The following is a 72089-nucleotide window of genomic DNA, read 5'->3' on the forward strand; positions in this document are numbered from 1 at the left end:
AAAAACCCTTCTATTTTAGTATAGGTAAAAAAATGTTGTTTAATGTAAGTTAATTTAATTTATACATGTGGTTTATATGATGCAAAATAAAAGTCAATTGAAATTTTAAATAAAAATCAATGTGTGTACGGGACAATTAAAAGAGTAAAAGGAACTAAGGAAGTGTATTGTATTTTAATTTAAAAGTGAGCTTATACTTAAGTGAACCTTTGACATGTCGTTCACTATCAAATATTATCTATTATCTACTCCCTCCAACCTGTTAAAAAATAGTTCAAACCCTTGCTTGGGTACAAATTTTTAGGTTATAGCTGTTAAAATTTAGGTTATAGCTGCTAAATAGTTCAAACCCTTGCTTGGGTACAAATTTTTAGGTTATAGATATACTAAAAGACACAACAGTAATAACACGTGTCATCTTCTGGTATATTCTTACTGTTTTTTTTTTTTTTTTTTTTGGAAAATAATTCAATTTCAAAAATAAATCTTTTTACATATATTTTATAAGGTAATAATTACATACAAAGTATAATTGAAGATTTGATGTATCTTTCCAAAATAAATATATGGACAACTATAAACTTAAGCAAAAAATATGGAAAATAATATTCTTAACATCATTTGTTATGGACTATTTTTTTTTTTTAAAAAGATATAAATTATGTACAACATACGTTTATTATAACAAGATTATTTAATTTTTTTCTTGTTTTTTTAGTTATGTAATAGAAGTTACAAGCTTAAACAATGAAATGCGAATATCAAATCAAGAAATGATACTTTTGTTATTTCCTTGAATAATTTAGGATTAGAATTTCAATCAATTAGCACTCCATGAAAACTTCAATAATACTTGCTAAAGTTGACATATGTCGCTGATTAGTAGTATGATTTTTTCTTGCCATTTTTGGTTGTTTTTTAGGATTCAATTGATATGAATGTATGTAACATATGAAAGTATATAATGTTAATTTCAAATATAGTTAAATTATTGAAAATTACTGTGCATGGCACAAGACCTAACCTAGTAGAGTAACAATTTTCCTCCTAATATTTGATCTTTTTGTTTTTTTCATTTAAAGAGATTTTTTTTTTTTAAAATGTTAAATTTTTTACCTTTGTCATTATCAGGTTCTTTGTAACAAAAAAATTTACCCCTCATTAATTTTCAAAATGATATACTTTCTATAAAAATAAATAATAGGATTTTTTGACTTTTATCAAAAAAAAAAAAACAAAAAAAAAACAAAAATTTGTTTTTTACCACCTAAACTTTTAAAATTTTTATTTACCACCAAATAAAAAATAAAAAATTATTTTTTACTACTTGTCGTCAAACCTAACGTAATTTTTTTACTTTTTTCGATTTTCGTGTCACACACATGGTTTTGGGGGTTATTTTGGCAGAAAGACTTGCGTGAACCTGTCCCACAATAACATTATTGTGGACCCGAGGTCTATACACACGCAAATGACATTATATTGAACATAGTGACCTTTATTTTTAACATAGTAACCTTATTTTTAATATAGTAACCTTTATTTAAAACTAGTACAACGTTTAATAATATTGTGAACTTGAAATACGATGCTATTAGCATAATTTTACCATAGTGGCCTTTATTATTCATATTGATTAGTGTATAAAATATTTCATTAAAAAAACTAACCACTTACGCCTATATATTACCAAAATGATTTTTATTTCAACATAGTGACCCTTTTCTTTAATTAATAAAACAACCACAATTACTCTGTGGTCCACAATAAATTAGTGTGAACCAGATCCATATAAGAATTTGTACAAAACTCTAATCTAATCAAATTTCAGAATTACATTATTTTCTAAAATAAAAAAACCCAAATCTTGAAAAAAAAAACAAATCGATCAACAAAAAATTAATAACATATAGTTGGCTGTGGGGTTTTTTTTTTTTTTTTAAATTCTTTGTTATCGGTCCTTCGCCGCTTTTGTTGGGTTAGTGTGACCCAAATTCCATAGTCCAACTCATTATATGTCAAGTTTCTTAAGATTTCTAAAAAATTCTAAAATAATTAAGAAATTGATGAAGAATGGTAGAAGAATCTAAAAATAGTGAATGCTCATGAAAGTTCTATATTTATGTGAACAATTTGAAGAGTTTGTGTGTAGAAAATTCCACACATTTCCTCCACCTCCTTACATCACCTATAAATATAAGGTATTTGGCATCATTTGGAGTATGTATCCACCTACATATCCTCTAATACTCCGATACTCCCAATGTACCTACAAATACAGCTCTCTAAGATATATATCATGATCAGAGTTTCTACATACACAAAATCTCCCTAATACACTATTCTTAATTTGTATTACTCCTTTGTGAGTTCTTATAATGAAAGTTCTCTTGTAATACTCACCATTCCAAGGGTTGGTGAGTGCACAGCGGAGGCAAATTAAAGATGTAGAGATTGATAAGATAAGTAGGAAAAAAATAAAGGCAAGATAACTAGTGAAAATGGACACACAATATTTAACGTGGGAAAAATTATCAAAAAAAAACATTGGCTAGTCGTATCAACATTAGATACTCAGTTCATCATTGTGCCAAGAAATGTAAATTTTATAAAATAGTCGCAATTGTTGGCGGTGGTTGTCGAAAAAGTCATCCCACCCGTGATATAAATAACGGTATAGATGGTTTCTGTCGGGAGATACATAGTACTCGAATCAATACTGCCTGCGATCGGGTGCATCAATGTTTATTGCTGGAACTATAAGGGTTCAGAGATTACTCTATCTGCTCTATTTTCATACATCTCATGACAATTTCGGCAATAGATGTGTATGTTAGTTCAAGCTCTTCTTCCATGTTAAAAAAGAGATTTAAAGATTGGATGGAAATTCAAAGAGTTTAAAGAAGTTATTTATTGAACTAAGTAAATGACGATTGAGTGTAAAGGAAAAGAGGAGGGAAACCAGAAAATATAACGTTCTAAATACTTAGTTAGTATATTTATAACCGGAAAATCCAATTACCAATGTGTATCTATAACAAAAAAAAAATGAAAAATAAAAAAGAAAAATAATAAAAAATTATGAAACTCATCTTGCATATTTTCTCTATTTTTGGGTGTTGTTGTATTCACTTCCACCATAACCGGCTCGATTCTTTCGGTGGAGTGGCCGGTAATCCTATTAGAAGTAGAATTTTATCTGCATCCCAATAAAGCTCGATGTTGGAACCCGCTTGTAGCTGTGGGTAATCTTTGACAAACTTCCTCCACCCCTCGTAAAAGTATCGGTAAAAATGGCATTCTTCCGGTTGATATTGTACTCGAGTATTCTTTACCACCATCTTCGTCTCTATTACGTGCTAGTATTTTCAGAGGATTATTGTGGGTCAAACGTTCCGCTCGCTTGACGTAGTTCTTCTGACACATAACTAGCATGCTCGGGATGATGAATAAAGGGCTATTAAATATATATCCAAAAAATATATATCCCAAAATCAAAGTTACTATGTCAATTATAAAAGATACTATATTATAAAAAAAGTTACTATTCCAAAAAAATATATATCCCAAAATCAAAGTTATTATGTCAATTATAAAAGACAATATATCATAATAATCAGTATTCAATAAATGATTTAAGCATTTTATTTCTTGATTTTTTATCTGTTGAACACTAGAAACCTTGACACAAGGGAACGTGAACAAGAAAGCTTTACAACAAATTAAAAGTAGACTTTGGTGTAGTAGAGCGAGCTACCAATTATATTTCATTGAAGCTGACAGCTATATAGAGCAGAAACTAAATCACCTAACTATATACATTGAACCTTAAATAATATAACAACCTTTCTTCTACACTAATGTAGTAATAGATATAGTGACCTTTATTTAATCATGTTGTTAGCCTCCTCCCAAAGTCTCAATACTTCCATTTCACAGGCCTTCAACTGGACGAAAACCATAAAAACCCCAATTTTTGTTAATTGTTATGAAATATTTGTGGATATCCATTATCCTCCTTTGTATCATTCCGGAATAATCTAAATCTAGGGTTTATATTCTTATCTAATCAAACAACATGTTATTAGCACCAAACTCTAATCAATATGTAAATTTTATACTCATTATTATTTTGTTGTGTCGCATCTTGAGAAGAAATTAGAAGGAGATTAATCTTGATCATCACACGTTTCAAGAATGTCATATCATTCCCAATCCTCATTAATTAATTTGGGACTAGTACAAGGAGTCTCACGGTATTAATAATTTGGTTACAAAGAACTACTCATATTATTTTTCGATTGCATTGGTTTGTTTATCTTGAATCATCTTTATCATCTATCCATAATATTATAGATTAGCCTTAATTAAGGGCTATACTTTATTACTTTATTTTCTTTTCTTTCATGAGTTACAGGCTAACAGATGTCGTTGACAACATGAAGTTGACGATAAGGCTGGTTTTTATAGTGGGAAAGGTTTTGATATCAGGAAAGTTCGTTCTCAACTATCCTGTTATTGTTAATTTTAAACCTTTACATAATATGTTTATATTGTTTCTCAAATTTTCGTATTTTTATTATTCTTGGAGTTCAATGAGCAATTTGGGAATAGTTGAATTTGATGCAGAAAAACTAATTAGTAGTTTTGTTTTGACTATGAGTTTTGTTTAGTTTGAATCTAAAAGGGTATTTAGAATTATTATTGGGGTTAATTCTATGAACGTATGGTTTCACTAGTGGAAAAAATCTCATTCGTAACAGGCTATTTGTAACGGGCAAAGCTTTGCCCGTTACAATTAAGATATTCGTAACGAGCAAAATAGTGTCCGTTACGAATACTTATTTATTCGTAACGGGCAAAAATAATGTCCGTTACGAATACTATACTATTTGTAACGTACAAAATACCGCACGTTACGAATAGTATACTATTTATAACGGACATCATGGGCCCGTTACGAATGAATGGTCCAGGCGTCCAACTGATGAGATGAGCCCATTAGTTACTTAGGGTTTCACACATCTCCTCATCAGCCGTCACTCCCCTCTCCTCTTTCACTGTCTTTCTCTTTCCTCAAGATTCATTCTCTTTCACTCTCTTTACCACCTCTCCTTACCTCCATATTTCCTTTCCTCTTGATTATGTGTTTTTTTTTAAATTTATGTTTTGTTTTTGCTACTAGATCTGTAGCAATTAGATTCAAATTGGTAGAATTTTTGGGTTTTATTATTGGATTTTAATCTGAAATTTATTTGATGCTAGTTTATCGATTTGTCGCCCTGGCGCTGCTTCCAAAGCTAGGGTTTATTCCGATGTTAATGTTGTTAGAACTAATTGTCCTTGTATTCGAACTTCTTCCAAAATTCGGTGTCGTTTTAGCTCGCCGAATGATGGTGATAGCATTACTGGTAATTTTGAAGCCGATGATGCTGATTACGTCAATTCTACTGTCCTCGAAGCTGGTATTGCTATTTTTCACTTACTATTCTTATTCTGAATCTTATCTGTTGTTGTTGTTTCCTTGAGAATTTTGATTTCTGCTTGACTTTTTAGTTGAAAGTTTGACGGTTATCTTCAAATTACGATAAAAAAATTGCGATGAATTATATGAAATGTCCTGCAATATTCTCATTATTGATATGATCTGGTTTATTTGTGAATTGTGATGTCGTTAATTTCTGTAAATTCAACTGATGAAATTGAAATTGTGATTTCCTTTTAATTTTCAGATTTGGCTTGTATCACAGTCGTTTAATGTATTAACACACATATTTTATGTGAAGACAATTGCTTATTCGTTTTCCTTGCTTGGTTGGATTGCTGTTAGTTTCTCCTGTTGAAGTACTCATTCGAATTAGGCTTTGGCGTGTGTTGATGGTTTCGTGCTTGCTCCGGTTATGGTGATTGAAAACCAACATTCACGTGTTCCAATATAAAAAGACTAGCTAAAATTTTAGAACGAGTAAATAGGATTATTGGGATTACGAGGCTCTTACTGTTCAATGGGGGTTTGTTTTTCTTTTTCTTTTTTGAATTAATTTGATTTGATTTGATTGAATTCTCAATTCGATCTGTTGATTAATTGGGGTAATTGGAAATTTGCAGTGAATAGGATGATTATGAGGTGGTGAGGAAGGTTGGGAGAGGGATGTACAGCGAGATTTTTGAAGGTGTTCATTGTACTAATAATGAGAAATGTATCATTAAGATCCTCAAACCTGTCAAGAAGAAGAAGGTTAGTTTTTTAATCTTTGTTCTTTATTTCTTGGTGAATTTATATATATTTTTTTCTATAAAGTTGAATTTTTAATGTTAATTGTAATTGGATTGTTATTGGGAACTGAGAATTTAGATTGTGAATGTCAATGTCATGTTTTTTTTAGCAATCTCTGTGGTACTACCTTACATGGGCGGAATTGGGAGTATTTGTTCTGAATTATCAATTTGTGGGGTGTTGTGAAGGACGACTTTGGTGTGGAAATTAGTTTAGTTTTCTTTAATGCTAATTTCACTTATGAAATCCATTTTTTTGGTAATGTTTCAAGTAAAATTAATATATTGTAATTGCATGCATCCGATGGGCTTGTTCTCAAATAATTCTGATTTTCTTCTATCAAACGGATCTCGAACATAGAAAGAACAGTTGACTATATCTTGTAAGAGGACCCTCTGCGCCTTTTATAGTGATAGAGTGTGAGGCATTTAGCTAACTAACTCATTTAAGTCTTTTGTGTTGCTATGTGAGTTGCTAGTATGCTTTGATATGTTGGATTAGAATTATCTCAATATGGGCTGTAGGTTAGACTGTTAGAGACATCACCCAAATTATCCCAATATGGGCTGTAGGTTAGACTGTCAGAGAATTCAACAATGGCGGCTTCAATCAATCAATCAATCAATTATCCCCATTGAATTTTGTTTTCTGTGTTTGATGTTTTTTGTTTGCATGTTGATTTAGAGGAAGTGATAGTGTTGGAAATGAATTTCGGTTTTAGTTGCGTATTTTAATCTTAAATTATCCGCACTTGTTTGATTTTGTGAGTTTGATGTTTGAGAAATACTGTAGTTTATTTGTAAGGTTGAATTGCTATTATTAATCCTATGTTTTAGGAGCTTTGCTACTGTTGGTGTGGATCCTTCTGTTATTGGGTTTGGCCCAGCTTTTGCCATTCCTGGTGCTGTCAAATCTGCCGGGCTAAAGCTTAACGATATCAATCTATTTGAGATAAATGAGGTTAGCACTCTGAACAAGCTGCCTCATATTTTCAGGTGGTGACTTCAACACCATTTCTCAAATTTGTAACATCCATTTTCAATGCAGGCCTTTGCATCTCAGTATGTTTACTGTTGTAAAAAGCTGAACCTCGATCCAGCGAAACTTAATGTTAATGGGGGAGCAATAGCCCTTGGACATCCCTTGGGAGCTACAAGTATGCATTTTGGCTTTACTAGAGAAAATGCTTATTGATTGAGTTAGGCTCTGTTTGGGGAGGGGGGATTTATATCAGTAAAAATCAGTTATACATTGTAAAACTCGGTTATCAGCAGAAATCTAAATCTGATTTCAGTGCGTGAAATTAGTTTTAATCTTTTAAAATAAGGTAGACAATAACGAAGCCTTGTTGATTAGTGTATTGTTGTACTCAATTCCTACTTTGCTCTTTTTTTAGGTGCCCGGTGTGTAGCTACTTTACTTAATGAGATGAAACGCCGAGGAAGAGATTGTCGTTTTGGAGTCATTTCCATGTGCATAGGTCTCTCTCTCTCAACACCTCATGTGTGCAACCTAAAAGCTAATTTAATTTTGTAAAGTTGAAGCCACTAAAATAACCTCAAATTGATTTTGGTTTGACTGTTTTTTGCAATTGATTTTGTTCTGTAATTTGATTGGTTTTTGGTTCAGATCTAAGGAAGTAGATTAATTGATGAATTTTTTCATGTTTTGATGTTTGATTATTTGGATTTTAGATTGTTTTACGATTTTTATGCTTTTTTTTTTGGTTCATGTTTTGTGGATTGATTGCTTCATTTTTATATGAATCCTCGTATATTGAAGTTATTGGATTGTTGAATTGAAAAATTGGATAAAATGATATATGATTAAAGATTTATAACAGAGTTTTAAGTATTTGATGTGTTTAGCTGATGAATATGATTTAAAGTTTAAGAATTTCCTAGAGTCCGAATTTTGTGATCTTGATTCATTAATTGATTATAATGCATTACCTGATTACTGATTTGACTTTAAGGTTTAAGAGTTTCATGATTTAAGGTTTTACTTTTTTTTTTTTTTACTTTTTAGTTTTAGTTTTAGTGTGAAATAATTTGTTCATGTCTGCCAGTACTGCAAGGATTAGGCCTAGTGATAAAAAACCTGTGGAAGATAAAGTGCTGTCTGCTGTGCGTTGGAAGATAAAGTGATAAAAAACCTGCATTAGCTAGTATACTGAAAAACTGTGATCATATATATGAATAAATTATTGTCATTGTTACATTGAGTATGTAACGGTTATGAGTGCTAGCGGAAGCAAATAAATTCATGGACGATAAACCCTAAAACCCATAAAATAGGACAACCCCTGAATTACCAGAGTGTAAGATATATTGCCTTTGTATCATTCTGGTTACTGAAGTATTATTTACTTTCATTGATGTATCTTTTTGGTTATTTGAAGAATAAGCTTTCCTCAATTGTGAAAAGATCTAAGAATTTCACCTAAATAAAATGTTCATTGCTATATATAGTAGGATGCCTCATAATTCTTTTTATCCTCGTAATGTGTGTGAGTTTGTTGTAAGTTAGAATTGACTATCTTTAATATTAACAGGAAAACTAAGGTAAACACCAAAAGCTCACAACTATGGTAGAACCATTATTGCATCAGCTGTCCAGTGGATTGGCTCTATATTGATTCAAGAGGCCAATATATTATTCGATGTTGCAGATCAAGTATGGGCCCTTCAGCAAGAGATTGAATTGATGCAGCAATAGCTTTGGCCTAAGAAGAATCAACGAAGCAGAAGGTTTGGACTAAGAAGATCATTGAAAAGTTAAATAGCTTTGGACTAAGAAGAATCAATGTAGCAGAAGGTTTTTAGTTTTAATTATTTAGGCAATAATAAATGTTTTTTTTTTTTTTTTTTTTTTTGCTCATTGTATAAATATGAAGTACTATTTTTATCTCAACTAATTAATAAAATAATTGTCCTATAATTTTTATGCAAGCTAGCTAATCCAGCACAGCAGCATGTGCTGGATTTTTTTAAAAATTGGGTTACACACTATTTGTAACGAGCAAATATCATGCTCGTTACAAATAATGGGGTTATTTGTAATGGGCAGTTGAAATTCCCGTTACAAATAACTTGTTATTCGTAAAGGGCACTTGAAATTTCCGTTACGAATAACAGGTTATTCGTAACGGGCACTTGAAATGTCGTTATTCGTAACGGACACATGAAATGTCTGTTACGAATAACCCGTTATTCGTAACGGACATTTGAAATATCCGTTACGAATAATGGGTTATTCGTAACGGAAACATGGAATAACAATGGCCATTCGTAACGGCCGCATACGTAACGGACGCTGCCCATTACGGATGGGCCCTTTTTGCCCGTTACGGATGACCTTTTTTCCACTAGTGTTTTTATGAACTTGTAGTACATATATTTGCTAGATTTTGGTATTACTTTTCCTATCCGTAAATGAGTTTGGTTATTTCTCCATGCTTGATAGCAAATATGAATGGTTTGATTTAGCAATTATTTACCCATATAATTTGTTTGTGAAATCCTATGTTTAATGCCGAATGTTTGTAAATTGTACGAAGTAAGCCTAAGGCAAATGTGAAACTATTTATAATTTATGTATTGAATTATGTTTTTATATTTCAAGTATGAAATGAACCATGTGGTTTTCCACTAACGTGAACGTGTTAATGTTGGTTGTTTATGTGCTTGTTTCTATTTTCTAATTAAGCTTTATCAGGCAATATATTGATATAATTGATCCGACAGTATAGTTGATTCAATCAATTCAGGTATGTTTTTATTAAAGCGTGAAGTAGTAGGTTCTCATATTGTTTTTACCTTCTCATTTAGTTATATTATTATGTACCTATTATTATTATCCTTATAAGTTGATAAAATTATGAAGCATACTATATACATTATATTGATTGATGTGTGATTAAATTCAATTATAGTATTATGTACCTACTTAAAGTTAGATTATTGGAATGAATGTAAGTTGAATATGATGTGCGGACCTGAAGTTCCTTATATTTATAAAGAGTATTCACACACATAGACTTAAAGTTCCTAGTTTGAACATATAAAGGGCTCAAAACCCTTAAGGATAATAAAAAGAGATGTGCATGATTTACAAAGCTAAAGCATGTTGCTTAGATATCCACTACATACTAACGTGATTCTATAAACACAACGTCATGAAATAATATTATACAAAAGATATTGAATAGTATTCAAGTTATTGAACTTTGGGTGAGAATTTGAATGATTAAAAAGGTAACAAGCATGTTTGCATGAAATTATTCTTGATTATAAAGTTCATAAGTATTTGAGCAAAGAATAGTGTTATGAGTTCAAGAAATTCATTAAACATGCTATTTTGAGCAAATTACTTGAAGAATGTATTATGTCCATAGTTTACAGAATTTTCAACACAAAGATTAATATGATTGGGCAAGAGGAACAAGTAAGAGTTTTATGAGAATATTTTTCTTTGCTTGATACATGACATTACCAAAATAATTTATGGTTTAAGTGTAAAGGATTTCAAAGTTGTTGGATAACTTAATTTATTTCATATCCCCACATGCAAGGATTAGGGGGAGATATTATTCATTTCGTTATTATATGTAATCGTTGCACATTAATTGTATGATATATTGATGGTCTGTAGTGCATACATAGCATTAATATCAATGTCAATAATTTATTTAATAAAAGCGACCATATAATATTACATATTTACAAATGACACCATCCTGAAGATGGATGTAAATAAATGAATGTCATTGATCATTACTAGTTGTAAATGCTCCAATTAAATTTATTGTCCCAAAAGGACAACATCGGTTACTAATGAAACCTAAAGCACGGCTGAAGCATTGTAGTCCAATAGATTAAAAATAAATAAATAAATAAGAAGAACCTTCGGAAAAAGGAATGGAGCAAATATTGACAATGACAAATTTGAGGAAATGATAAATCCCATTACATTTCTAGAATAAAATCATTTTTAGTAAAATCAATATGTCTCATGATTATACAAAAGACTCCAAAAGAGTATGAAATATCCAACAAGATTAATTAACATATATCAAGATTATAGTCAAAACTCCAGCAGAGTATATATATGTAATTATTGGATAAAATATTAGTTGATTGTCTTTCCAATTGTATAAAGAAACACATTTTGGTGTTCTAATATCACAATACATTCATGGTCATGCATGAATTAAGTTTAAGAAAGTGATCACTAGTGTTGGAAAATTAACCAGAGTTCAAATCTATAGAAGTGATTGGATGTGATAATTAAATTAGGTCATTCGGGTTTAATAATTACCCGTTATGGAAACCTGAAGTTTCATTTGATAATGTGTTAACGCTCTCTTAATGTTAAATATATGAAATGAATTGAATGACAAGACATAACATTGAGATTGAGCTATATTTGGATTGTAATTCATAATAATTTGTATATATAAAAAATTTCAAGGGTTAATAAGTTTTGACTTTTTATATAAAAGAGTAATGGGTGACCAGAAGTTCACCAAAATAACTTATATATTATTGTCAACTATCAAGTGACTAGAAGCTCACCAAATACACTATTTAAGTCTTTACAGATCTAGAAGATCACCAACTAGTAAAATTACAAGCAAGTGATTTATGCTTGTATAACAATTCTTTTGATTGGGGCTATAATATGTTAGCACATAAAAAAAAAGGAAAATAAGGAAAGTCATCAACTATACATTATATGTCTCCCATTGATATTGAATTATTGATCTCCTAAAGAGAACAAATTATGAAAGAGTTAATAATAAATACATATGCGTTATGAAGAAATAATTTAAAATTGCTCTCTAGAAGAGATTAAAGCTTGTTTTAATATAATTATTCCGAGAGATAAATTTTGTTGATTATGATCCTCCTATGAAATGAATTTTATTGAAAGTTTGTATACTAAGTTGGTGAAGAACTGTGATGCCCCTATATATGAGATATTTTACCAACTTAGGGGGAGAATTGGAGTAAGTTGGAAAAAAGTAAAAAATAAAAAATAAAAAAAAAAATAAAAAAAAAATAAAACTGATGATTCCTTTATAAATAATGGTAATTTGAAATGTTTTCTAGCAAACTTTTATCCATATGCTATCAAGATATGTTGCACATTGAGATAAAGCTTGCCAATTGTATATATACTTGAAACACTACACCTGAAGTGTAGATTGTATAATCAGTTTCAAAATAAAGATGTGGTATATGGCAAGATAGTGCAGTTGACACTTTTAATAGTGTAATAGTATATTAATACCAGGTGTATGAAATACCTTTGAAGTTGTGTAGATATCTGAATTGTTACAATAGATGGCCTGTGATGTAAGAAAAATTATGTTGGTACCAATGAAAAATGTATTCAGATATCTTTGTCAAAATAGCATGCAAATTAAAATTGTAACTTTATATAATGATACCGGTATATGATGGAACCGATAAATAATGCATATGCATGATATAATCGACTAGTGAATAAGGGATCTGGAATATATATCCATTTTAATGTCGACATAATGATAATAATCATAAGTTTATTATGGACCAGAAGTCTAATGAAATATGGATTTTTAAATCCACACTGTACAGTGTCTTGCAGAGTCTTATGTATGTTCATATACATGTGTGAGTCATAGGTTAATGAATTATTCATTGCGTATATTGAAATTTGTTAGATGCATTACTCATTGTATATTTTATTTTTTATGTCTCATATTGATGCATTAGTTATATACATTAATTGTGGTATATGTGAATATTTGTTCAAAATATATATAGTATGGCGTATTTGTAACTTTGAAGGAAATTACAAAAAAATATTTATATTCCAATGGGCTTATAGTTGTGATGAAATTATTGAAAACACCGATTTAATAATTTTTAAATAACTAGTCCTACAAAATTTTTTTAATATTACAATTATCAAACTCTTGAAAATTTTATGTGACTACATCATTGACATCTCAACCTGAAATTTGAGTATATAAGAGTTAGTGAGATTTACTATTTGTATTCGTAGAAAATTATTGTGCAGTTAATTATGAAACTTCTAAAGAAACGGGTTACTTATGTGTGAGACTGTTTCTTATGATCCAGAAGAACCATGATTAATGTATATAATTGCATATGTTATATAATAATTCATATGAAATTGAAGAACGACATTAATAATGTCAAGTTTTGTCATCAAATGATCATTAAGGATTGTTTGATCAAATAATAATTATCAATTTCTATTATTAACGACTTCCAGAAAAAGTCATAACCGCATAAGTTTAATTTTTAAATCAACTAGCATAAGTTTAATTTTTAAATCAACTATTAAACAGAGACTTGAAATAATGATATTAGAGATAAACACATGTATGGTGAAATGAAAGACACTTCACATGTTCACGTGAATACTTGAAGAATTGAAGATGCAACTTCAGCTAAGGAGAGTCGAAGATCAACGAATGATACTTTACTTACTACATATGAGAAGATATCCAAACATATTGGATTCATCGTTGCGGCACTAGAAGATCTCAAGTTATGTATTCATCAGGGGGAGAAAATACGCGCTGCACTCTTTTTCCCTTGACCATGGTTTTGTCCCAAATTGGGTTTTCCTGGTAAGGTTTTTAATGAGGCAGCATCTCGAGCGTATTACGAAGAATGATGTACTCTTTTTCCTTCACTATGTTTTCATCCCACAGGGTTTTTCGTAGAAAGGTTTTAATGAGGCACAGTCTTCGATAATGGACATCCAAAGGGGAGTGTTATGAAATATTTGTGGATATCCATTATCCTCCTTTGTATCATTCCGGAAAAATCTAGATCTAGGGTTTATATTCTTATCCAATCAAACCCTAATATATTGTATGTATATATACACCTTATCATATGGAATATTATATATAGATTTATTCTCTTTCCATCTCTCATCTTTCCCCTTATTTCACAACATTAATATTATTTTTTTAATTATCTTTTCCACACCAAAATTCACTATTAACACTGCATAATTAATAAATCAGAAAAATTAATAAATTTAAAAAATAACACAAATCAAAATTCTACTCACAATACAATTAATTTTATTTAAGAATTTGTAAGTAAAAACATGGTGCTACAAAACCGTGTAAGATCTAAATTACAAGCTAATTTGTCATCGCTGTGGTTCGTTTGGCATCGCTGTGGTTTTCTGTTTTTTGGTTTTTTGTTATTTAAAAGTATATTATATATGTCACAGAATCAAAAAAAATTTAGACTTATTAAAATCATGATAATTTTGAAAACTGACAACAGAAAAGTGGAAACACCTTTTTCTTGTTTCCAGTTTTTGGTTTTTAGTTTTCAAAAAATCAGGAAACTGAAAACAAAAAATGATGCCAAACAAGCCCCCATTAGCCGATTTGTTTTTTTTTTTTTTTTTATAATAAAATTATAAAATTTAAGGCGGCATGGATTAGGGATGGAAATATGGAAAGTATATTATAGATATATTTTTATTAATCAAAACATCAGCTTTAATTTCCTATTAGCTTTAAGTATTTTATATGTCGTGTATAATCTATATATATCTTGGACCAAAACCTAAAAATTTGTTTCTTTAGTCTTTCCTAAAGCAATTCTAATGATTTCATCTATCCAAAAAATTACAATGAATTCATCACTAACAAAAAGTGAGATTAATCGTATTCGAGACAATAATCTCCAATACTTGTTAAACTCAAAGAAACTCCACTTAATCCTTGACTTTGACCACACTCTAGTCCACTCTAGAAAGTTGCACAAACTCGCGTCTACGGAAAAGACAACTATTGACTCGAACAAGAACACGAAATCGATTGAGGATAATGTTTATAAGACTTGCGGTGGTGATTATATGGTGAAGTTGAGGCCGGGTGTACGTGAATTTATTAAGTTGGTTAGTTCGATGTTCGAGTTGTCGATATAGACCATGGGAAGTCGGTATTACGCACGACAAGTGCACGAGTTGCTCGTGTCTAAGGCCGGGTTTCCGAGTAATTGTTCGATTATTGCGAGGGAGGATTGTGTAAAGGAGAAGCGAAAGGGGTTGATAATGTTGTGTTATCACATGAAAGAGTTGTTGTAATTGTTGATGATACGGTGACAATTTGGGAGGAATGTTGTAAGAGAAATCTTTTGCAAATTGGCGGGTATAAATACTTTCCAATTAAGAAAGGGTTTATTGATCAAGAAAAGGATACGGAACTTGTTAGGGTTGTTCGAGTTTTGATGTTGGTTCATACTTTGTTTTATGATGATAGTTTTGTGATCAACAATGCTTGGCCCCGGGAGTATGGTTCAAGGGACGTGAGGGACGCGCTCGAGGCGGTATTGATTACATCGCGTTCAGGTTTCGGGTTGCGAGGATAAATGGGGTGATCAAGTGTGTGGCAAAAAGAGTTCGAGAGATAATAGTATGGCTTGTGTTGATTCTGTTCAATTAGCAAGTGTAGTACATTAAATGTGGGGTAATTTAGGGTTAATGTGTTCGTTAATGTTTTAAGTTTTGTGGATTGTTAAAATGGGTTGTTCTAATTGTTGTGTTAAAGCCCTAGGAATTGGGAAGACCCTTCGATGATCATTTATTGTTGTGTTGTTTAATTTTTTAAGTTGTGTGGATTGTTAAATTGGGTTGTTCTAATTAATCTGATTCCTAGGGTTTTTGTATTTGCGTGTTCATTAATTCAATGAGTATCTTAGAAAAATTGTTCTAGGATTAATTTGTGCCCATCATATTGATTAGGGCTATTATGATAATATAATACAAGTATGACTTCTCAATCTTCATTTACCATTTAGTATATGATTTTAATTTTTTAATACTGTTATTTGAGCGCAGGAGGTCTCTCTACTTCTGTTCTATTAGGTGCATCTCACGGATTCCCATGGAGCATATTAACAAATCGAACATAGTGCTAACTTGCTTAAGAAACTCATGTACACCGGGCCTTAACTTCACAACAAACTCCTCACCACTCGAAAGCTTAAACTCGGAAATATCATCGCACATCATGGCTCGCTCTTAAGTTGACTTGAACTTCTTTATCTTTCTTGCATGAATTAGGGTATGGTCCAAATCAAGAACTAAGTGAAGCTAGCTTCTTGCGGTTTAACAAGTGCGTATTATCAATTTGAATATGTGTAACTTCATCAACATTGAGAGATAAGTTGGGATGGATGTATTGAAAGGGTAACATAATGTTTGAAATATAATTAATATAATGTTTTAATGATTATATAGCTCATAATTGATATATTTTATCCAAAAATTTAATTATATTACTTTATTTATGATATTAAATAGTATTATCAAAAAAGTTCTTGCAATGCAAGTAAATTAACTAATAACTATGGCCTTGTATTACATTGTTTAATTTTATTGTTTTCAATTATGTGTTTTTTTAAAAATAAAAAATAAAAAATAGGAAACAAGAAAAAGGTATTTTAGTTTTTTGGTTGACAATTTTATAATTATCATGATTTTTATAAGTTTGACTAATTTTTAATCATTAAATGACATATATTATATGATTTTTTTTTAAAAAAAATACAAAATACAAAAAACCACAACCATACCAAACAAAACCTATTGTTTTCTTGTTCTATTTTTTAATATAATTTACTACCATCAAAAAATAAGGAGTACATTGTTTCAAAAAAAAAAAAAAAAAGGAGTATATATGATCCATTATCTAGCCCTAAAACCCTAACTAACTACTGAGCTATACCCAATTAATTCCCTAGATAAATAAAATTTGTTTATTTGGGGGTACAATCGTCTTTTAAAGTAGCAGTTGAGGGGTACATATGTCTTTTCATGTACTTGTTGAGGGATACATATGTAATTTCCTCACCAAATAGTAAAAGCAAATTGCAAACGGTAATTGGACAGCTCACCAAAAGTACTGAAATAATAACCACACTTTTCCAATATATTTACAAAAATGCCATCAAATTAACAAAAATTCGTTTATCAGGCAGATAAACTTGTATTTGCCCCTAACTACTCCAAAAAAAAAAAAACAGTATAAACTACAAGAAACTAGATAAGATCAAAAGAATAAATGCTTAATAATAAGGAATTATAAAATTTCTTTTTTTAAAAAACTTTGAGTTTTTCAAGATTTGTCACATTCTTTTTAATACAAATATATATTGCATTTAAATAATATTATGTCTTTTGGGGCTATATTTTATATAAGTAAAAATTTTGTAGGTTTTGTTAATCGTTATACTGTTTAGTTACTTTTTTTTTCTATCTATTTTAACCTTTCTAATTTTTCAAAATTTTGTTTATATAAAATAGAAAGAGGTGTATTCATTTAATTTAATAACTAATAATAGTCATTCAGAACTTACAATCATCCTATAAGAGATTTAAATTTTCAATTAAATACACCTAATCTAAATCTCATCGTGATGGAACCGACTAAACCCTACATGGAGGGATGGACTATAAGCTGTTTGTGACTATTATTATTTTTTTGACAAACCGATTTGATTGTAAAATGATCAGCAAGAGTAGCCCTATGATCTTAAGATTTTAATCCATCTTCACATCAGATTTAATATCAAATTTAATTATTTTTTTAAATTTTCAATTATGTTAAGACTCCATTAGATTTATCTTTTCAATCCAATTCAACCTATCAAAAATTAGTTCAAACCCTTTCTTGAGTACAAATTTTTAGGTGATAGTTGCTAAAAATCTTCCTCGCTTTATACTGTTCTTCAATTCCTATTTCGATCAATTTTGTCTGACAAAAAGATTATTGCAAATAAGATTAACAATATGAAATCGAGAGAGTATCAATTATCAAGTTCAAAAAAAAAAAGTACAAATTTTGTCTTACAAAAAGTTTATTTTTAAAAAAAAAATGTTAAATTTTTACCTTTGTCATTATATCAAGTTCTTTGTAAAGATAAAATTTACTCGACATTAATTTTCAAAATGATATACTTTCTATTTTAGATATACATTTTTACAATTTGAATATCAAGAAATTGTTTATTTATTTATAAATTTATTTATCCATTTATACCTAGTAAAAACACGGTGCAACAAAATCGTGTAAGATCTTTTTTTGAAGGGAAAACCGTGTAAGATCTAAATTACAAGCTTAAGGACAGATTGGTTTTAATAAAATTATAAAAAATTTAAGGCGGCATAGATGGATTAGGGATGAAAATATGGAAAGTATTTTATAGATAGATTTTTGTTAATCAAAACATTAGCTTTAATTTCCTATTATACGTCATATATAATCTATATATGTATTGGACTTTAGCTTTAAGTACCCAAAACCTTTCCCGTCAAAAAAAAAAGTACCCAGAACCTAAAAATTTCTTTCTTTCATCTTCCCTAAAACAATTCTAAAGATTTCATCTTTCCAAAAAAATTACAATGAATTCATCAGTAACAAATAGTGAGATTACTAGTATTCGAGACAATAATCTCCAATACTTGTTAAATTCGAAGAAACTCCATTTAATCCTTGACTTGGACCACACCCTAATCCACTCTAGAATGATGAACAAACTCACGTCTATGGAGAAGGGATGTATTGACACGAGCACGAACTCGACTGAGGATGTTTATGAGATTTGTAATGGTAATTGTGTGGTGAAGTTAAGGCCGGGTGTACGTGAATTTATTAAGTTGGTTAGTTCGATGTTCGAGTTGTCGATATACACCATGGGAAGTCGATATTACGCACGACAAGTGCACGAGTTGCTCGTGTCTAAAGCCGGGTTTCCGAGTAATTGTTCGATTGTTGCGAGGGAGGATTGTGTAAAGGAGAGGCGAAAGGGGTTCGACAAAGTTGTGTTATCACATGAACAAGTTGTTGTAATAGTGGATGATACGGAGGAAATTTGGGAGGAATCTTGTAAGAGAAATCTTTTGAAAATTGGTAGGTATGATTACTTTCCAATTAAGAAAGTGTTTGATGATCAAGAAGTAGTGGACACGGAACTTGCGAGGGTTTTTCGGGTTTTGATGTTGGTTCATACTTTGTTTTATGATGATAGTTTTGTGATCAACAATGGTTGGTCTCGAGAGTATGGTTCGAGGGATGTAAGGGACGTGCTCGAGGCGGTTTTGATTAGCTCGGTTTCGGGTTGTGGAGATGATAAAAGGGGTGATGCAGTGTGTGAAAAGAAGAGATCGAGAGATAGTAGTATGGCTTGTGTTCAGACAGAAGTGAAAAGAAGCAGGACAGTTGATATTGTGGTTGATTCTGTTCAATTGGCAAGTGTAGTACATTAAATGTGGGTGATTAAGGGTTAATGTGTTGGTTAGTGTGTTAAGTATTGTGGATTGTTAAAATTGGTTGTTCTAATTGTTGTGTTAAGTCCTAGGTATTGGGAAGACCTTCGATGATCCAATTCCTAGGGTTTTTGTATTCGCGTGTTCATTAAATCAATGAGGATTTCTTATTTTTGATCTTAGAAAAATTGTACTCGGATTTATTTGCGCCCATATTGATTAGGGCTATTATGATAATATAATACAAGTATGAATTCTTCAATGTTCATTTACCTATTAGTATATGATTTTAATTTTTTAGTACTGTTATTTTATGCTGGAAGTTTTAGATCTTTTTTGTTAAACCAAGTTTGTGACAGAACAAGAAAATAATCCGATTCCTGCATACATGCTTAATTTATAACAGATTAACAGGTCCATAAAGGCTTTATTCCCCTACATTTTCATAAATATATTTCTGTATATATGACAGTAATCTTGTCAAAGATTTAGATGTAATGAATGATACAAACTTTTGAAGATCAAGAGTTGTTCATTGGACAATTCAAGTGCAAAATGGTCATTTAATAATTAAAGTATGACACTTAGATCATTACAGAAATTTTAAGGGAGAAGATCTATAATTACGATGTCAACCGAAAATTTTATAATTGTGAACTCAAGGAGGAAGTTAATTATCTACATTGCCTCAGAAATAGTAATAGACTAATAGTTCAAGTTTGTAGCCAAAAAAGATTTATACAGCTTTCTATGTTCTATTTGAGAAAGTATGCTTGGATCTAAGGGGGCAACCCGCAAATTTTTCAAGTGGCGACTTCTTAAATATATCACGCTCAACATCCAAAAACATATCAAGCACACAGTTGCAGTTAGCATCCTTCTGTACACAAACTCTTCAATTGCCAAACCTACATAATTATTCAAAGGTAGAACAAAGCACTTCAGTACATGTGACAGTAAATGTTTAACAAGAGAGAATTGTTTATTCATGGAAAGCTTACCATAAATATCACAACAAAGTCGGATGTGATGCACTTTGAGGCCTCTCAACAGGAGATTCAGGTACAGATGTAACTTCTACTGCTGTTATGTTAGGTTCATCTGATTTGATCGCAGGAGGTCTCTCTACTCTTCTATTAGGTGCATCAGACGATTCATGTGCAAAAGTTACCTCTACTGCCGTTCTATTAAGTTCATCTGTTCGATCCTTCATCATCTGGCTCTGACAGTCTGAAAACTCTTTTGCTTGTCCCTGTCTCAATGACAAAAATCACAACTTTGCCTTTTGAAAATAAATGAATGGAAAACTTTGGACTCCTACACTCCTATGTCCTATCACACTTCAGAACACATCCATGCAAGATTGCAATGTCACATATTACCAGGGAAACGGCAGGAGAGACAGCAGACCACTAAGGGCAAGAGTTTATTGGTTAGTGACGTAAATAAAGGAGATGAAATTTATACCCAACCATTGGCCATGAACCAGGCATAAATTAAGAGCTATTCACCCTATACCCGCCCACCCTTCCCCATATACCCACCTTCTCAAACCTGTCACCCACCCAGTATAATCAAATTATAATCCTTCTGTTTACAAATCAAAATCATATATACTGTATTTTGAATGTCCACAAATAAGTCAAGTTACTATACATGGCATATTCACCCCAATTTTATCAAGTGATGCGAGTCTTAACAGAAAAAAAAAAAGGTTTATCTTTCTTTTACACACACCATCAATTTAATAATTTTCTTTTACACTATCTATATAAAACCTTACCCCCTCCATGTTTAAATTTTAAATCTTTGTGTCAAAAAACCTTAGGAGACTTTTATTTGTGGATAGAGTGAGTAGTCAGTGGAACTACTCAATATATTCAATTACCCCAAAAGAAAATACTGCACAAACTTTATATTCTCTTTTCTATCTCTCTTTTTTTTTTCTTTTTTTTTCTTTTTAAATAATCACAATTATCTTACAGCCTGATTTTGCTTTTAACGTTGGTATTGTTAGCTCCCAAGTGGGAACACTTAACTCATGAAGACGTTGTGCTCGGGCTCTCTTGGGGGAGTCCCTTCTCTCCTCCACCCCCACACTTTGAATCACACTATAATAATGTTTAAGAGTGTGTGAAGTAGGTGACTGAAGTTGATATGATTGGTACTGACTATATTACACAGACTCAACAAGTATAGGACATGACTTGTCAGAAACAGCAATAATATGAGAAATATGCACAAAACCAGTCCAAAATGAAAGTCTTACTGCCATACCAAATCACCCATTTCTGAGTGCCAAGTACCCGACACTGCTCTACTGAGACTTGTAATGAAATGAAGAGTTGGAATAACAAGGTATTTGTGACAGATAGTGCAAAGGGGTACAGCTAGCTAAATAATTGTCCTATGGCCAAATGGATGGTGGGAGTGGTATGGTTTATGTTAAGGACCAATTCAACCAAAAGCTTAAGCCGGTGGTTGAGGCCCAAGAATATGTTTTATACTCTATCAGTTTAAACATGCATTAGCCAACATGGGTATACGGAAACCTTCCAACACACGTCCACACCAGCTACACCACACTGACATTTAAAAGATAGTGGAAAAAGTGGCACCTTGAATAAAGCTTCCCACCAGAGATCTGATCTTTTTTGAAGCATGCGCCATTGCATTGCCATCTCGTGTTCAATTGTATTTGCCTGTGCACAGTGGGAAGCAAACACGGCCTTTCTCTACAAGGACCAAAAAAAATATAAAGAGCCATTCACATACTAAGAGCAAATAAAAGGTATGATGTATGTAGAATTAGAATGGTAGATAAGAATACCTTGTTATTGTTAAATTTGTGCTTCAGTTTATCCATGATGAGATGGCCAGGAAAATTCCGAGTCATATATGGTTCATTAAGAGTGGCTTTGCAAGCAACGAGAGGCCTGGAATAAGAAAAGTTAGAGATTTAAAATAAATAAATAAATAAAAAGAAGCAAGATATAACATTATAACTAGTTAACTACAAAGTGAGTCCTATACAGTAGGCCCAATCTGCTATGTGGCATGGTAAATCCTAGACCAGAGTTGTTTGTCTGAATTGTCTTGATATCCATAATGGGAGTACCACTTCACAGTCAGCATGTGGGAGGTCGAATTCAGATTACTTAACGCCTATTCCAGTTGGCCTCAGCATTGAGTTACCTCTACTGAAGAGGTTATCCAAAAGGGGGCACCTAATGAAGCTAGTGAAGAGTAAGAAATTGTAAGGAATACATAAACTCAAATGAAGTCGATCCTTGATAAAATCTAAGGTGTGGTTAGGGCTCAGATTTTCATCTATCCAAGAACAAGGGATTTCTTTGAGAATAACCTCTCTTGCGAAGAGATCTTAGGAGTTCATGTGCTAAAGGAAAATTTTGATCTAGCAGAACCCAAGTGTTGGTTTCAGAACCAAAGAAGGCAGGGTTCGTTTATGATTATTCCAAAGAAAGTTTACCTAGTTTCTCAAGGAAAACATTTTACCTATCACCACTCAAAGCTGGGGTCATTTGTGATAATTCAAGTAGTAGACACTATAAGGAAGTTGCCAAGGAAGATCGTATGAGGCGGGAAGAGAGTATGTCACATTCAAATACTTCAAATATCAGCGTGTTAGGCAATCAGGATCATGGAAGTCAGAATCATTTGAAAGGTTGCAGGCTCATGGAAGAACAAACTCTAACGGAGGAGCATTTGCCTATGGGTTCTTCAGAGAAATGCATGGACTCAGATGCAGGTTCAGCTTCTGGTTTGGATTGTATCAAGTGTGAATCAGTTAGTGTCTTGGAGATAGGTTCGAGGACAGCCGTGAGAAAAGTGGTTATCATCCAATCATTTCAAATCCAAAGTTTGAACCTTGAAGTTCATCCACCTCTACTAAGATGACCAACCTGTAGTTCCCTGTGCAAGAGTGGGAACTATTGCTCATAATCAGATTATAAGACCCAGAAGGAGATGGTCTGCATGGAGATAGGATGCAGATTTTACCCGTTTTGAACTTTGCTTTTGGTTGTAGGTTTTATTCTGGCATGAAGAGGAAAATGTTAGCTCCCCCATCTTTGTTGTTGGATTGCACCAAATACCCTAGGTAAAGGATTTGTTCTAGTAATAACTATTTTAGTCAGTAGTGTCAAGTCAATTGCTAGTCATGTCTCAAATTTTTGTTCTGCAGATCGAAGTGTCAATTCAAATGTTTGTGTAACCTATAAATGGCCAGGGGTGTCAGTGGGCAGGTCAAATAGGAGACCCGCCTCAACCTGGGCGGGGATGGGTCACGGTTTGGCATGTGGTGAGGCGGGGATGGGATTATTATACCCACTATTATGACTTATGTGTGTTTTTCTTTTCTTTTTTTTTTCCCGTTGTCAAAAAGGAGAGGAGGGAGGGGGGGGGGGGGGGGGGGGGGGGGGGGGGGGGGGAGGGACATGTAAAGATACCTTCCTTCCCCAACTACAAGACACCTATCTTTTAACAAACACATGATGAGATCTGCATCGTCCTTCGATTCAAATATAACCAATGCATGCCCTGCAAGTACAAACCATAGCTTCAGATATTGTTTACAAATTTCATGCTAAAAAACAAGGATTTCAAATCAGGAACGTACCATATATATCGAAAGAATGTCTGCGTGGCATGATCTTTGCATGAGCCTTAACCTTAAAAGCCTTTGAAATCATTTCCTAAGCAATCAAAGAAGTGAGTGACATCAAGATCATAATTATTGAGCAACAACTATGGCTACTAAACAAGCATTAGGATAACAACTAATATATACACTCTTTGTAGCATTTTAACTGAATATGTGCCCTTTTTAACGTCTGATTCCTTGCTAGGGGTAAGGCCCCGTGGGGTTTAGTCCAAAGAACCTCTTTCCTAATGTTAGAGGTGATATAATCATACACCTATATATCATGAAACAAGGAAGCAGACAACGGACCAACAAACTACCCTATGTTCTCTCTAATTAGGTTTACTACTTAAATAGTATGAAAATGTGTGGCACACTTTGAAAGGAAAGGGGATGAGAGCTGAAAAGACAAAGAACCATCATACCACATAAGTACAAGAGAAAATGAAGATCTTAGTCCCACCATTCAACAAAAGATAAAAGCCTTGAGAAATTTAAACAGACCAAAAGAACTTTAGGGGCGTTTGGCTTAACAAAGGGGAAAGGGAATGAGCTTAAGAAAGGGAAAGGAGGAGAATAGAAACAAAAACACTTAGATAAGTTAGATTTAGATAGTTAAGATTGGGAATCATCCAACATCCATTTCCCTTCCTTTCAAAAACTACCACTGCCACCTTAAATCAGAAAACAACCACCATTGCCCCATTACTTCCTCCACTACCCCCAAAGTCACTGCCCTGCCCCTCCTTACTTTTCTCTCTCTCTCTCTTTTGAATTAAGCTTCTAGATCTAGTTTCTTAGTGGTATTTTTTCAGATGGTTGGGTAATTTTCCTATTGTATAGGGTGGTTTCATGGTGGATGAAGTAATTTTTTCACAATGGTGGAGCTAATTTCAGGTTGGGTAAGCGCTAGTTTCAGGGTTGGTGTTGTGGGTTTCAGGAGAGGAGGTTAAGGTGGCTTTCCAGTGCTGTGTGCCCTCACAGGCATGTAGATTACCATATCAAAGAGACATACATAATCCCATTACCAATTTCTCTCTTTTTTCAAAAGCATCTACTCACACAATGAAGGAGAGAGAGAGGGGATTTGGATGCCTTAAGTGATACCAATACAGATGCAAGAACATAGATACTACATTACCCCTTTGAATCTCAACAAGTTTCTATTATTACTGACATTCTTTGTTAATGACAGTTTCATAACCTCTAGCCAACTATATAGAATTACATGCATACTAAATAAGACTCCATCACTTTGACTATTGATGATTTGAATATTATTCAAGCTATTAGTTTATGACATTGATATTAAGTAAATATGAAGACTAGGAGATAGACACTAACAGGTTGACAAAATCTAATCATCCACACAACCCACCCACCCACCCCCCCCCCCCCCAAAAAAAAAAAAAAAAAAAAAAAAAAAAAAAAAAAAAAAAAAAAATCTAGACTTGGTGAGCAGAAAATCATAATTTAAGCTCCAATTATTAAGAATCAAAAGGAAGTATGAAAGGAAAAACAAGACAAATAGAGGACATAGCCTTCCTATGGTATGAGTAGTAAAAACCCAAACACCAAAGAAGAGACACTGACAGCAGTCACATACTACCATTTTACTTACTATCTTTACGCAAGGGGAAAAAAGGTGCTCTAGCATGAGAAATTTTTGATTGATTACAATAGTAGTTGAGTGGAATAAATAAGCAGATATAATAAGCAATCGTGCATATGAAAAGAACAAGAATCAACATTGCAAGGAAAAAACACAGGTAATAATTAAATTATACTGTATTCAGTACCTGTACGTCTAATGCAGTATGAGACAGATCCAAGTTATACAAGTGGATGACAGTTCCTTGCTCATGAGCCTCCTTTAGTTTATCTTCCCACGACTGGAATCATATAGCAAAAGAAATACTCATAAATGCATCATTTTTGTGAGTCAGATGTTTTATAATAGTTGACCAGACCTCAGACCCACAAGCTATCAAGAGAACTAAAGCAAAAGGATTACTACAAAATGATGGCCAATTCAATTAGAAACAACTGAAAGTGGGTAACACAATAACGGCACAAAAATTATCACAACCAACATCAACAGAGACATTGACAAAAAAATATAAAAGGAACATAACAGCCTATTCTCAATCTCACAAATCTATAAGATTTACTGCATTATCGCATAATTCTACAGAACCCTTAGCATTCAGATTTTAGAAAGTAAGCATGATCAATAACGTTATGTAGCAGAACTTACCAACGCGAAGAACCATCTTCGGGTATCCTGAGATGGTGAGGGAAAATCTGTCTCTGAAATATAAACAAACATGTAAATGCAGATGTTATGTTGAGTACCAAGCATATATGAAGAGAATAGAGTAGACTGCAAGTAGTACCTGGTAGAATTTTCCTCTTCTTCAAAGGTGGGGCTTCTAAAGTGTGATGCTCCAAATTCGCATGTACACTCAGAACTTCTGCCTTTATATGCTTTTCTGCAGTGTATGTAGGTTTTTCTTTAACTAATGCATAGCAAAAAGAAAAAAAAAATGGATAAATAAAAATTAATACAAACAACTACTGAATATGCACCCGTATGCAAAGTGCACCCAAAGTTATGTTTTACTCATTTGATGATTAAATGAGCAAAGAATACCCTTGGGTGCTTACTCAACTACTACCTCCGTTCCCGTATGTCCTAGGCACTTACTACTTGACAGTAATTAAGGAAATAAGGAAGAGAGTACAGGTGGGGAAAGGAGTGATTTTATAATTTCTCAACAATGTAAGTAGGTCAAATCTTATATTAAATTTTGTATGTGGGTATTGTGGCGGGCCAAAGAAGGCAAACAATTTAAGTGTCCTTGCCATAAATGGAATAAAGTACAAGTGTAAAGTACTTTAAGAAATGAACTTATGAGGAAGATGTAAAAAATCATTTAGGAATGGAGGTAGTATATACCAAATTTTCTATAAACAAAAAAAAAATAGAAAATACATTAGTCATTTCAACCACCTTTCAATAGTGCATTAGCACTAGGATCGTTCCTGCATTCTACATTTGCTTTGGGCTTATCTCGAATCTCAAAATTCTCAGATGCATGCAAAATTTCGATCTTTGTAGGCTTTTCAGCAGTGTTTGTAGGATTTTCTGCAACTAAGCATAACACAAGCAAACATAGGAGGCATAGATAAATTAATACAAATAACTTGTTTACCAAAATTATAAAAAGGGGAAAATGTATGTCTTTTCAACAAGTACCTTTCAACTGTGAACCAGCAGAGAGACCAGTCCTGCATTCTAAATTTCCTTTGGGATTATTTTGACTCCAATTGAACAAACGTTCCACTGCAGACGTATAAAGATAATAGTTGCTGATTTAGATATAAATACAAATAAGAGAATACTTAACATGAAACATTATCACAAAATATTGTGTTCAAAGTTCTGAGTACTAAGATGACATCTTGGCCAAAAGAAATTATAATTAAGAGAGCGGGGATTATATAGTTTCAATGATTTGCTTCAGCATGATTTACGATTTACTGTGTCACTTAAGTCAGATGCAGCAGATTTCTCTTGCTCACAACAACAATAGATCCCAACAGTAGCAAGAGGTCTATATCAGACTTCCAATATAATGTATTCACATTTCATTTTATATAGTACTCCTATAAAAACAGAAATAAATAACAATTTCAAATTTCAAATCACAGAAAAGTGAGCTCTATGATAAGCAAATTATAAGGTGACAATGTGCCTAGGAGCATATGCTGTAAATTAATTTGCAATATTCCACTTAGAAAAAGGTCAATTTATTCTAAGCCCATCATCCTGTGTTCGTTACATTGGGTTCAGTCACAGACTTTTTTTTTTTGTTAATAGTTACAGACTTGAGTCACTCAATTTCACAATAAGAGTAGGTCAAATTTACAAATTTCTTCTAGGCCATCATAGGGCATAAGAATAGAGTTGGATTAAAAAGTTTTGGAAGTGCAAAGAAAAACTTTGTTGCTGGAAATTGGAATACAACTGTGAGAAGTTATGAGCAAATGAGCCTCGTCCTACAACTCCTAGTTGTAGTGCTTCTAGCCTCTTTAAGCTTGACGAACCATTAAGTTACTAGGTTACTTAACCTTTTATTTAAACGTGAATGAACGAATCTTCTACCAAAATATCTTGTATGGCTGGTTAAAGAAACTCCTTATGGTCATAGAAAGATAAATCCATACTAAAAATTAGGAAGAAGCGCTCTTCTAGTAATAGTCACGCATTACCAAGATTTGTGTAGCATGTAATCCAACTAAGACGTTATAAAAAAACCATACAGCTTACACTACCTTTTATCTTGTCAATGATATCAGGAAACTTATCTGATATCCTTAGATCTCCGACATCAAAAATATGGAAAACGTAGTAGTTAGCCTTTGCCAAATCTGATTTAGATAGAAGAGTGTTCCTTCTATCCTTTGCAGTACATACAACATTGCATTTCCCAACAATAGCTTCCTGAAACATAAAGGAGATAAAACTAAGATAATATTCATAATTTCTTTTGAACATTTCAACCATGTAACTCTATCCATATTCACATAATGTTCTATCAAGGAGAAGTTATTCTTAGGAAAGTGAAAAAGAGCTCAAGAAGGTAGAGAAGTTACCAGAGGGATTATGTTTGAAACTCCTCTGCCCTCACCAGAAGCCAAAAACAGCTCATTCCAAGAAGGTTCATACTCTCGTATGAAGTTGCACACGTCTGCTGGTCGGAAAAACCAGATAACTCTCCCTCTCTTAGCTCCTGCTTTTGACTCCCACATCTTTACCAGTTTACCTATATCGGTGTCTTTTGCACCTTCCCGATATAGGTAAACACAGTCGTGAAGAGAATATTGAACACCTTGATATCTAAACGACTTGTAAGATTTGATTTCTGAATCATCTGTTACCATCTTGATTCCCCATTTGAAAGTTTCCAGGTTTTCCTCCATCAGTTGTGACATAGCTTGGTCACCTAGAAGAAAGTCAGAAACTACTGATCAACACACTACCTAATAAAGAAATCATTTCAGCAGCCTCCAAACACAGAAACCAATATCCCAATTGAATAAATAAAATTTGAGCAAACAACAGTATCGGAACCAATACAACAACTCCTTGCTGAAAGGAGTAACAATTCTTAAAAAAGAATAGAACAACATGCAAATTTATACATAAGCTTCAATCAGTGTTATACATTTAAGAGTAATAAGACAGATATACTATCAGTCATTCATACTGTCGATACACTACACTATCAAAATGTGATTTTACCTCAAATTAGCATGAGTAGTACCTATTAACTCATAAATTTAGCCATTACGCTAGATGAGTAATTGAGTATGACACAACAATTCCATACTAGTACAAAATAACAAATTAAACGAATTTAAGCTTTTCACAACTTTAAAAATGGCAAACATCTGAACCAACAAACTATGGGAAAACAACAACATTGTTTAATACTAGCTTCTTCCAACATTCAAAATTCATGTCTAAATCAGGAATAAAAAACAAAAAAATCATCTTGACAACAAACTTTTTTTTTTTGAAGGCAACAAGCGGGAACCATTTATTAATTCAAATCAAGCAAAGCCAAAGTCATGAGACTTTGGGGAAAAACATTCATTCAAATTTGTTCCGTATCAATCGGAGTTTTCTACCTAGCAATACTAAGAGCAACTACATTACGTCATTACCATCCCGCTTCACATGCCTACACATAAAGGAAGTAAAATTTGAGCTTAGAAAACACACTTCATCATAGAATAAGAAAACTGGAGCCACCCCTTCTTGCTTGTTCTGGATTTCCTTGACTGCATTAGCTGCATCACACTCCAACTCTACCCAATCATACATTCATACCCCATCCTGAGAGCCAACCTAACTCCAAAAACTGCTGCCCCCGCTTCTGCCAGATCATGCATCAATTTTCTTTACTACAGCACCTAGTAAAGATCCCTGGACATCCCTAATCATAGCCCCAAAGCTCACCCCACTCCCTGCTAACACATGAGCGTCAACATTAATTTTGACAGCATTAGCTTCCGGTGGTTTCCATCTAGTAGGTGAACTCACAGCAGGGTTTTGGCGAGGCATACAAACCTTCGAATTATAGCTTGCATAATCCACACACAGCTTAACAAAACCCATAGCAACCCCCACCACATCCACCTTACTCCCACTGTCAAAAATCTCCTTATTTTTACAGCGCCACGCAGCCCACGCCAAAGCAGCAAACAGACGGAGTTTACACTTATTCACTTTCCCAGTCACCCACATAACAATTCGGCAAAAGAAGAAAATGGAGCATCCCTCAACAGATCAGTGAACTCACTGCAACCCCAAATGCTAGCTGCATGCTTGCAGTAAAATAAAGAGTGGATGATAGTCTCATCCCCACCTGAGCAAACATTGCAGATCATCGATATGCACATATGACAACAAACTTGAGTAGAGTAAAGCTAGGCTATAGAATGGTGGATGAACGTACTCAATTTCTCTCTCTATAATTTGATGAGTTTCTCTCACTAAAACGGAAAACAATGTTGAAGAAATGGCCATTTTTACAGATAAAATAAAAAATCTTCCAAAGTTCCATAATTTCTAGCTCTAAACACAAAATCCCAACAAAATTTCTTCACATATTATACAGAACTGTCATCTAAATCAAACACAGTGAACATACACCAAAAAAAACAGAGAGAAAACCCCTGATTCTAACAATATAAAGCAAATAAAGTCACCCAGTAAGAAATTCCCAACATAAACAAAGAAAAAACAGGATAAAAAATATCCCAAAAAACAGCAAAAATAGAAGCATTAAAACAAACCCAACTAAGAAATTTACACGAAAAACCAAAAAAAAACCAGCATAATAGTTCATAAACAAAGAATGAAAGTAGAATATTACCTCAAAAATGAAAGTGGGAACCCAGATGAAGAGAGAGAAAGCAGATAAAAGAGGGGTTTAAAATTCTGGAAATGGGGTGATTAAACCTTGATTACTAAAAATGGCAAAAAGAAGATGACAGAGTTTTGGAGAATTTTGAGCTTAAAATGGTAAAAATGTTGAATTTTGTAGTGAAATGAAGAAGAAAGAAGTTGGAGGAAATTTGGTGGAATGAAGAAGATGAAGTGACAGGAAAAGAGATTGTTGCAGCAGAAATTGTGCGCAACGCCACCACTACACCATGGTCATTGCCTACGAACATGTAGTAGACTCTTCACATGCTCTTACAACTGTAAATAAAAATTAAAATTAATTTTTAAATATTAAAAAAAAAAAAAAAAAGGTCTTTAGTGGAATTAATTTCTCACTTGTTGTAAATTTTTTCTAAAATTAAACTAATTTTTCTCTATTTTCTTGCTTATTTTCTTTTTTTTTTTTTTTTTTTTTTTGCTTTTATGGAGTACTTATGTAATTAAGTATGACTATTCAACCCGTTCAAAAAAAAAAAAAAAAGTATGACTATTCAAAAAAAAAAAAAAAAACGGAGTATATAATTAAGTATGAGCTAACACATTGAGTGAATGATAATTATTGTCTTTTACAAAAACAAAAATGTCATAAATATAAGAAGAATTACTATATTACGGAGTTAGTTTCAATTGGTGGGTTTCTAAAAAAAAAGTTTCATTTTGTGGAGTTTACTGGGAAGGAAGTGAATTAGGAAAGGTTATATTGCTTTATGCATAGAAAAAGGGATTTGTTAAACATCGCCCGCGTTTTTCTACATAAAGCCCACATTTTTTAAAAATGTTGACATTATTGCCCTTGTTTTAATTTTTACCGAAAATAAAATTTTTCACTCATAAAAAATGTGGAGCAGGACTGGATCGCCGAGTGAAACCGAAGAGCCCTCAACGTCGGGTAGATGCACCGGAGAGACGCCGTTGACGCCGGAAAAGGAGGTACGAAGCCATCTAAAACCACGAATTGGCGGCTGGCGTCCTGCCGGGACGCCGTGACCGTAGTGGTGGCGCCTAGCCAGGACGCCGCCACCGTGGCTCTGGCGCCTGGCCAGGACGCCGCCACCGTGGCCGTGGCGTCTGGCCAAGACGCCGCCGCCACGGTGGCGGCGTCCTGGCCAGGCGCCACCGCCACGGTGGCGGCGTCCTGGCTAGACGCCACCGCCACGGTGGCGGCGTCCTGGCTAGGCGCCACCACTATTTTTTTTTTTTTTTTTTTAATTTAATTTAAAATTTGTTTATTTTTTTTTTTTTGTGTTACAATTTTTTTTTTTTTTTTTTTGGTTTTTTTTTTTGTTTTGTTTTTAATTGTTTTAATTTGTTTTTGTTTTTAATTTATTTATTTTTTATTATTTTTTTTACAATTTTTTTCGTTTTATGTTTTTTTTTTGTTTTTATTTTTTTGGTTTATTTTTATTTATTTAATCTAAAGTTTTGTTTATGTTTTTTATTTTTGTGTTTTGTTTTTTTTTTTTTTTTTGAATACTTTTTGTTTATTTCTTTGTTTGTTGTTTGTTGTTTTATATTTATATGTTATTGTTGCAGGATTATGGTGGAGACGGAAATGATTATAGTGGGATTTTTGTACACGATGGTCTGTTCGAAGATGCTCAACAAGCGGTTGATTGGGCGAAACAGGTTGCAATTAGATCAGGTTTTTGTTTAGTAGTAGCAACGCATCTACAACGTCAGACATAAATTGAGGTTTGAACGGTCAGAGGGAAGGAACCCTATACAGCAGCTTCTACACCAGGCACAAGCACGTGGTTACCTGTACTGGTTTGAATCTGATGAAGACACATCGGAGGTGACTCATTTGTTCCTTGTGCATCCTGATTGTGCTGATATGATTTCGTCTTGGCCATCTGTGATTCTGATCGATTCAACGTACAAGACAAACAAGTATAAGTTTCCACTGGTTGAGATGGTTGGGATGACTCCAACGAACCAGAACTTTTTGATTGGTTATGCAGTTATGAAGGATGAGACGGTTGCGAGTTACCGTTGGGTGTTGGAGAAGTTGAGAAATTACATCGGCCCAAGTGTTCAGCCATCGGCCATCGTCAGCGATTGTGAGGGAGGTCTCTTTGCCCCTATAGCGGAGCTGTTTCCGGAGTCGAGCCATTTACTGTGCACATGGCACATCAACAAATGCGTGATAGTCAAAGCCTACAACCTTTTCAACAAGAACTTAGATTCAGCAGAGAGATTGGTAAATGGTAAGTGGCGGAAGATCCTGCAAGCTACCACGGAGGCAGAGTACGACCGAGCCTTGGATAACTTCAAGGATGCATACCAATGGTGCCCGGCAATCGTAGACTATGTGATGCAGCAGTGGGTGCCTCAGAGGGAAAAGTTTGTCAAATATTGGACAAACCAAGTTCTTCATTTTGGAAACACTACTACATGTAGAGTTGAGAGCGCTCATAGAGCTCTGAAGGACTGGATTGATTCTTCCACCTCTGCTCTGGATACACTGTTCGAGAGAATAAACAAGGCTATTGATACTCAGAGGAACGGCATCAAGAACTCTCTCGAGGACTCCAGACGGCGACATGGCACGATGTATAGCCATTTCATATTTAAGATTCTCCATGGTCGTGTGTCACACTACTGCTTGGGGTTGATTCTGAGCGAGCACACCAGGATGAGGGAGTTGGGTGATGAAGTGGCTATTCGGTGCGGATGTGCTATATCGGTGACTCATGGACTACCTTGTGCATGCACCATTCACCGCGTAATTACGCAAGATAGGGCGTCGTTACATGTTGATCAGGTTCATCCATTCTGGCGGACGCTCGTTATCGGAGAGCATGCTGTTCCACAGACAGTCAACCGTGAACAGGAGGAGTTGGAGCAGTTTCGTTCGATGTTTGACCAAGTGTCCTCCAGCCACCCTTCAGTCATTCGTAGTGCTACCCACGTACTTCATGATGTGCAGTGATGCATTTCGGCCTTGGTTTGCATGGTCGAGCTTACTATCCGTGTACCACGGTTCTGCCTTGGTGTTCGCGTGAGACCGTCACCAGACCGGTAAGAGAGGTTGCTATTGGATTTCTGGGGCCGTCATACAGACATTTCATCCGACTGGACCTGTCACCCGATTTTCCGGTCCCACCGATTATACCAACGTGGTACACCATTCGTACAGCAAGCGTAGAGGGCTGGGATGCGTTATATCATGACCGGGTGCAGCAGTGGAACAATCTAGTTGCCTTTTCTATGTGACCTAATATTGCTATTGCTATGTTTTTCCCATTTATTTAATTTTCGGATTCTAATTTTCGTATTTAGTTTTCCCATTTAAATGTGAACCTGTATTTAGTTTTCGTATGCCCACTAATTACAACTTAAAATAAAAGTTATAAAAACTAAAAATATAATGTCAAATTCTAAGAACTTAAAATAATAATTATAAGAACAGATAATGTTAACTTTTACAAACAACTAGGAAAATGTTTTATAAATGCACTGCCGACATATCAATAATCTCTCTGTGACGCCCACTGCCACTGCTCAAGGGCCCGTTCCAGTTCATCAATAACAGCTCTGCCTGTTGCAGTCGTCATGTTGTCCCTCTCCTCAAAAAGTCTGTGTCCCAACTGCGTCATCTTTCCCATCCACTACACATAACAAAACACATAAAATTCAATAACGACGTATTATGAGACGTATTATATGAAAAAAAACACAACTACAAATGTTTTATGAGACGTACCGCATCCACGGCAGTGGGCGGTGGCACATCATCATCATCGGCGTCGTCGCCGTGGTGGACGTCTCTGATCAACCTCGGGTGCGAGTGCCGGTTGTACCACTCCATGTAGTGCTGGTCACACATGGCAGCCACCCCAGTTGGCGGCCGCTGCAACTGCTCAATCCATATGCGGGCAACCATCGGAAACTGCTCCCACGTGCCAATCATGCTTGCCGGCCATTGGACGACGTACTCCTTCAACGACGCAGATCGGACGGCCTTACTGGGCCATGCTGGTGGAGGAGGAACAACTTGGACATATCCAAGCTGGCGAAGACAGCGCTGCGGCATGTACGCCTCTACGATCTCACGATACTGAATCAGTCCCGTGTAGAGGGTCCTGGGTACCCTATTACTAGGGTTCTGGCCGAAAGGCATCCAGTTCACCTGCACATTTTTTAAAATTAGTAAGATTCATACAATAAACACATCAAACTATAAAAGTAGAAATAATTTAAACACTTTACCTCTAATGGGGACATCCTGTCAAGCAATAACCGTATCGATCGCAGGCGGTCAATGGACTTCTTCTCGACACGCGGACTCCACGCACAGGCACGTGGCTGGCCATCCCCAATAGGAACCGGGTCGCGGTGTGGTCGAAACGCCGGGAAATACTCGTATATCCACGTCTGTAACAACGTCATACATCCAGTGATACCTGCCGCATCAGCCCGGCTCGAGAATCCTAACTGGCGATACATGTACGCTAATGTAGCCGACCCCCAAGAAAACTGGCCTACTCTGTCGGGCTCACACGCGTCAACTATGTCGCGTGGCCTGAGCTTGTTTCCGCTCTTATCCGGAAACAAGGTACACCCGAGAAGAAGAAAAACATATGCAGCCAGCTGTGTGTCCTGCGTCCTACGTGAAGTGGGGTGCAAACATTGCTGCAAAACTGCTGCGATCTTAACACCGCCGTGATCCCACACACCAAGTGCCGCTGTGTACAGCGCAGCCCTATCCACCGCCAACAGCTCCGCCAATAAATCTGCCTGATCCGCATCTGTGACAACAGATGCTCGGTTTCCCTCTACGGGAATCCCAAGGATGGCCTCGACGTCATGCAACATGATCGTCATCTCACCGAACGGAAGGTGGAAAGAGTTCGTGTCCGGCTGCCATCGCTCAACGAAAGCCGTGATCAGCGTCGAGTCAATCCTCTCATGCATGGTGGCAGGAAGGTGGCTCACTCTAGTGGCCCTCAATCGGCCGACCATCTCGCTCTCCTCCGGCCAAGCCTCAGCCCAACTACACAAGAAGTTACAAGTCCTCTCCCGGGTTTGGCATTTCAAAATGCCGCTATCCAAAGCCCGCTCTTGGTCCTCCCAAATACGGGTAGCGATGTGTCCTAGAAAGCTAGGAATCACACTCCCGTCTATAGGTCCCCCAGCCACCTCGCCCCTCACCACCCAAGAATCATTAACGGCCCTCGACCGTTTTCTGCTAACCGCAGACACAGTGGACGCAGATGATGTGCCAGATCTACTAACAAATCTACCATCTCTACCCTTACGCACGTCTACCCTACGCGTCTCATACACATCATCAAGCCTCTGACTGAATGGACCGTAATCATCATATGGTCCACTCTGATCGTCCACATCCTCATCTGCATCCTCCTCCTCCTCCTCCTCATCACCATCATCATCTTCATCATCCTCAGAATAGTGCACCCGTTCTCTACGAGCCGAGGCCGAAATACCACGGGATCTAACGTGTCTGGGCCCCGAGCTCTCCATTGAGTTCATCGTACTTCTCATAATGTCCATACTCTTCCCAGCCCCAGAACGAAAATACGATGCCTAACACAAAATAACAAAACATGTAATATGCAATATAAACATGTAATATAAACATAAAAAAAGTAATTAAAATAAATAAATAAAACAATATACATATGATGGAAAATAAATTAAAAACATTACAAAATATTAACAACCTAAAAATAAAAAAATTAATAACCTAATAAATAAATAAATAAAAAATTGGAAAAAACAAAGCAAAAAAAAAAATTACCCAAAAAAAACAAATTGGAAAAAACAAAGTGAAAAATATAAAATTATAAAAACTTAAAAAAAGAAGAACATCAAAATTTTAAAAAAAATTTATAACAAAAAAAAGGGAACATAAAATTTTTTTTAAGTAAAAAAACTAATTCAAAAAAAAAAAAACAAGAACAATAAACAAGAACATAAAATTAAAAATTAAAAAAAAAAAAAGAGGAACATAAAATTTTTTTAAAAAAAACCAACAAAATTTAAAACAAAATAAAAAAAAAATCAGAAACATAAAATTTAAAATTAAAAAAAAGAAAAACAAATTTAAAAAAAAATCAAAAAATAATAATTATTTTCGAAAATTAAATTTCAAATTTAAAACCAAAAAAAAATTAAAAAAAAAAATAAAAAGGCGGCGGCGCCTAGGCCAGACGCCGTGACGGTGGCGGCGGCGTCTAGCCCAGACGCCACTACCACGGCGGCGGCGCCTAGGCCAGACGCCGGTGCCGTGGTTCTGGCGCCTGGGCCTGACGTCACCGCCACCGTCACGGCGTCTGGCCTAGGCGCCGCTGCCGTGGTAGTGGCGTCTGGGCTAGACGCCGCCGCCGTGGTGGTGGCGTCTGGCCTAGGCGCCGCCACCGCCTCCGACCTTTTTTTTTTAATTTTTAAACACAAAATTAATAAAAAATACCTTCTCGCCGGAAAACCGCTGTCCACCCGCCGCCTGTGCCGCCACTTCCTTGCCGGGCCGCCTCGACATCGCTCGGAAAGTTTTTTAGAGAGAGAAAGTGGAAGTAGAGAATTGAGAGAAGAAATTGTGTTTTTTACTTTGAGGGCAAAAGTGACAATTCACTCTAATTTTGTGGGCTTTATGTGGAGATTCGCGGGCGATGTTTAGCAATTCAGTAGAAAAATTGTGTTATGGTTTTACTCCTTATTCTTGTATGTATATGTATCACATTTGTTCACACAAATTTAGACTTTATATTCCCTCCGTTTTTAAATATTTGCTCCATTTCTCTTGGACACACATGCCGATGCTAATCTTTGATTACTAATATATTTAATTATCAATAATTATAAATTTTAACACTTGAAAATTAATAATCATTGAGATGATTCTAACAAGTACCCATAAGACTATATTTTTTCTTATGTATAAATGATAAATCACAAACATTAGTCAAAGTAGGACAAATGAATAATGCAAAAAATAGAAATGGAGCAAGTATTTAAAAATGGAGAGAGTATTAAATACTTCTTGACTAAAACGGTTAAAGGGCACGTCCAAGGAATTTTTTTTGAGAAATATAACTAAATGAGTTAAGTTTTTTTTGAGAAATATAACTAAATGAGTTAAGTTTTATTCAGTGGTGTTTGCTGGGACTTGGGAGGATATTTATGCCTAAAATGTTTGTATATTATAGCTTCATTTGGTTACCATTTTCATCCTATTGAAATGGTTTTAGGTGAGCCTGTAAACATACAAGTATCATTTACAATCCGATTAAAACTTATTTCACTTTATTAATTAAGCCTAACTAAATCTTATGACAAACTGTTTAGCCATTAATAATGAGTAAGTCATTACTAGATAATACTCCCTCCGACCCACCATCCCTAAGTTACATTTCTATTTCTTTCTATTATGTGAGGAATAAATGTTATGAATATGAATGCAATTTAGGGACGGAGGGAGTAAGAATAATAAGAGCAATAATTGCATCAACTTTGGTATGTCCTATTGAACTATCAAATCTGTTGGTACTTGGGGTCTGTTCTCATTGACTGAACTCAGCTGAACTGAACTGAAATGAATATTTTATAAGAGAAGGAAATTAAGAGCTGAGCTGAACTGAACTGAACTAAACTAAACTGAATTCAATTGAACTGAACTGAACTGAACTGAACTGAGATGAGATGAACTGAACTGAATTAAATTTCAATGTAGGAGAACAGACCCTTGATAGTACATAGCACAAAATTAATATTCCGTATGAACGTAGTCATATTTTTTAATGTATAGACAGAACACTCATAACATGACAAATTAATAGTCATATAATAAAATCATACGGAGTAGTACTACTTAAATGTTTTACGAGTAACAATCAATTCGAAAGAGCTGTGCAAAACTGCAAACTGCAAACTGCAAACTCTTTTCCCTCTCTATTTTCCCAACTTTACGCAAAACTGGAAAGTTAGTGCACCGTACAAGCCTAGATTTGACGTATCAAATGATCATTTTTTTTATTGTATGGTTTTGTTCTTAGTTCTTACACATTTATTTACTACTCCCTCCGTTCCCTTTTGTTCTTTACGTTTGGAATTATGCGTAGTTAAGAAATTGTGTAAAATTGAGGTGAATTGACATAAATTAATCATTCAAAGTACAATTATAGTTAAAAAAAGGAATATTGTATATGTGGGGTAAAGAATGTTGGAAGGGTGTAGAAGAGAGATGAGAGAGAAAGTAATTACTCCGTATGAGTATTGAAAATCCATTAAAATATTATAAAAGGTACATATGCACATGAAAAGTGAAGGACAATTGAGTATTTAATTTGTAAAGCAAAGGTAATTTTGTCTAAAATCAATGACTTAAAAAGGAAATATCCTAAATATAAATAATAAAAAGGAACACCCTAAATGGAAACGTAAAAAACAAATGGGAACGGAGGGAGTACATTTATTTCAAGCTTGGTTCATAACAAATGTTGCTGCAACCAATATAGTACTTCCTCCGTTCTATTAATATTGCAACAATGAACTTTTTGCACTATTTATCACTCTTGTTTGACCATATAATATAAGTTTATACGTTAAGCAAAATATAGTCCTGTGGTATCTTATTGGATTTGTCTCATAAAATACTTTCACAATATCAACTTTTTATAATTTTTACTCTTTCACAAATATATATATTTAGGCAATTTAGCATATAAAATATGTTTTGGTATGCGTAATTTCCTCATTATTGCAATATTAATAGAACGGAGGAAGTATTATAGTGTGTGTAAGCGTAAAATGGTACTCCGTAAATCTCTACGATTGTTAATACGGAGTATCATATTAAGGGGCGAAGCCAAGATTTGGAACTTATCGGGGTCGAATTCTGTATAGTTTATTCTAGATTTGACCCTAGTTAAACACTTGATTTGTAGTCTCCCAATGAAGACTTTTTGCATTTGGTTAGGCTCAGACTCAAAACTATTTATATTAATTACCACTCAAATCAATCCTTATTGATCAATGTATGGGTTGGTGTGATAATATTTTGACAATTTTAGTAGAAAAACTACAATGCATTTTATTTTTTTCAACACAAGTACCGTTAAGGGGAGTCGAACCTCAAAGGCTCAGTCCAAACATACTTGACACAAGGATAAATGTTTTAACTACTAAGCCAAGGAAATATCATTAACAAATGAGTTAGTTAATTTGAGTATATTGTAAAAGTTTACAGGGGCCAAATAGAAATTTTAAAGGCCGTGGGAATGGGCTACGGGGGCCGGGCACCCAGCCCCCCATGTAGCTCCGCCCATGATCATATTCCATAGGACAAATTTAAAAAAAACACTTCATAATTATTATTCTATATAAAAGAATGAGACAAACTTTAAGAGATGGAGGAAGTAAATGTAAATTAATACGTAGTAAATCAATAGTCTTGGTGTCGTGGGGTGCGGGGACACAAAAATAGTCTCGGCTATTACTCCATAAGACCTATATATGGCGGAAAAATTCAAGTGACTCTAAAAATGTCATGATTAGCAAAATAAAAGGCTTAGGTAGAGTGCTAGCATATGATCATATACAAGCCACATAATATTTCAATCAGTGGCTGATCTTGGCCGAAAATATTAGAGGGGCTGGAATTTGAATCTACCTCTCGCTCAAAAGTAATCACTATACTCCATTAATTTATAAGTTAAAATAGGTTATTGAATAACATTAACTAATTAATTACACGAATTTACATGGGCCGAGCCCCAAATGGCCCCGGTGAAGGTCCCCTGACCCCCTCTGATTTCAATAACTTAAGTAGAAATTGCTCTCACATTGTAAGTTTGTTACCTTCAGGCCACTAGTTTGACTCTTACTAATTGTAGATCTTGGGGGAGTAGGAATTCTCGTGTCGTTTTATATCCAATAGTAAGTGCATAATTTGTATAGCTTTAGCACAGGTTTGACATGTCAAAGATTATGTTCCAATACTGTATGATCCTTCTTCAAACTAGATTGAAATCATGCTGATTGCTAGCGAGTAACAATAATCATCTACTACGTACGTATGTCCTTACTCCCTAGCAGCACCCAATGCCTATTGCGGCTATGAACGAATTTTTGACATTTGTTAAAAATTGCTTAAAAACAGAATGGTTGCCAAAACGTCGTATATCCATATGGCTCAAGGTGGCTTTTAGGCCACGAGAGTTTCTCTTCGGACTTCTACATATACTGCACGTCTGCACAATCAAAGAGACGAATGAACCAAAAATATTCCTTCAACTCTTCAATTTAAAAGCAGTCAGTCACTACTCACTACAGCAGTAACTAACTCGACAAGGCATAGATCAAATAATGACTCATGAGAATTTCTCTTTAGACTTTGTTAACTGCAAGATACTCAGAGACGAGTGAACAAAAAATTTCTTCAACTCTTCAATTTTTAAAAGGTACACAACAGTCACTACAGCAGTAACTAACGCGCCACGCGCCAACGTGTAGATTGTAAAATGATGTATACAAGTTATGTCATTGTTTACCCTTTGGTAGCCAGTGACAAGAATATCTACAAGCTGACAGTAACCATCTCACTTAAAGTAAATTAATTAAGGAAAAAAAAAAAGACAACAATTTACAAGGGATTCACACCAAAACCCTGCAACTTCTGAGAGCTTGAAGTGAAGTTCCAACCTGGCAACACTACAACCTGAGGAGAGAGGAACACTATACTGTCTTCTCTGACGTTTCAGCGAGGAAAGGCGTTTGAGGAACCCTGCAGCTTCAGAGTTTGAAGTGAAGATCCAACCTCGAAAAACTAGTATCCGAGGGGAGAGGAACACCATACTGTCTTCTTTGACGTTTCAGCAAGGAAAGCCGTTTGAGGTAGCCCAAAGACAGGGGAAGACCCTCCTAAAGCTGGCTAAGTAATAAAAGTTTCACTCTGTATGGACCTGCACTTGAAAATCGCATAGAACTCTAGAAATGAAAGGAGACATAGCTGCAAGCAAAGCCTTGGGGCACTCCTCGTGAGGAAGATGTCCGCATCCTGATATAGCAACTAATCTCTGCATAATCATACGATTAATAATGAGCTTCATGTCAAAAGGGAAAATACAATGAAGTATGAATCTTCCAAAGGTTTAAAACATTAAACAGGCGAACATGCTTTTACATATGAAAACTACTGGAATAAGGCATTAATACTTCTAAATCCATACTATCACCCTACAATAACTAAGGCAGTTTCTTCTCATACAACATATGCTATATTATGCTTAGAACAAGAATCCAGAACCATGCCAGACTGATCTGCCTGACTGAACTAATTAGCTGGACCACCCACCCAAGATTGTAACTCTAAGCCTAATAACCTTCATACAATATCATCCACTGTCCAATCACACAGCTTGAACATTGATCAGGTAGATCAAATGTATCAAATGATTCAGTCTCCCTAGTCCCTAACCCACAAAAGTCCAGGACTTGGGAGATCATGTTGTTACCGGCAAGAACCGAACATGAAACAAGTGTCAATTTTTATTTATTTTTTTATTTTTTTTAGAAAAAGAGAGAGAATGAGGGTTGTAAAAGATCATAATGGTAACAAATCAGACAACAACAAACACACACACACACAACACACCCAACCATATCAATACAGACACAATACTTACAGAATCTACAAATTTGGAAGCCATAGTTTGAGCAGGTCTTAAAGCAACAAGTGCATCTTCAGCTCCAGTGACAACCAATATAGGCAAATCTTGAACTGCTTTTACCAGCGATGTTGCTTTTTCAGGCGATAAAACTGTTTCACCAGAAAGCTTACCAATCTCATGAAGAGCCTCATCCCAACCTTCTACACAGAGAGGGGCCTGATAAGATGCATTTGTAACATCAAGTTAAAAACTGACTTGACTTAAAGATCTTTTTTAGAATCCTACTCCTAAAACAGAATATACATGAGCAAACCTTATACCTTATATAGGTTTAAAACTTCAGTTGTCAGCTTCGTAGCGTCATACCATGCACGCCTATTTACCACTTGCGTAATTTCTGTCCGCAGCAGTGGCTGAACCAAATGTTTCTTTCCTAATGAAGTGCGCAGAAGTATCCTTGCAAAAGATGGAACTACGTCTCGAGAAAGGTCTGCACTCAGCAACACCACTGCTTTGATTGCAACCTGAAAACAGAAAGAATAATTCAAATTCCAAGGCACTCTTAACATAATAGCTACCTGATAGTGGAGTCTAAAGGTACAGTTGTACAGATGTCTAATTAATGCAAAAAATAGTCACTGTACCATAAATGCAAGTAAGATGCATGATTAGCTAACTTACATCCCAATCAGCCAACAATCAGTACAGTAGTCCCTTCTAGTCCGGCTTGAGGAAAGATTTATCGTCACATGTGATGAAAGGTTAAATGTAAATATAAACATCTACTAAACATAGAAAATAACATCAGCCAACTCCTAGATTGTATGTGTTTACAGATGAGGATATAAGGAAAGCCTTCATTTTTAAAGGGGGTGTAATTCTGACAATAGACATATCAAAACCCACATTAATAAACTCATCTCTCTGTTGGATAATGATTTTAATAGAACCAAAAAATAGATAAAGAAACATTTTGGCTTCATTTGCCAAGACAAAGCCTCTTCAGCAAGTAAGCAGAATTTTCAGAAGCTGTTGACAACAGTTCACCATACATCAGAACATATGTCATGTTACTCAAGTTTGATGACAGTATTCCAGACTTCTGAAACACATCCAATTTAGCATTTCCTACTTTGGGTTCAATAACCACTCTGTTAATCGCTCTACAATACACCTACATTTTGAATTTTGTCTAGAGGTCTAGCCTCAACTTGGTCATAGAATCATAGTACAAAAAGTAAAAAATATCACCCCCTCCTCCATCCTCAAACACCTACTATTCACATGATTAGTTACACATTATCTGCCTAATTACTACTTCCAGCTGTTATCTGCCCCATAAAAACTTTTCATTCCTCTTTGATTCACAGCCCAACCAGTTCATGAAAACTCTTCGCGTATAACACAGCATTTACTTCAGCAAAGCAATGAACTGATAATTTTCAATCCCAAAAGAAAGCCAATCAAGAACGCAATTAATTTGCACTCCATCAAAAAGTACAGTAACCACAGCATCAAAAATACCGCAAATAACCAAATGGTGTAAAAAACAATTATTTTCTTTACTATCGAAAAACAGGAAACATAAAAACTTGTATGCATAGTTTTTTGCTTTGTCACAAAATCCATTTACACATTTTGGCTGATACTGTACGTTGCATATCTTTGACATACAACTAGCATAAAATGCATGCAATTTGCAACCCACAAAACACAACACATATGAAGGGCCACAAATAGCTACAGAGAGATTGGTTTCCATCCAACTAATCTGTAATTGGACTGATAATAAGCAATAAGCAAAACAAAAATTCATGAAAGGTGTAAAAATAAATCATACACAACATTTACTGTACACAAAAACCATTCAGCTAAGTCTAAGATATATAGCCCATCCAAAAAACTTCGCATGAACCAAGCAATTATTACTCACATTTGCAGAACTCCCCGATGCTTTCACCCTTTCAGCTGCCCTTAATGCAAGCAAGCCACCATCATCATGGCCAACAAGTATCACTGAAGAAAACCCCATTTCAGAACAAAAGGACAAAAGCAGGCCCACCTGAAATAGGAACCAACACAGCATCAGCCAAAAAATGAAATTAAATGTCCCAAATGACAATGATTGAAAATATGCAAGACAGGACATTTAAAACATATAGCCGACTTTGTATAATAAAGAAATAGATAATAAAACAAAATAAAGTAACAGATAATAAAACAATTGTGCCTCGTCAGTAAGCAAGCAGATCATAAGCAGCAGATTTATAATTCTCAACAAATCAAACTTCTACAAAAGCAATGGTAACCGAAGATAGTGGCATCAATCAAGGCAATTCAACTGGGTTAGTAAATTATCTCCAGTTAAAAGGAAGAGCTGAGTTCAAGAGTTTGATAGTTATAATTTAAAGAATATTAATGATGAAGCTTAATTGTAAAATGGTCATCAGTGTTATGAACAAGGGATCTGCACACCATATAAAGAGCAACAAGCTAAAGTATTTTAAAAGTCTCAATAACTTCAAGCTGATAGATGATACATATATCTCATCTAGAAAGAAAGTTATAGAATTTAAAAATTGAGAGCTTCTTGACACAACTACATAGCACGAATCTGGCAGGCTTCTAAACAGTATGCAAAAAATTACATAAAGATAGTGGAAGCATAGTACCAGGAGCCCTAATAATGTAACCACATATGAAGACTGTCAAGGCCCATTCATATACTGGATTAAAACAGGCAAACAAATAGTGAAAAGATCCTCTAATGCCAAGAGAGCATATCAGCATCCTATAGAAGTTTAGATTAAGAGACAACAAAATTGACCTTGTAACATCAAGATTAAAATGTGAAAGCAGAAAATGCAAAATGACAATGGTATCATGTGACATGCTTTCAATAAAAGGTATGGCCGTAGGCAACGTAGCCACACATGCAGCAAGACTGGAAAATTAACAAGTAATATGGTTTCTGTTCTAAAAAAATTACCAATACCAAACACCAGGGTGAAAGGGTCTTGCATCAAATATTAACATTGACATGCAACATGAAACTCAAAATCGATATGTTGTATGTTTAAATAACTCTTTATTAGAAGTTATATTCATAATAAAAGTTCCATATCCATAAAGTTATATTCATTATACTCCGTAATAAAAAGATTGTATCTAGAAGCTATACCTGAGTATCAAGGCTGTAAGGATTTGGCAACTGTTTCTCTTCCCAATCCTTCCTTAGTAGCCTAGGAGTCAAACCCCACCCAGGACGATCAAATGCAGCAACAGTTCGACCAACTTGACGTGCCAGTGTCCCCATCACATGTCTCCATGAGAAAACTCCACCTCCAAATCCATGCACTAGGACAATACCACACTCTCCATTTGCTTCCAAATTTGAATCCAATTTCAAAGGGCTTAAATCATTTATTACATCCTTGTCCTCCACAACATCAAGGCTCATAGGAGGAAATTCATCAGATGAAACAGCAGACCGTGCCATATTTTCAAGCAATGGGTCAAACAAAGAAGAAGAATAGAAATTGTTGCTATAGCTTCTACACAGGTTATGTTGGGTTTTTGACAGAGCATTTAATGGCCGATCAACATTTACCCTACCAATGCCCAGCTGAGGGCTACAGCTTCTACTGGGTTCAACAAAAGTTGTGGATGACAAAGAACGCGCAGGAGAGCTAGGCATACTAATCTTGTAATGGAGCGTGAAGCCTTGACAAGTTGTGAATAAACTATCAATATCAGCAAGTAATCTGACAGGCAAGACACCGTCATAACGGGTTAGACCATAAGGTTTCCTTCTTGTCTCACTGTCACTTTTAGGAGTAGCCTTTGCTGAGGAGGGAATGGGAGATCGTGGAAGCTTTTGATAGGCAGATAGCAAACTCTTGCAAGACAGAACCTGCCAAGAGGTTGATCACACTTCAGCATGACAATGGAAACGGTTAAATATTTCAAGCATAGCACTTTAACAACACATATGATTGGCTTTATAGAACAGCAAGGATAGCTAATAAATGACAAATGTGCAAATTTTAAGTTAATGGAAACAAATTCACAACAATTAGAAGGCAAGCAACACTAAAAAGGATGGAACCACAAGGGGAACTACCGTCTCTGGATCAACCCGATGAAATAGAAGTTTTCTCCTCGCCTTGCAGCTAATTCGATAGGCAATAACCATATGGCCAAGAGCAAAAACTACAGATGACAGAAACAAAACAGGCATTCCCCAAGACTTTTTCAAATGAAGAATACGCCTTGAAATAGAATGTGAAGCTTCAGCTACCATTTGAGAATTCGCAGAGAAAACACAGGCCTTTACTGACAGAAGAAGAATTGAAGAAATGGAACATATCGTCACACTTCCAAGATATGGTCCATGAGAAAGAGCAGGAGCATCAGAGAGAGAATATACACCTGCAACGATGCATAAATCCATAAGCAATGGAAGAGTAGACAATTCACAAATTACATACACAGCTACACTCATCTTCAAAACTACTTTCTCACCAATGTACATTCATCCAAAACCCAGAGTTCGCACGTATGTATTTCATATATAACATAAGAATAACATTATCCAAATTTCGCCAAAAACTACATATAGAATATACAATTCTAGGACTGCCCCATCACCACCCACAAAATGAACATACCATAAAGCCATACCAAACCCTTTACACCGAGCATAACATCACCACTAGTTACATTAACCGGTACACCGAATATCAATAGCTACTACAGAATGCAATTAAGCAATATCCCAGATGTTTACACCTTAGCAGAGCAACAAATGAATCATTTAACCAAAAACATGCATAACTAACCAATATTCATATCAAATTCAATGATAAAAAATTCTAATTCACCTCAATCTTAGCTCAGTATTGCTAAAAATACAATCAAAATTCACATTTACATGAATAAATTGGATTGAAATAAAAACGAAGAAAAATCAAAATGATAAAAGAGTGACATACAGGTAATAAGGAGAGATCTGAGGACAGAAACAAGAGGAATATCAATCAAAGAGCTCTTAAAAGCGTATCTTCTAAGGTGTTGTTTAAAGCTATAACACCTAACACAGGTGAAGCTCGAAACCAAAACACAAGGTACCAAAACATCTCCAATGGCTACCAACAATGGCAGACATTGCACCAATAATGACGCCACCATTGCCAACATGAAAAACACCGTTCTCAAACACCTCCTTAACCTCTCCCACCCCGCCATTATCGACTTTCTCTCTCCTCCGCCACCACAACCACCACCGAAAAACCTCTAACACCTGAATAAAATCAAATAAATTAACGAAAAAACGAATTTGAATGACTTTTTTTTTAGGTAGGATCGCGAGAGATCTGCGATCGTAACGAAGTCGAAACCCTAACAGAGAAGAAGAAAACCGTCGAAAATACAGCCTCCGCCATAGCCAGTTTAAATTAACCAACCAACCGTTGAAAAAACGGTGTAAAACGAATCAAATTTGCGTCGTTTTGATGGTTTTTTAGATGATCAGAGAATTTGTGATGAGGAAGAAGATGAATGTAGTTCCGCCATTGTTAGGGTTTCGAAGGTTTTTTTTTTCTCTCTCTTCGAGAATTGAACGAACCAGTAGAACGAAGAAAGAGGAGAGAGAAAGAGAAGGAAACCGGCGATTGTTAATAAACGGCGAAAATGGGTAAACTTGAAAAATATTTGATTTCGGCGATTTTTTAATTTTTTAAAAAAAATGGTTTTGGATTAAAAAAAAAAAAAAGGAAAAGAAAAAGGGTAAATGGTGGCGGGCATGTGTGGCCCAATTAGTGTTATGGGTTATTGTGTCGAGTTGATGTTTGCTTTATTGGAGCATGTTTGCTAGGGTACTAATTTTGAATTTTGTGTTACCTTATTTTTTGTTGAGTTACACAATTTCTTTATGTTTTTTAAGGTATGGTGTTCTAGTGCATTGAGATCTGCGTTTGAATTTGTGGCTATAGCCTATAGGTATAAATGTATAACCGTATAGAGGTATGTAATTTCGATTTGTATTTGTATTAAAGTTGGATTGGAATCGGATATTTGGATATAATATTGGTCAAATTAATGATTGTTTGGATAATTGAAGTTGCACAAGTATTTTATAAATTCTTAAACTCGCAAAATAGGTCTAAAATAAAATAATTGAAATAAGTTCGGATTAAAACATGTCTAATAGATTTGTGTATCAGTGTATGCTTCTGTAATAATAAAAGGGAGGTTGTTTAATTGACAATCAAGACTTATTAATATATAGTATAGACTACGGAGTAGTAGCATATTGAGATTGGCTTAAGCCAAAAACATGAACAAGGTACACTTTTGTGTTATAGAGTTATATAGTACTTCGTACAAAGTAGAATGCAAAATTTGAATTCCGAAAATTGACTGCTTGTACCTTTTGTAAGCTGCATCTACTTGGTGTATGATATTTTTTAATTGATACTCAAAACAAACATATTTAAGTTATCTATTCAAAAGTTGTAATGAATATTTAGAATTTATTTTTTAAGTTGTTCACTATTTCTTAAAATCAAGTTGGGACATTAACACGATCCTTCCACGAACTCAACATCAATTTTGGATGAGATCAATCCTTCAGAACCCTCATCCAAGAACTTAATTTAAGTTGATAGTTAATTAGGGGTGAAAGTTCGGTTTTCGGTTTGGTTTTTGGCCCAAACCGAAACCGAACCACCATATTTCGGTTTCTTGATTTTGCAAACCACACCGCACCACTTTCTCTTTGAAACCGAACCGAACCAAACCACCTAAATTTCGGTTTTCTTAAAAAAAAACCAAACCGCACCGAATTTTCCTATCAAGCATCATGAACATCAAATTTTGCAAAAAAAACCGAACCGAACCAAACCAATTAAAACCGAACCAAACAAAACCAAACCAATCCAAGGTATTAATTATTACCATCCCACCTTATCACCACCAACACCCACCCACCACCCATCACCCTGACCACCTAAAACCCACCCACCACCCACCCTAACCTACCAAAACCACCGAAACTCACCACCCATCCCCCAAAACCACCCGAAACCCACCCGCCATCCACCCTAACCCATCAAAAACCACCCGAAACCCACTCATCATGCATCAACCCGAATCCATCAAAAACCACCCCTCCACCCACCAAAAACTGAAGAAACCCACCATCCATCCTGACCACCCGAAACCCACCCAAAACTACCTACCACCACCACAATTCAATCATACACCACCATAAAAATAAAAAACTCAAACCAAATTAAAAGAAAGAAAAAGAGGACATACCTCACATTCCACCGAAAAACCTCGAATTTGGGTTTTAAAGGTCAAATTCGACCATGAAAATACTAGATCTAGTGTTTTCATGGTCGAATTTGACATGAAAACCTTTAGAATGTGAACACTGGTGCCCAGGTGGTCGTCCTTGCCTCCTTGGTCGTACTGTCGAAGAGGAGAAGAGAGTGAAAGTGGAGAAGAGATCGAAGAGGAGAGAGAAAGGACAGAGTAGAGAACTAGAGATTGGAGAAGATAAGAAGAGGAAAGGAGAAAGAGAGAACCGAGAGGGAGAAAGCTCACAAATGGAGAAAAGAGAAGAGGATTAGAGGAGAGAGAAAGGGAGGAAAGAGAAGAGGAGAGAGTGAGAGGCTGAGAAGAGTGATTAGGGTTTTTTTTTTGCCTTATATAGTATGGGCCGAAATTCGGTTCGGTTTCGGTTTTCATTTCCCGAAACCGAAACCGAACCATACAATTTCGGTTTCTTGATTTTACAAACCGAAACCGAACCACTTAAGAAAAAAACCGAACCATATTCCTAATTCGGTTCGGTTTTCGGTTCGGTTTGGTTTTAAACCAAATTTGTTTCACCCCTATAGTTAATGAATTTACTAGAAGAAAGTCATCATATAGTGGCCAAAACCCCGCATTATAGAAGCAAAAAGATGATAACCATTTTATAAGCTAAGGAATTGTAATAGAATTTGGTTTTTTTTTTTTTTTTTTTTTTTTTTTTTTTTGGCTAATGCCATTTACAAATTCAAATAAAGATACCTAATATGACATTGAAAGTCTAAACAATCCAAAATAATCCATGATTGCTCAATTTAATTTCTCTATACTTACTAACAAGTTGTTAAGCCTAATATTGTATAGCTAATGGGGGTAATGTTATCGGCCTTAATCTCTCCTTATGTTGTATATATACTTGTTCATACAGTAATACAACTAAAGAAAATCAATTCCTGGTATCGGAGCCTCTAAAATTATAATCCCTAAAATTCTAAGTTCTAAACCCTAATATTCTGAAGAAAAAAAAAAAAAAAAAAAAATTCTGCTATTCTACTACTCCTACTACTTGATCAATAATGGTTAATGACAACAACATTACGTCTTCTATTAATTCCGATCACACTGATAACTCGTCCACCGGTAATTTTCTACATAAACAACGACGAAATTCGAATTTGTATTGTACTCATTGTAATCGTATGGGTCACGATTATGACGATTGTTTTCTTAATCATGGGCTATCCAAATGGTGGCTGGAAAAATATGGACACCGAGGACGCTCTTCTTCTCCGGCTACTACTCCACCTGTGTCTGGCGCGGCCACTTTGTCTGCCATCTCTACTAATCAGTTTTACGCCAATACTCCTACTTTGGGTGGTGTGTAATTCTTCTACCCTTTATGTCGACCGTATTGATGGTGGTTATTTTTCTTTGTCATGGATTATTGACACGGGTGCATTTCATCACGTTACTGGCGGTGAGTACTCTCTACAAGATGTTAGCGTAATTATACTCTGTCCTGTTGGTCTTCCCGATGGTGCTAAGGCTATGACTACAAAGGAGGGTCGTGTTATCTTGACGGATGACATTATTCTTGAACATGTTTTATTTGTTTCGCATTTAAATTGCAATTTAATATCGGTGTCTAAATTGATTGATAATTCTCACTATTTTGTATTATTCACTAATTCACAATTCCTGACACAAGTACTCCGAAGTTACATTAGATGAAGAACTCACATGTATTGTTACAGGTGAAATGGAAATGACGATTCACTAACCCCTATCTACAACTCTACGTAGTAAATCAAAACGTAACAATTCTAACAAAATTACAAGGACAATGAAATGATTTTCGATTACTTTATTATATGTAGAGTATTATTTCTTCCTCAAGCGTGTCCATTAAATAATCAAAGCAAGCATTACAAAAGTAGATACTCCGTATAAATAATTTATCTCCACCTAACAAATAAAAGGTGAGAATATTTTAATGCATTTACATTAATTATAATAAGAAATCTGTCTGGTATGCTTCTTTAAAAACCATACAAACTGTCAAATGGATAAAAGTGACAATATAATCATATGATTGGGTTAGTAGAGAAATTCATAATGGTCATCCTCGTAGTATACTCTGTCACTTATTTTTCTGATAAGATATTTCGTTGTATAGAATCTTTTGCATTGTTGTCACTTGATTCTACTTTGTAATTTTCTGTACACTAAACAGAATATTTGTGCATGTAAATTTAAAAATAAATGGAGAGCCATACTTTATAAATAACTTGAATGATTAGGTAATGAAAAAAAAAAAAAAAAAAATTCGGTCAACTATAACTTGAATTTATATAACAATTCCTAGGAAATCTAAATTCCAACACAATTACAAATAATTTAAGGACTAGTTACATCGCAGATTCAATCAAATATCGCCTTAATAAAAAACTTCATTCGAAGCAATACAATATGTGAGTTAGCACTGATTCGGCTTGAGATTCACGGATGAGTAGTTGTTTGGGTGAAAAAACTCATATAGTCTTCTAGATACTTTCGGAGACGATGAAACCCTAAGTCTTCAAACTTAAGCACACGAACAAATAAAGAAAATAACCCTAATTGAATAAACACCATCATAGAGTGCTTGCTTCCTTGACCAAGGAGATTTGCATCGCTATTTTCCAAAATGCTTTGCAAGCACTAAGCAAGTCAACTACCTTTTTGCAAAAGGACCCCAATAAAGTGGCAGAAGTGAAGAGGTTGTGTAAGCAGCAAACTATTAGGCGAGAAACTTGACTTTGAGAAAGAAGGGCATTCTATTAGGCAGATCGTGGTTACGAAGAAGTCGAAGCGGGTTTAGAATCAATCAATCCCATCCGCCCCAGGGGCAAGAATAGATCAATCCCAGATGTCAGTCTGCATAGCATCATCTTCATCTCCGTTTAGCTCCCTCTCTGCAATAGAAGTCATCTCCAATTATTAAAAGCAATGAAAAAGTTTTTTTGGGCTTACCATCGGTAAAAATACCGGTAGAAGTCCCTATAAAAATTTACAATTGAGATCAGAAGAAAAGAGATGAAACTGAAAGAGAGAAAAGGAAAAGAGTGGGAAAAAAAAACTCTTAGCTTTAAAAATTTAGCAATGGAATTTAGAAAAACCCTCCCAAGGAAAATCTTAGAGGGAACAAAAAAATCCTCCCAAGGAGAAAACCTCTAAGGAACTTTGATCATTTTTTTATTAATATATTAATAACAAAAAAAAATATCATAAAATTTATTGCTAAATAATTTTTGATATAAAGTTTCATAGTATAACTATTTTATCATATACATTAATATTTACTTATGTAAAAATAAGATCAACTAGTACATCAACATGTGCGTAGTGTTTGATTGTGTGATTAGTTTTTATGAGACAAAGTGAGTAATAAGTTAATCACATTAAAAAGTTATTTTCATCAAAACAATAACTAATACATAGTCACACACTCACGTAACCTCACATTACTACATTAGTCTTTAAAAGAACAACTTGTATTATAACTCAAATAACTCATTAGGTATTGGTATGTTCTAGTCACCTTACTTCTCAGATATTTTGGTATAAATGGCGTTTTCAAGCTTAATTATTTTCATTTGTAAAAGGTGATTATTCACAAAATATTTATTTACTCCATATATATCTTGATGATTCTACGGAAGAAAAGCCTTTAAAAAGAATTTTTAAAGACAGGAAAAAATTTGGACACAATTTATCGAGTACAACCTATAAGCCAAATTTTCCTAAAAAAAATAAATAAATAAATTTACAACCCAAATACACAAATGCACAATAGTCAATAGCACATTAGTTAGCGACCAGACTCCATAATCCATATCCATTTATCCTTGAATATGAGTTTAAACATGACCCACCTTGTTCCAACTCTGCCAAGACATGTCGTTATATAGCTAACGGTCAGAAATTTCAAAAAAGCAAAAAGAAAGAATCTGAAGTGGGGCATTTAAAATCTGAAACGGCTTTTTCGGACACTGTACTCTGCCAACTGCATTCGGGGTCACACGATTAAATACTCACATACAATCTATGACCCAATAGTTATAGTGGGTCGGATCCATCAAGGTTATGGGTTGAAAGTTGCTTCAAATATTTTGGGTTCAGGTTAACACAACAACCCAATGGTTTTATGACTATTAAGAGTTTAAGGTCATGTTCACATTTACTGAACTGAACTGAACTGATTGGAGCTGAACTGAACTGAACTGAGCTGAGCTGAAATGAATATTTTATAAGAGAGTGAAATTAGGAGCTGATTAAAGCTGAACTGATTAAAGCTGAACTGAATTAATTGGAGTTGAACAGAACTAAAATTAAGTAAATATGAACATACCCTAAGATTAGTTGATCTAAGATAACGGACTTGTTTGGTGATTGACTTTTTCTATAACTTTTGGCTTTTAAAATAGTTAAACACCCAAAATATATGTTTTGTTATTTGGCTTTTTAGTTGACTAAAAAGCTAATAATATATACGGAATATAATTTAATATTTAACGCGTGTTATTAGAGTCATTATTATAGGCTGAGAACTCCTTTAATAACATGTGTTGGTATTAAATATCATAATACCTAAATACTAATTTAGTACTCCGTAGTACTAAAACTTTTTTTGTTAGTATTAATATCATTCCTTGTTGATATTTTGATGATATCATCTAAATACAATTTTAATACCAACGCTGTGTTGTTAGGGCATTCATGATTTGAGGCAGAGAATTCCTCCGAAAACAAAACCAATTCCATGATTTCACAAATAAAACTTCTAAAACCTGAAAACCATCAAATGGGGTAACTGCAAATAAAAATATACGGAGTATATCAGGCCAATGTATAGGTTTCGGTTTCATCAGGTCAGTCTTATACACAATTGAAAGCATAGAAGATCACTCAAATTCATTACATTTCTGTGTCAAAAAATAATAATAATAAAAATAAAAATAAAAAAATTCATTACATTCCTAATTAAAAGAGAAGAAATTTATAATCAAAATTTCTGAAAATACAAGGTAAGATTAACTTGTCGAGCCTTCTGTGAGCAGCGCATTTATATTTAAGAGAAGCCACCAGTTCTTAACATTTGATTCCAAGGCTCTCCCTTTTTTCCCAGTATATAACATGCTACAGAGTACAAAATATTCAAAACCAAAAGAAAAATAATGCGTATAAGATGTACGGGATATACCGGTAGCATCTATCATAAGCCGGTAAAAGAGTGCTGTGCAGTTTAAGCCCTCGTTAATCATTGAATAAATCATGTCCTTATCGGCATCAGTCTCTGCCACGTGGACAGCTGCTTCTCGGAACGTGGCATGTCCCTCTGGCACGTGGAGAGTTGCTTGGTGCCGCATAGGCACCTGCTATTTACAAGGTCGGTGTGCCACCTATCTGTATAGGTGGCACCTGCTTGGTTGTGTTTCTATAAATACCCAAGCAAATCCCCATTTCAAAGGTAGAATCTCTCTATCTCTCTAAAACATTTTCTCTCTCTTCTTTCACTTTCTTCTCACAAAGGTACTGACTTTAGCATCGGAGTGGTTGTTCCCGGATAACCCCCGGGCTAGCTAATCTGTATTGGCTGTGTAGGTGAACAATTGGACGGTAAACCATTACCAGCCCTCGGACACTAACGAAAACAGAATTCAGCAGGAACAATTGGCGCTAGAAGGAGGGGATAGTAATAACTTCTATCGTCCAACAGGACCTCTCACAGTCATGGAAGGAAGTAAGGAAACTATAGTACCGATACCGGAAGTTGATAACCGGCAATATGATAACAATATCTTTAATGCTAACGCGAATAAAACTGTAAACAACCTAGCAGAAATCGTGGTCGAGGATGAAACTCATCTCCTTCACGGCAACACAACGAACATGCCCATAACGCCTGACCGCAATAGAGCAGTAACCCCAGGTCCCATGGAAGGGTTTACCTCGGAGGAGCTAGAGATAACGGCTAAGGTCATGCGGGCTATGTCTAAGAAAAGAAAGGAAGCTGAGTTAACGGCAGGGGAGATATTGGGTGATGTACCGACAAAGCCGCTAATAGTGAACCTGGAGAGTCAGTTCAATCAGGCGGGACAACAACAACCGTCAAGGAGCCGGGGCCGAGAAACCATACTGGCTGAGCGCCAAAACACACGAGGCGCCCAAGTGGGGGATTCAGGTTCTTATCGGCATGAGGTTTCTAGTGGATTGGAAAGGCGGACAGCCAGGGCGATCATCAGGCCCAGGATATCTCCGTTCAAGCAAGAGGTACTTGACCAACAAATGGAGAAAATAAAGATGTCGTCCTGTACTTATGACGGTAAGGGGGACCCTAAGCGGTATTTAGCTGCTTTTGAGAGTCACATGTTGCTATATACCAACACCGATGCTGTGTGGTGTAAAGTTTTCCCTACGACTCTTGCCGGGGCAGCTTCGGATTGGTTCTCCAATTTAGAGCCGGGGTCAATTGACTGCTTTGAGACCCTGGTGGAGTTGTTCACGGGTCAGTACATAAGTAATAGTGCAAGACAAAGGACATCTGGCAAGCTCATGGCTATTCAGCAACGAAAAGAGGAATCGCTCAGAGATTTCATTAGGCGCTTCAATAACGAGGCTAATACCATACCGAAATTGCAGCAAGAAATTGCCGTGATGGCATTGATGAATGGGCTGGGTGACAACGATTTCAAAAAATATATGTCGTGGAAGTCTTTCCCAAACTTAGGGGTAGCATTTGCCAAGGCTCATGAATACATAAAAAGTGAGGAACTGCTGAAAACGAGCCGTCAGATATCGTCAGCAGAACCCTCCAGAAGGCAAAATGATAATAGCCCAAACGCCCAGATGGGTGGGGTAAGCAGGTTACAACCACAAGGCCAACAGAGATCTGGAAGGCCGACAAGGGGATTGGGCCGTTATAGCAGCTATACGCAGTTAAATACCCCGAGAGCGGCAATTTATTCAATAAACCAGAATAAAGAAGATTGGAGCCGGCCGGTGCCGATGATATTGAAGGACCGGGACGTTAAGAAATATTGCATGTTTCATAGAGATGTCGGTCATTACACCGAAGAATGTGTTTAATTAAAAGAGAACATTGAAGATCTCATAAGGAAAGGGCGATTGTCTCAGTATCGTACTCAACCAGGTCCCAGCCAGCAGCAAAATGCACAGCCCAGGCTAATCGAGTACCGAAAGCAGAGAGATTCTACCTTTAAAATGGGGATTTGCTTGGGTATTTATAGAAACACAACCAAGCAGGTGCCACCTATACAGATAGGTGGCACACCGACCTTGTAAATAGCAGGTGCCTATGCGGCACCAAGCAACTCTCCACGTGCCAGAGGGACATGCCACGTTCCGAGAAGCAGTTGTCAACGTGGCAGAGACTGATGCCGGTAAGGACATGATTTATTCAATGATTAACGAGGGCTTAAACTGCACAACACTCTTTTACCGGCTTATGATAGATGCTACCGGTATATCCCGTACAACTATTTCAGCGGAAGAAGGCTAAGGCGATACTGGTGATTTAGTTTTTTTTTTTTCTTCAATCTCTGTCAGCACTCTTCAGGAACAGTTGGGTCCCTCAGGTGACCATCAACTTTTTCGGCGGATTGGGATCGGTCTCGTCCTCCAAATTAACGACCCCTTCCGACCAGGTCTCTTGTGCCTCCTTATGGAGGGGTGCCGCATCGCTATCTTGCTTTTTCTGTTGCTCTCGGTCAGAGGACTCAGACGTCCTCTTAGACGCATTCCCTCCACCCCTTTTCACAGCTAGGGTGCAGGGTTTGGTAACGCGTTCAGTAGGAGCCATATCTTGTTGTCTTGTTCTTTTTCTTTTAGAGGCTCTGGTGGCAAAAACGGGAAGGGTGTCGTATGACTTCTTTGGCCGATCTGGGCACTGTTGCTTCACTCGCCCGTCAGAATGCAACCCTAGTCGGGTGAAGTCAAGTTTGTCAATACTTGACGGTAGAAACACCCGATAATAAACATCAAAAACGGACATCATAAAGGTAAACATAAGCGTTAAATAAAAAAGAAAAAAAAAACAAGTGTAAGTAAAATATACGCAGGCAGGTAAGACAATAAGCAGGCAAAGCACTTATCGAAATTATTTCCAAATGCAAAGTGCAAGTACAGTAAAAATAAATATAAATAAATGTATATAATTTATAAACATTTCCATACCAAATGCATCGATATGGCAGAGACCGACATGAGATAGAGGGGCGTTGCCCAGTATATAATTACAATGGGGCAGCCACACCCCCGGAACAACTTTATTCTTCTTACCGGCACTAACATATGTACAGTTAAACCACTTAAAAGCTTTTTTCTCCATCTTTCCTAGTGCTCTCGACCGTATGGTCTCGAACATACTGTGAGGGTGGTGAAATGTCCTACGGACGGTAAAATCTTCGGGAACACCATAAAATAAAATTCTGTCTTCCAGTTTTTGCAACTGGTCAAATTTGGCCACACAGTGCATTTCCCGGGAGCAGTAAACAGAGACCACCATCCAGGTGACTGGCTATCTCTCTTTATCTAGTGCAACCTCCGAAATAGGTTCAAGGTAAGGGGAAAGTCCATAAATATCATAACCCAGACAAGAGAGACTATATTTTGGATGGTTGGAGGCGTTAACTGTGCAATTGATACATTCCAAGCCCTGAATATTTTTTCAATATAGTGATAAAGTGGAAACCGTAAACCAAATTCAAAATGTTTGGCATAGACAACAATGTGGCCGGGAGAACAGTCCAAGGCCATTTGACCTTCACCTGGTAATCTGAGTTCATACCCGTCAGGTAGACGGTAGAAGTGTTTACCATGCTGGCAGTAGTCTTTCTCGGTAGCTGTCTACCCGATCCACAACACATTCATTTATCTCATAATTGTTAGGGATTTCTTGGGGTTCTAGGTATTTCGGATCATCCTGATCTGAATCATATTCCTCGTCGAGACGTTCTTCTTCTACGATCTGAGCAGCAAGATTGAAGTCTGCCCGAATTTCCTCGTCGGTCTCGTCGTCTTCTTCCTCATCATCTCCCCCTTCCCCAAGCTTTTCCGATCCCTCTGCATCGTCTTCATTTACCGATGCTTTTACCCCTACTTTTTTGCCGTTCTAGGCTATCCTCAACTGACCCGATATCTTCTTCTCTGATATCCGAAGCTTCATGCCCAGCTTCAACTCCGGAGTTACGCTTTCAAGAGTTGACCCTAGGCATGAAGCTTCGGATATCAGAGAAGAAGATATCCGGTCAGTTGAGGATAGCCTAGAGTGGCAAGAAAGTAGGGGTGAAAGCATCGGTAATGAAGACGATGCAGAGGGATCGGAAAAGCTTGGGGAAGGGGGAGATGATGAGGAAGAAGACGACGAGACCGACGAGGAAATTCAGGCAGACTTCAATCTTGCTGCTGAGATCGCAGAAGAAGAACGTCTCGACGAGGAATATGATTCAGATCAGGATGATCCGAAATACCTAGAACCCCAAGAAATCCCTAACAGTTATGAGATAAATGAATGTGTTGTGGATCCGGTATGGTTGCAGACATCTACCGAGAAAGACTACTGCCAGCATGGTAAACGCTTCTACCGTCTACCTGACGGGTATGAACTCAGATTACCAGGTGAAGGTCAAACGGCCTTGGACTTTCCTCCCGGCCACATTGTTGTCTATGCCAAACAATTTGAATTTGGTTTACGGTTTCCACTTCATCACTATATTGAAAAAATATTCAGGGCTTGGAATGTATCAATTGCACAGTTAACGCCTCCAACCATCCGAAATATAGTCTCTCTTGTCTGGGTTATGATATTTATGGACTTTCCCCTTACCTTGAACCTATTTCGGAGGTTGCACTGGATAAAGAGAGATAGCCAGTCACCTGGATGATGGTCTCTGTTTACTGCTCCCGGAAAATGCACTGTGTGGCCAAAGTTGACTAGTTGCAAGAACTGGAAGACAGAATTTTATTTTATGGTGTTCCCGAAGATTTTAAAGTTACGTTTTTCGGTATTTTATTTGTAAATAAAATTTGAAAAAACTAAATAATGCCTGCATTCAACTCTGTTTTCGGTATTTTTTTCAAGTAACACCTTACCAATAATAGTCCCCGAGTTTTCGGCAAAATTTATTCGTAAATAAAATTTGGGGAAACTCTGTAATGCCTGCAATTAATTATCGGATGTGAAACATGCCGAGATTACATATCCAACCTTTGTCAGGCCGAGCAAAGGCAGTGGATCAGACCGCACTTTCAACTCCCCTTGAGGTCCATTATTATTCCATTTCATTCCTTTTCCCTCACTTGAACGACCGAGTCAGCTAGCTAGGCTGTGATCAGATCGTATCGAAAGTAGGTAGAGTTATTGTATTTCATGGGTACTAAAATAGTTTACAACGCTAGTAAATACCATAAACATACGTATGACAACATGTCATCTAAATTTATACTATACAAAATAGAACACATTAAACTTTACATGAAATATTTCTTTAACACACTAGCGTTCCAAACATTCTTCAGGGGTACTCCTTCTAGGGTCATTAGCCGATAAGACTCTTGGCGAAGTGTTTCATATATTTGGTAAGGCCCTTCCCAGATTGTAGTGAATTTACCCTCTGCATTCCCCTTGCCGGTTGCGGCCGTTCTACGCAAAACTAAATCACCATCTTCCATGGGCCGATAATTGACGCGCCGATAATAAGCATGGCTCATCCGATTTTTGTATGCCGCAGATTTTATGGCGGCCGTCAGCCTCACTTCCGGTAGAAAATCCAATTGTTGTCGAAGCAACAAATCATTTTGACTTTCGCATAAGTGTTGTACCCGGAAAGTAGGTAGTCCCACTTCTGCCGGAACCACTGCTTCCGAGCCGAAAGCAAGGTTGAAAGGTGATTCCCCCATAATTTCTCTTGTTGTCGTACGGTTCGCCCACAAAATCTCAGGTATCAGATCCGCCCACAAGCCTTTGGCGTCTTCTACTTTTTTCCTAACTGCCCCTAGTATCTGCTTGTTAGTGGCCTCAGCTTGGCCGTTTGACTACGGGTGACATACCGCCGCATACGCAAACTTCACTTTGTATATGCTGAGAAAGTTCTTTACCGGGCTGCAGTCAAATTGTGAGCCGTGATCAAACACCATTGCAGTCGGCAATCCGAACCATGTAAAGATGCTCTTCCAGATGAATTTTTTTACTTCATTCGCTATAATCTTTGCTACCGGTTCCGCTTCTATCCACTTGGTGAAGTAGTCTATCCCTACGATAAAAAACTTACGGCCACCCGTTGCCGACCTGAACGGCCCGATAATTTCCATTCCCCACTGAGCAAACGGAATTGGGTTAAGAATAGGTGTTAAATCATTTGGAGGTTGATTAATCACCGGCCCATATTTCTGGCACTTATCAAATTTTTTAACGTACTCCATGGTGTCTGCATTCATTGTCGGCCAATAGTAGCCCCGCTTCATTGCCTCCAAGGACATTGACCGACCCCCGCATGATTACCGCAATCACCCTCGTGTATTTCTTCTATCAGCCTTGCCGATTCATACGTTGTTATACACCTTCGCAACGGTAGCGAAAACCCCCGTTTATACAACGTGCCCCGAAACATAATAAACCATACGCTGTCTTTCTGGATCTTTCTTGCCTCCGTCTTATCGGCATGAAGGACGTTATGTACTTTGTAAGCCAAGATTTCGTCATACCATTCTCGACCTTCACCTGTACAATATACATCCTTAGGAGGATGTTCATCAATACTCCTTTCTTTCAAAATTTCTACCATAACCGTCCTCTCTAAGTCGTTAAAGCTTGAACTTGCAAGTTTAGCCAGTGCATCTGCCTGTGTGTTCATTGCTCGAGGAACCAACTTAATTTCGAAATATTCCAAACCCGATGTGACACTCTTGAGTTTTTCCAGATATGCCGTCATGCTCGGCTCTCGAGTTTTGTAAGTGCCATTGAACTGATTTTCTACCAGTTGCGAGTCAGTTGTCATCTCAATACGCTTTTCTTCCGCAGATATGCATAGTTGTATCCCTGCCAACGCTGCTTCACATTCTGCCTCATTATTCGAGGCTTTGAACTTGAACTTGACAGCATATTCAAACACATCTCCCTGGGGAGAGATCATAATTACTCCAGCCCCTGAGCCGGTTGAAGCAGACGAGCCGTCAACTGAAACCTTCCATGTGCCGGTACCATCCTCCTCTTCATAATAAGACGTTTCTACAATGAAGTCAAACAAGTCTTAGGCTTTGATTGATACCCTTGGTTTATACGTAATAACGTATTCAAACAATTAAATTGCCCATTTAAGCAGGCGGCCAGACGTTTCCACCTTCTGCAAAGACTTCTCTTACGGCTGATTCGTTAAAAATCAATTGCATGTGCATCAAAGTAAGGACGCAACTTTCGTGCGGCCACAACTACTGCGTACGCGATCTTCTCTACTAACGGGTACCGTCTCTCGGCAGCATTTAAAACGTGGCTCACAAAGTAAATTGGCAGTCGGGTTTTTTGTCGTTCTACTAGGAGCACCACTGCTACCGTCTTTGCTGACGAGGAGATATACAACTGTAATATTTCTCCCTGTTCCGGTCTTGCGACCGTGGGTAAGGACCTCAAGTGATTTTTCACAGCCTAGATTGGTCCTTCCCCCATACGAACAGCTTGTTCTGGCGCAAGATCACGAAGAACGGTAAGGCCTTGTCAGCTGACTTGCTGATGAATCTCGTCAACGCAGCCATTCGACCAGTGAGCTTTTGTACATCTTTTATGCACTTTGGTTCTGGTAAACTAAGAATTGCCTCGATCTTATCGGGGTTAGCGTCTATCCCTCTTTCGCTCACCATGAACCCGAGAAAATTTCCTGACCGAACACCGAACACACACTTCTCCGGGTTCAACTTCATCCGGTAACGCCGAAGAGTTTCAAAAGTTTCTCTCAAATCGGCGACGTAATCTGTAGCCAAACGGCTTTTCACAATTGAATCATCCACATACACTTCTTGCATTGATGAATCTCCATGCTTTCGGTACTCGGTTTGCCTAGGCTGTGCATTTTGCTGCCGGCTGGGACCTGGTTGAGTACGATCTGAGACAATCGCCCTTTCCTTATGAGATCTTCAATGTTCTCTTTTAATTGAACACATTCTTCGGTGTAATGACCGACATCTCTATGAAACATGCAATATTTCTTCACGTCTCGGCCCTTCGTTATCATCGGCGCCGGCCGGCTCCAATCTTCTTTATTCTGGTTTATTGAATAAATTGCCGCTCTCGGGGTATTTAACTGCGTATAGCTGCTATAACGGCCCAATCCCCTTGTCGGCCTTCCAGATCTCTGTTGGCCTTGTGGTTGTAACCTGCTTACCCCACCCATCTGGGCGTTTGGGCTATTATCATTTTGCCTTCTAGAGGGTTCTGCTGACGATATCTGACGGCTCGTTTTCAGCAGTTCCTCACTTTTTATGTATTCATGAGCCTTGACAAATGCTACCCCTAAGTTTGGGAAAGACTTCCGCGACATATATTTTTTGAAATCGTTGTCACCCAGCCCATTCATCAATGCCATCACGACAATTTCTTGCTGCAATTTCGGTATGGTATTAGCCTCGTTATTGAAGCGCCTAATGAAATCTCTGAGCGATTCCTCTTTTCGTTGCTGAATAGCCATGAGCTTGCCAGATGTCCTTTGTCTTGCACTATTACTTATGTACTGACCCGTGAACAACTCCACCAGGGTCTCAAAGCAGTCAATTGACCCCGGCTCTAAATTGGAGAACCAATCCGAAGCTGCCCCGGCAAGAGTCGTAGGGAAAACTTTACACCACACAACATCGGTGTCGGTATATAGCAACATGTGACTCTCAAAAGCGGCTACATACCGCTTAGGGTCCCCCTTACCGTCATAAGTACAAGATGGCATCTTTATTTTCTCCATTTGTTGGTCAAGTACCTCTTGCGTGAACGGAGATATCCTAGGCCTGATGATTGCCCTGGCTGTCCGCCTTTCCAATCCACTAGAAACCTCATGCCGATAAGAACCTGAATCCCCCACTTGGGCGCCTCGTGTGTTTTGGCGCTCAGCCGGTATGGTTTCTCGGCCCCGGCTCCTTGACGGTTGTTGATGTCCCGCCTGATTGAACTGACTCTCCAAGTTCACTATTAGCGGCTTTGTCGGTACATCACCCAATATCTCCCCTGCCGTTAACTCGGCTTCCTTTCTTTTCTTAGACATAGCCCGCATGACCTTAGCCGTTATCTCTATCTCATCCGGGGTAAACCCTTCCATGGGATCTGGGGTTACTGCTCTATTGCGGTCAGGCGTTATGGGCATGTTCGTTGTGTTGCCATGAAGGAGATGAGTTTCATCCTCAACCACGATTTCTGGTAGGCTGTTTACAGTTTTATTCGGGTTAGCATTAAAGATACTGTTATCATATTGCCGGTTATCAACTTCCGGTATCGGTACTACAGTTTCCTTACTTCCTTCCATGACTGTGAGAGGTCCTGTTGGACGATAGAAGTTATTACTATCCCCTCCTTCTAGCGCCAATTGTTCCTGCTGAATTCTGTTTCCGTTAGTGTCCGAGGGCTGGTAATGGTTTACCGTCCAATTGCTCACCTACACAGCCAATACAAATTAGCTAGCCCGGGGGTTATCCGGGAACAACCACTCCGATGCTAAAGTCAGTACCTTTGTGAGAAGAAAGTGAAAGAAGAGAGAGAAAATGTTTTAGAGAGAGAGAGAGAGAGATTCTACCTTTGAAATGGGGATTTGTTTGGGTATTTATAGAAACACAACCAAGCAGGTGCCACCTATACAGATAGGTGGCACACCGACCTTGTAAATAGCAGGTGCCTATGCGGCACCAAGCAACTTTCCACGTGCCAGAAAGACATGCCACGTTCCAAGAAGCAGTTGTCCACGTGGCAGAGACTGATGCCGGTAAGGACATGATTTATTCAATGATTAACGAGGGCTTAAACTGCACAGCACTCTTTTACCGGCTTATGATAGATGCTACCGGTATATCCCGTACACTCCGTTTACAAACGCTGGTCACAACGCAGCTGAACAAACCTTCGACAATTCCTGAATCGCAGAAATATGTGCGAAATACGAGCACAGTGAAGTGGAAATTTTTTTGAAATTTTTTCGCAAAGAAGATGAAGGGTTAAAAGTACGAAATTTGCTATTTATACTGTCCAAATGAAGCAGTTGATGTGACATTTACTGCATGAAATCCAACTGTTGTAATAAAACGCCTTTTCAAAAACACCCTACTTTGATGACTAACACGTGCCCCATTACTTTATTACATTTTCCCGCCAAATCCTGGGGAAAAAAATTCAAATAAGCGTGAAATCGTTTTCACTCCTATTTTCGGTTTTCGTCTTCAATTGAGCAAACTCCTATCGGCAATTTGCTCACTTGGGGGGCAAATCGTAGATTTTTCCGTCTTTAATTGAACCAATTCCTATTGGCAATTTGCTCACTTGGGAGGCAAATCGTAGATTTTTCCGTCTGTAATTGAGCCAAGTCCTATCGACAATTTGCTCACTTGGGGGGCAAATCGTAGATTTTTCCGTCTTTAATTGAGCCAAGTCCTATCGACAATTTGCTCACTTTGGGGACAAATCGTAGATTTTTCAGTCTTTAATTGAGCAAAGTACTATCGTCAATTTGCTCACTTGGGGGGCAAATCGTAGATTTTTTTGTCTTAAATTGAGCAAAGTACTATCGTCAATTTGCTCACTTGGGGGGCAAATCGTAGATTTTTTCATTTTCTCATCATTCTTGTATGGTATATTATGCATACCAGCACCGTTTTCCATAACAAGTGAGCAAGTTAGTTTTACTAACGTCCTCACTTGGGGGGCTAGTTGTACGGGATATACCGGTAGCATCTATCATAAGCCGGTAAAAGAGTGTTGTGCAGTTTAAGCCCTCGTTAATCATTGAATAAATCATGTCCTTACCGGCATCAGTCTCTGCCACGTGGACAACTGCTTCTCGGAACGTGGCATGTCCCTCTGGCACGTGGAGAGTTGCTTGGTGCCGAATAGGCACCTGCTATTTACAAGGTCGGTGTGCCACCTATCTGTATAGGTGGCACCTGCTTGGTTGTGTTTCTATAAATACCCAAGCAAATCCCCATTTCAAAGGTAGAATCTCTCTCTCTCTCTAAAACATTTTCTCTCTCTTCTTTCACTTTCTTCTCACAAAGGTACTGACTTTAGCATCGGAGTGGTTGTTCCCGGATAACCCCCGGGCTAGCTAATCTATATTGGTTGTGTAGGTGAGCAATTGGATGGTAAACCATTACCAGCCCTCGAACACTAACGGAAACAGAATTCAGCAGGAACATAAGAGAACCATGAAAAGGGAGAGACCGAGAGAGTATACATAAAGGAAAGAAATTCATACACCGATATTCAAAGTAAGACAACTCACATCGAGAAATTAAAACAAGCAGATAAATTAAAATCAGTATGCCTAATACTAATGAACAATTTTAGACAAATCGTGATAACTTTAAGGCAATAAAATTAAAATTTTCCATTTTTAAGTTTGCAGTTTCTAATTGGAAATTTTGAGACATCAGGTAGAGGAAAACAATCAGAACTGAAAACAGTTGCCCTTTTTACCTCTTAGTTGAGATGGACAAATCACTCCATCTCAAAAATCAGTTTATCATTACCTGAGTACCTACTACCTAGTGTAAAATGACATGAAAATTATGATTTGTAAAATCAGCAAAAACCACTGTAAAATTGCATGAATTTGATTATGAGAGAGCTTAAATCAACTTTATGATTGAGTTAACTTATTACTAGAGGTGTCAATCTGTTTTTCGGTTTGGTTTATTAGATTTCGGTTTGTAACGGGTCGGTTTATAACGGGTTTAAATAATTAACGGGTTGGTTCAGTTCGGTTTTAAATAAAATTGGGTTAGTTCGGTTTGGGTTTTTTTAACTATGGTTTCTATTCGGGTTCGGTTCTAATCAGATCAGCCTGTAATTGGTTCGGGTCATAATTGGTTCGGGTTGAATTCAATAGTTTGAAAATGGATTTTTTTCGGTTTTAAGCGGGTTTCGGGTCAAAACAGATCGGGTCCTAATCGGGTCGGGTTGTAATCGATTCAGGTCATAATCGGTTCGGGTTGTAATCGGTTCAGGTCGTAATCGGTTCGGGTTAACTTGTTCAGTTTGAAAACGGGGTTTTCCAATTTAGAACGGTTTTCGAGTCAAAACAGATCGGGTCCTAATCGTGTCGGGTTATAATCGGTTCCGGTTGAACTCAGTCGATTTAAAACGAGTTTTGGTTCAAAACAAATTGGGTTAAATCCTAACTCACAAAGTCACAATTAATTAATAAGGGTCATAAAACAAGTTGGGTTGATTGAATAGTGAGTTAAACAAATCAAGTGAGATAGGATATAATTGAGCAGGTTATGAAGAATTGGGTAAAATCCTAACTCACAAAGTCACAGTTAATTAATAAGGGTCATAAAACAAGTTGGGTTGATTGAATAGTGAATTAAACAAATCAAGTGAGTTAGGATATAATTGAGCAGGTTATGAAGAATTGGGTAAAATCCTAACTCACAAAGTCACAATTAATTAATAAGGGTCACAAAACAAGCTGGGTTGATTGAATAGTGAGTTAAACAAATCAAGTGAGTTAGGATATGATTGAGCAGGTTATAAAGAATTGGGTTTATTAGGTCATATAGTACATATAACAAGTTATGACTCATACATTTATACTCATACACGAATTCAAATCAAATGACTTAGGTTACGACTCATACACGAATTCAAATCAGATCAAATTAAAATCGAGTTATGAGTTAAACAAGTTAGGTTGAATAGGTAACGAAAATTAGAACAAGTTGAAATTTGGTTTCAGTCATAAATATGCTCGGTTAATTAATATGAGTTAAAAATAAGTTGGGTTAATTGAATAATGAGTTGAAATGAGTCAATTGACTCAAGTCATAATCAAGTCTGGTCATATAGATAATGGATTTATCGGGTCATAAAATATTGAAATGTACGGGTACTAAACATGTCAAAATTGAATAAAGGTTTAAAGACAACATTGATCGAGTAATGAATTAGAACGAATTGAGTTGTAAACTTGTAATTGGTCAGGTTATAAACACGTTATATATTAATAGTAATAATTATAATTTATACTTTAATTTTATTAGTTATAGACTTGAATTTATATTTTGTTTTAACTAGCAAGTTAGTAAGTTACTAATAACAGTAAGATAGTAATAGTTAGTTAGTTAGTTTGTTATAATCTCTTTAATAGTATTAAATTGAGTTATAATTCATTAATTCTCATTGGCCACTCGATAAAAACACGGATTAGAATTCATACCCCCTCATCAAAACACCCTCACAACCGCTGATTAAACTCATCTTTAATCCAATGGCCTTATTCATCTTCCCAATAATGAAACCTAATACGTAGTAAAAAAAAAAGTGAACTGCTAAACATCGCCCGCAAATTTCCACATAAAGCCCACAAATTAAAAGTGAAATGACTCTTTTGCCCTCGAACTAAAATTATATTTTCTCTACTCTAGTAAAAAACACACTCTCATCTTCTCTTAACTTTGTAGTCTCACTTTCTCTCTTGAAAATATTTTTTCAAAATGTCGAGGCGGCAAGGCAAGGAAGTGGCGGCACCGGTGGCCGGAGCAAGGGGGTTTGGAGGAGGAAAGGTATGTTTTTTTTTTTTTTAAATTTTTTTATTTAAAAAAAAAAAAAAAAAACCGGAAAAGGTGGTGGCCCGGCGGCGACTGGTGGCTGGACGGCGGTGTTTGGGCGGCGGCGTTTGGCCCAGACGCCGACACCACGGTTCATATGCGATCATCTCATTTCTTTTACAATTAGTTTCGCACCAGGACTTAGGCCACTTAACTGTCGATGACCCACTTCATATGCGATCATCTCATGGTTGTGATACCCCCATTTACCGTAACTCTTCACTTCCCAACCGTCACCCCTTTGCTGTTGTCGAACCTTTACTCTGAACTGACACCCACAACCTTTCCGCTTTGTATCAAACCGAATCGCTTGACTGAAATCTCGTTCCTCCCTTTTGCGATAACGGTCGCATCTCAAAATGCGATCCATTCTACCATCCCGTTGAGATTTATGAGTTGCTACTACTAAACAAAAACCTGATCTAATTGCAACATGTTTCGCCCAATCAACCGCTTGTTGAGCATCTTCGAACAGACCATCGTGTACAAAAATCCCACTATAATCATTTCCGTCTCCACCATAATCCTGCAACAATAACATATAAATATAATCACATAAGATTAGCTTAAATTAATACATTTGACACAACATTAGCACAAAAGCAAAAACAATAATAAAATATAAACAACAAACAAAGAAATAAAAAACATAAACAAAAAGTATTCAAAAAAAAAAAAAAAACAAAACACAAAAATAAAAAACATAAACAAAACTTTAGATTAAATAAAAAATAAAAACCAAAAAAAAACATAAACATAAAAAACATAGCGATCAAAAACACAAAAATCAAACACAAAATTTTACATTACATTTTAAAACAATTAAAAACAAAACAAAATAAAACCAAAAAAAAACGAAAAAAAATTTTAACACAAAAAAAAAAAAAAAAAAAAAAAAATTTAAAATTAAATTAAAAAAAAAAATAAATAAATAAATGCAGTGGCGCCTAGCCAGGACGCCGCTACCGTGGCGATGGCGTCTAGCCAGGACGCCGCCACCGTGGCGATGGCGCCTGGCCAGGACGCCGCTTTCATGGTGGCGGCGTCTTGGCCAGACGCCAATGCCACGGTGGCGGCGTCCTGGCCAGGCGCCAACGCCACGGTGGCGGCGTCCTGGCTAGGCGCCACCACTACGTTCACGGCGTCCCGGCAGGGCGCCAGCCGCCAATTCGTGGTTTTAGATGGCTTCGTACCTCCTTTTCCGGCGTCAACGGCGTCTCTCCGGTGCATCTAGCCGACGTTGAGGGCTCTTCGGTTTCACTCGGCGATCCAGTCCTGCTCCACATTTTTGGTGAGTGAAAATTTTTATTTTCGGTAAAAATTAAAACAAGGGCAATAATGTCAAAATTTTTAAAAAATGTGGGCTTTATGTAGAAAAACGCGGGCGATGTTTAACAAGTCCCAAAAAAAATCCCCTCAAAAAAAAAAAAAAAAAAAACCTAATCAAAATCGGCAAACTTCAACTCTGCTTCAATTTTTTTCATTCAAACCCTATAATCACGGTTATCCTCTTCAACTCTCCTTCAATTATAACTTTAATAGCACGGTTCATCACCAATTCACCACCCAATCAGGCGATCAGCAAGAACTCACAAGGAACGCGCCTCCGCTACCCACCAATACGCAGGTAATAATTGAACTTTGAAAACCCTTTTTCTTGTCTCTTCTTTGTGTTGCTAAATTTTGCTTGAATCTATAAAAACCCAGAAGTAAATTCTTGAATATAATGCAATTTTATGTAATTCCCACAAAATTTGGTAGTGAAAGTAAATTTTGGGTCTTTGAGACATAATGTCGAACAGGTGGTGTGCATATTGTATTAGATGTATACATGAATTCTTAGGTTTTAATTTGTGACAGCTTTAAGTGATAAATTAATTACATGTTTATAGCTTTAAGTGATAAATTTGGGTTGCTCAAAACAGGTTAGTCATTGTGAATAAGGAGCCCATTGCCGGAGAAGTGGTGCGGTATGCTCTCAAAACAGAGGGGTGGCAGCGTGTGTAGTTGTGTACAAGAGAGTGGTAGGTTGAGAGGGGGAGGGTGTTCGCTGGGATGTTGGGTGATGTGAAACAGAGAGCATTTGATTTTTATAGCTAGAAAGAGAATAGGTAGAAAAATAATATGTTGCATCATCTAGAAGTAATACAAAGGTGGGTTGTGGGTATGTAAAGTATGTCCAAGGAGAAATTAAAAATGATATGATAAACTGATAAAAGTGATGATACAAAGTTTTCAATGAATTGAAATAATTAAGATATAATGAGTGGCTGGAAACATGAAGCCATTTTGTGGAACCTCTTCATCTTTGTTGTATCCTACGTACTATTTATTTATTTTTATTTTTTTTTGTAGAAATTTAATCTTCAATGTAAATTTTGTAACACCTGAAATACTTTGGAGAAATGAAATTTTGACGATTAAATAACTAATTTTATGTCCTTTTTCTGGTTTTAAAGTAATGGATGGTCAAAATGAATTTGATGATGAAAGAGACTCATATTTTGAAACAATGGAGTCTCAAAATCAAACAGTAGAGAACCAATGCGCTACTGTCACTCCCCCAAGTTTACAAGTTGCTAAAGGTAGAGGCCAAGTGTCTAAAGGTGGACGAAGATCAGATATTTGGAAACATTTTGTTATGAGTGAAATTCTTGATGGTAAAACACCTAAACCAGGTCAAAAACCAACTACCACTTATGCTACGTGTAACTATTGTGGAGCACTTATCAAAGCAGAATCTGGCATGGGTACTTCAACATGTAGACATCATTTTAAGATATGTCCTCATGCACCTAAAGAGGAAATAGATTCTGCTGACCAATCTTCTTTTGATCAAAAAATTTGGTTGAGTAAGTGGGCTAAAGCTGTTATTTGTCATTCATATCCTTTGCGAATGGTTGAGCATAAATATTTCAGGGAAGCAATTTCTTACTTGAATAAGAATGTAAAACATGTTTGTAGGAACACTGTTCTTAAGTATTGTATTGTTGAGCATGACCAATTCAAAGC

The 72089-nt window shown here is 36.2% G+C and overlaps 5 protein-coding genes across 7 annotated transcripts; 2 read left to right on the forward strand and 3 right to left on the reverse strand.

Moving 5' to 3' along the window:
• Window positions 1–4987: 4987 nt before the first annotated feature.
• Window positions 4988–9190, forward strand: LOC110703296 (3-ketoacyl-CoA thiolase 1, peroxisomal-like). 2 transcript variants are annotated; one of them, XM_021881082.1, is made up of 8 exons: window positions 4988–5465; window positions 5831–6011; window positions 6109–6238; window positions 7114–7237; window positions 7325–7433; window positions 7674–7757; window positions 8832–8841; window positions 8949–9190. In XM_021881082.1, exons 3-8 carry the CDS (start codon window positions 6192–6194, stop codon window positions 8977–8979), a joined length of 405 nt encoding a protein of 134 aa, XP_021736774.1. In that variant the 5' UTR covers window positions 4988–5465; window positions 5831–6011; window positions 6109–6191; the 3' UTR covers window positions 8980–9190. The 2 variants fall into 2 exon arrangements, with proteins under 2 accessions (XP_021736774.1, XP_021736773.1); XM_021881081.1 differs by lacking the exon at window positions 5831–6011 and having other exon boundaries at window positions 4989–5465.
• Window positions 9191–18874: 9684 nt separating this feature from the next.
• On the forward strand, window positions 18875–19594 carry LOC110703100 (RNA polymerase II C-terminal domain phosphatase-like 4). The gene has a single exon (XM_021880855.1). The coding sequence runs from the start codon at window positions 18875–18877 to the stop codon at window positions 19592–19594; it is 720 nt and encodes a 239-aa protein (XP_021736547.1).
• Window positions 19595–20137: 543 nt separating this feature from the next.
• LOC110703297 (protein ANTI-SILENCING 1-like) lies at window positions 20138–31734 on the reverse strand. 2 transcript variants are annotated; one of them, XM_021881085.1, is made up of 14 exons: window positions 31205–31734; window positions 28917–29266; window positions 28596–28764; window positions 27517–27603; window positions 27271–27405; window positions 26654–26749; window positions 26515–26567; window positions 26057–26149; window positions 24234–24309; window positions 24064–24154; window positions 22425–22530; window positions 22213–22329; window positions 20596–20846; window positions 20138–20502 (listed from the first exon to the last, which is right to left on the reverse strand). In XM_021881085.1, exons 2-13 carry the CDS (start codon window positions 29253–29255, stop codon window positions 20604–20606), a joined length of 1605 nt encoding a protein of 534 aa, XP_021736777.1. In that variant the 5' UTR covers window positions 29256–29266; window positions 31205–31734; the 3' UTR covers window positions 20138–20502; window positions 20596–20603. The 2 variants fall into 2 exon arrangements, with proteins under 2 accessions (XP_021736777.1, XP_021736776.1); XM_021881084.1 differs by having other exon boundaries at window positions 27271–27411.
• A 2804-nt stretch (window positions 31735–34538) lies between these two features.
• LOC110703298 (protein MAIN-LIKE 1-like) lies at window positions 34539–37839 on the reverse strand. Its single transcript, XM_021881086.1, has 4 exons — window positions 37712–37839; window positions 35488–36825; window positions 34982–35407; window positions 34539–34886 (listed from the first exon to the last, which is right to left on the reverse strand). The coding sequence occupies exons 1-4, from the start codon at window positions 37778–37780 to the stop codon at window positions 34746–34748; spliced, it is 1974 nt and encodes a 657-aa protein (XP_021736778.1). The 5' UTR covers window positions 37781–37839; the 3' UTR covers window positions 34539–34745.
• Window positions 37840–41726: 3887 nt separating this feature from the next.
• On the reverse strand, window positions 41727–48647 carry LOC110703299. The gene is made up of 7 exons (XM_021881087.1): window positions 47903–48647; window positions 47032–47339; window positions 46090–46821; window positions 44842–44970; window positions 43229–43432; window positions 42924–43124; window positions 41727–42314 (listed from the first exon to the last, which is right to left on the reverse strand). The coding sequence occupies exons 1-7, from the start codon at window positions 48153–48155 to the stop codon at window positions 42186–42188; spliced, it is 1956 nt and encodes a 651-aa protein (XP_021736779.1). The 5' UTR covers window positions 48156–48647; the 3' UTR covers window positions 41727–42185.
• Window positions 48648–72089: the final 23442 nt, after the last annotated feature.

The sequence above is a fragment of the Chenopodium quinoa genome, unplaced genomic scaffold (genome assembly GCF_001683475.1).
Source record: "Chenopodium quinoa cultivar QQ74 unplaced genomic scaffold, ASM168347v1, whole genome shotgun sequence".
Classification (NCBI taxonomy): Eukaryota; Viridiplantae; Streptophyta; class Magnoliopsida; order Caryophyllales; family Amaranthaceae; genus Chenopodium; species Chenopodium quinoa.

Coding starts and splice junctions, on each gene's coding strand:
- LOC110703296 (XM_021881082.1), top strand. CDS start 6,192: ATGAGAAATGTATCATTAAGATCCTCAAACCTGTCAAGAAGAAGAAG. Junction 7,238..7,324: donor ATCTATTTGAGATAAATGAG/GTTAGCACTCTG, acceptor TTTTCAATGCAG/GCCTTTGCATCTCAGTATGT. Junction 7,434..7,673: donor ACATCCCTTGGGAGCTACAA/GTATGCATTTTG, acceptor CTCTTTTTTTAG/GTGCCCGGTGTGTAGCTACT.
- LOC110703298 (XM_021881086.1), bottom strand. CDS start 37,780: ATGTCGAGGCGGCCCGGCAAGGAAGTGGCGGCACAGGCGGCGGGTGGA. Junction 35,408..35,487: donor ACAGGATGTCCCCATTAGAG/GTAAAGTGTTTA, acceptor AAAAATGTGCAG/GTGAACTGGATGCCTTTCGG. Junction 34,887..34,981: donor CGCCCACTGCCGTGGATGCG/GTACGTCTCATA, acceptor TGTTATGTGTAG/TGGATGGGAAAGATGACGCA.
- LOC110703299 (XM_021881087.1), bottom strand. CDS start 48,155: ATGGCGGGGTGGGAGAGGTTAAGGAGGTGTTTGAGAACGGTGTTTTTC. Junction 47,340..47,902: donor CAGATCTCTCCTTATTACCT/GTATGTCACTCT, acceptor GCATCGTTGCAG/GTGTATATTCTCTCTCTGAT. Junction 43,125..43,228: donor AAGTTTTAAACCTATATAAG/GTATAAGGTTTG, acceptor GCATCTTATCAG/GCCCCTCTCTGTGTAGAAGG.
- LOC110703297 (XM_021881084.1), bottom strand. CDS start 29,255: ATGTCACAACTGATGGAGGAAAACCTGGAAACTTTCAAATGGGGAATC. Junction 26,750..27,270: donor TGCTAATGCACTATTGAAAG/GTGGTTGAAATG, acceptor CATACACTGCAG/AAAAGCATATAAAGGCAGAA. Junction 26,150..26,514: donor GAAGATGGTTCTTCGCGTTG/GTAAGTTCTGCT, acceptor ATATGATTCCAG/TCGTGGGAAGATAAACTAAA.
- LOC110703100 (XM_021880855.1), top strand. CDS start 18,875: ATGGAGAAGGGATGTATTGACACGAGCACGAACTCGACTGAGGATGTT.